This window comes from Eubalaena glacialis, chromosome 8 (assembly GCF_028564815.1).
Source record: "Eubalaena glacialis isolate mEubGla1 chromosome 8, mEubGla1.1.hap2.+ XY, whole genome shotgun sequence".
NCBI classification, from domain to species: Eukaryota; Metazoa; Chordata; class Mammalia; order Artiodactyla; family Balaenidae; genus Eubalaena; species Eubalaena glacialis.
In genome coordinates, this window is record NC_083723.1 from 102,436,752 (window position 1) to 102,508,840 (window position 72,089).

Sequence of the window (72,089 nt, forward strand, 5' to 3'; positions counted from 1 at the left end):
TGGCACTTAGTAAATGTCCACCGCATATGCTGAATGAATAAACAAATAAACCAGTACTCTTTTTTAATTTCAAAAATATGCTTATTTTAGAAATCTTCAGAAAATATAAAGAAGAAAATAAGAACATAAATTCCTGATAATGACTTAAGAGATAATTATCATAGACATGTTAGTATATGTTAAGATACAAACAAGTAAATGTATGACAGTTGGGGTCATCTAACTGCACTCCCTGTTTAGTTCTCCTCTTTTTCTTACTTTTTTCTCTCTTCTCTTTCTCAGAAACAAAATATAAATTTCCCTCATAAATTCCTATATGACAGTTTAGTGATAATTTTAATTTCTTGGGAAACACCACACCATAGCTTATTAATGTATTTATTTGCCCAAAAATAGTGCTCTCCCAAACAGGAATTTTGGCACTCATGTTTTTCTGCTCTTCTAAAATGTGGAACAGAGCACAGTGACGGGATAGTGCTGGGACACAACCACATTTTCCTTTGTGGTGGGTCAGAGAAGACCTTCAGGAGGATTTGACTTCTCAGCTGAGACCTGAAATGTGTCCAGATCAGCCACACTAAGTTTATAAGGTTGGACACCTGGAGGGTGGGAGAGACAGAGAATCCCAAACAGAGAGAACGACTATATGTGTAAAGGCCCTGAGATGAGAGAACCTTGAACCTGAGGAGAAATAAAAGTTATTCCATGTTACTACTAGTGCATAATGTGTCAGGGACTTTTGATGCTGGGGAAGTAGGCAGAAGCCAGAAAAGGAGGGCTCCATGGTAAGCAGTGTATCATAAGGGCAAGAAGTCTTTTGAGTGCTTTCAGCACTCAGAAATATCATGGTGAGTTTTTCCAAAGATCATGCAGACTGCTCATGATGAAATATGGAAAGAGAAAAACTTTTGCCACTTCTGTGCCTATGCAAATATATAATGAGTGTTTTTTCATATCTAGAGAGAGAAGACAAGAAAGCTTATGCAACATGTGTTCTGGACTTACTTCAACCACGCACGCATCAAGCAGCGGACAAAAGGAAATAAAGGTAAGGTGTCCTTGGTGGCTGCTAACTGGGAGACTCTTACTCTCTGTGTCAGAGTCGTCTTTACTCGTTATTATGCCATTACCAAGTTAGAGGGGAAGGGCCACCATGACTTGGCTGGCATGATAGCTATCATAAGGGGATCATAAAATACTGTCTTTCCTCATGTATAGCAGTGCCATCTGCAGGTTCCTTCTCTAGATCAGGGGTCCCCAACCCCTGAGTCCCAGACCGTTAGCAGTCCGCGGCCTGTTAGGAGCCAGGCCGCAGAGCAGGAGGTGAGCGGTGGGCGAGCGAGTGAGTGAAGCTTCATCTGCCGCTCCCTGTCGCTCCCCTTTGCTCGCATTACCACCTGCACCATCTCCCCCCTCGCCCGCCCTGGCTGTAGAAAAACTGTCTTCCATGAAACCGGTCCCTGGTGCCAAAAAGGTTGGGGACCGCTGCTCTAGATGATCTTTACGTGGTCAGGAAGCTCCAGCAGGATCTCTATATGCAACTCCACCCTGCTTTGCTCCAGAGATATAAAGATACATGCTTTCTCCTGGTGACTGTCCCACATGCTGACTGGAGAGAGTCTTGTACTTAAGGCCAATTCCAGATTGGCCGGCCTCCCCCTCCATCTGCTTCTCTCAACCCTGTAACTTTCAGAATTTCCTTGATACCTCTGGCATGTGGATGGCGCCCTTCTCTCCTTTTGGTAACTTATTTATATCTCCCTCCACCCTATTTTCACAAATATTTTAGTTTTTTCAAAGATGATATGGGTAGAAACAAGGTTTTAAAAGGGATAGGGTAGGCAAATTACTGTGAGTAGGCAACTCAGCATCATGTCTTAGAAATATAATCGTTTTTCACAGTATAGAGAGAGATGGTCTATTATTTGGGGGATATTTCTAGCCTTTTGTAATTCACCAATATTTATTGAGCTCCTAATATATATATATTTAATGGGGATCAAAGATAAAAAAGTCCTTCCCCAGGACAAATAAAAAAGCCAGTCCCCTTAGTCTTCTAAGGGTGCTTCTTCCCTCACAGCTACTCAAAGACTTCACTCTTTTCCCTATTCCTTTTCTTGTATTAGTTTTCTATTGCTGCTGTAACAAATTACTAAGAACTTAGCGACTTAAAACAACATAAATTTATTATCTTATAGTCCTGGAGGTCAGACATATGCAATGGGTCTTATGGGCTAGAATCAAAGTGTCGTCAGCAGAGCTGCATTCCTTCCTGAGACTCTAGGGGAGAATCCATTCCCTGCCCTTTCTAGCTTCTGGGGGCTGCACATATTTCTAGGCTGTGGTAGCATCACTCTTACCTCTGCCTCAATATTCACGTCTCCTTCTATGACTCTGACTCTTCTGTCTCCCTCTTATGAGGACTCTTGTGATTACACTGAGCTCACCTGGAAAATCCAGGGCAATCTCCCCATCTCAAAACCCTTAAACTTAATCACATATGCAGAGTCCCTTGTAACATGGTAAGTGACATATTCACAAGTTCTGGAGATTAGGGTAGCAGCGTCTTTGGGGACGGGACATTATTCTGCTTACCATACTCCTGCATCATGAATTTAGATCATTTTTACTTTCTTTATTTCTTCTAATTTACCTTTATGCTTTCATTTTCTCATCTGTAAAAAGTAAAAAAAGTCGTACATACCACCTAGAGTTGTTGGGAGGAGTATGCATAGAAGAATCTGGCATACATCACACACTTCCGAAGCTCTTATTGCTTGGGGAATAATATAATTTTACGACCACCTTCATGAGGTTAAAAATGCCATCATCCACTCATACTGATGGTAGGTGGTAGGACTTATGGGGCGATATATGATAATTTAATATGATATAATACTTTAGTAATTGATTCTAGGAACATATATGCTTACATTTTGAACAGTTTAATCTTTGAATTACCCTTCAAGAATCATCAATATTTTAGCAACTCTAGCAGAAAATTATGAACAGATCATTTGCAACTTTGGCCTTCCTTCCCATCTGTGACAGGGTAAAACATCTGCATTTTCAGTTTTCTTTCTGCCTTGTATGTTCAGGAAAATTATGATTGTTTTCCACTGAGATTTTCCACCCCAGCTACATCTAGTGAGTATCCCCTTTGTGTCAGCTGTTTCTTTAGGTTTTTGTGATATAGTTTTAAGATAATAAATAGAGCATGATAAATTTAGGACAAGTAGAGAGAAAGATACATAAATAGAGTGACACTGGGAAGGGCTTTGTCTACTCAAGAGGGACTAGGAGCAATAGTGGCTTAAAGCAAAAGAAGTAGGGCTTCAGAGTAAGTGGGGTGGGAGATTTTGAGGAAACCACTTGTAATTCAAGGGTAGGATACCGATGATGACAGAAATGAAAATGTTTTAAAGATTTTCAGCACAATGAAAATATGTTTCTTACCCTTTGACATTATTTGAGAGATTCTAGTAAACAGTGATTTATTTTCATTACTTTCGGTTGTTAGATTATATTTTTTTCAAACCAACTCCATGCCTTGACTCGTCATGCAGAGTTTAGTTTTTGTTTAAATTATACATCTTCCAGTGGATATGTTACATTCTCTTCAAATTTCTTAAAGCCTGCATGTCAGTCATACTCATAAAACCACTTGCATCCATCTGCCTTCTCCTCCAGCAATCTTTATCACTCCCTATCTCTTTCCTCTCACAGGAGGAACTGACCCTTCTTTAGTTCAAGTTCACCTTTTCTACCTGTTCTAAGAATATTGTTCTTAGGTACAATTTACAAACATGTCCTCAAAACACACTCTCACATACACTTTACCAATGCTGCATTGCAGGTGCTCTCATTTTCTCCCTTCTACAAACAAACTTCATTAAAGAGTCTACAGAAATTGCTAGTTCTTTCATGTCCAATTTGCTGCTAAACTCACTTTGATCTGATTCTTTATTTTAATGAGATAGAAAATAGACTTGTAATTATCAAGTCCGGTGACTGCCTTCTACTTAATTTGGCTGCTCTATAGCATAATAATGTTGATCATACTTTTTTCCACTATAATATTCTTCACTATTATATGTTATTTCTATTTCCCCCCTTCAGCTCACTAATTATTCTCTTTCTGGATTTCCTCCAGCTCTGTCCCTAACCGTTGGCAAATTCCATGGTTCCACCTTTGACCTTTAACCCATTAGACATAATTTTATTTGTGATATTATCCACTACTATAGATTTTATTAACACCAATTTAAAAGACCAATTAAATTAATCTCTAAAGCCTCCTGTGTTTACTATTTCCTTAAATGGAACCAATGAAGTTATTATTAATGGAAGTATCCATACTTGAAAACTCAAATATCCTTGATATGCCTTCCTTCAGGCCATATCTTTTAGCTCTCAAGTCACTAATTGAGTCTTCCCCTGTTAATTATGAAATCCCTCTTCTCTTCTCCATAGCTCTGTCAGTTCAGATTTCCTTTCCCAACTCTCTCAATTATATCAAGTCACTGAACTGAGCTTTCTTGGATATCTCTTACTCTCTGACTCATCCTTTTTTGCAGACTTGGTCATGGCATTCCCTTCTTTAACACTTGTTTTAAATCTTGGAAAGAAAAGGATAATATATAAGTCCTTTACGATATGACCACAAAATCCTTTCATTCAATTACCAAGCCACATCTCATTTTAAACTATATTAGCTCATTTTTAAAATGGTATGTAGAGCTGAGAGTACCACTGTCAGAATATCAAGAAGAAACTCTCTAAAGGCACACAACAACACAGCTTCAGGCAGTGTTCCATAGCTGTAAATGCTGGATAAAAGCTCTAACGGACAGATCACTTGAGCACAGACAGTAGAAAGAGGCTAGTTGAATCTGTGGCACTCCTGAGGCATGGTCATAAACATTTGAATGTTAGTGGCTCACAGAGGGCTAACCGCTAGCAACACTATGAAAAAAAGAAATTAGTTATTTGGCAACATCATCACTTCCACTCTCACTTCTAAAACCTTCCTCTTCTTTCTCTGTTACTTCCCCTCTTCTTTTCTCTCTCCCTCAACAAATATGCATAAGATCTTTCAACCTAGGAGCTTGTGACTGGCCCAGGGACCCTTCCTATGAATGGTTCACATAGAGATTTCCTGATATTGAATTTTTGCCCAAACTAATCTACCCTACTTTCCATTCACATAGGATAAACAGAATAATTTTTTCATGGCAAAATACCCAAAAGGGGGTTCTCCTTCTTCTGTTTTTGCCTGTGGCTACATAGTATCTCTCACCTCCTGTGCGTTCCTAGAACCTTGCCACACCCATGTCAAGAAACAGAAGTTAATTCCCGTCCTAATTCTGAGCAGACTTTGTGAATTACGTGTGTCCAGGAGAGCGTGGCCAAAAGTGTGCTATGTTAATTTAAAGGCTGGCCTTAAAAGGGTGCAGCATCCATCTTACTACCTGAGGCATTCACCTTTGGAGCCCTAAGCTTTGATGTGAGCAATCTAGCTGCCTAGGCTGCCATGCTTTGAGGAAGCCAAAAGTAGTCTATGTAGACTAACCATGTAGAGAAACCACAGAAAGAGGCCCTGAGATTATATGGAGAGAGAGAGCTTTCAGTGAATTTAGTCATTTGCTATTCCAGTTCCAACCCCTGTCTGACTACAGTCACATGATATATTCTGAGGCAAAAGTGTTCAACTGAAGCCAAATTCCTGACCTAGAGTAACTGTAGGAGGTAAAAAAAAAAAAAAAGTTTTTTTTTTTTCAAAACCGTGACCCCCCAACTTGGAGAGGGTAGTGAAAACTTTTTTTTTTTTAATTAATTTATTATTTATTTTTTGGCTGTGTTGGGTCTTCGTTTCCGTGCGAGGGCTCTCTCCAGCTGCGGCGAGCGGGGGCCACTCTTCATCGCGGTGCGCAGGCCTCTCACCATCGCGGCCTCTCTTGTTGCGGGGCACAGGCTCCAGACGCGCAGGCTCAGCAGTTGTGGCTCACGGGCCCAGCCGCTCCGCGGCACGCGGGATCCTCCGAGGCCAGGGCTCGAACCCGCGTCCCCCGCACCGGCAGGCAGACTCTCAGCCACTGCGCCACCGGGGAAGCCGCAAAATTTGTTTTTTTAAATACATAAATTTGGTATGATTTATTATGTTTCAGTACTAACAGGCACAGATTTTGTTCAGGCCTCTGCTCTACCACTGTATATTCAGAGTAAATCCTGTTTTGTCTAAATTAATTGAAGTTTTCTCATTCTCTGACTTGGTTTAAGAATAAGCATGGTTTAGGGGTGACTTGGGTATGGCCAGTAAGATATGGGGCAATTACTGAAAGGAATCACACGTATAACAAAAGTACATTTTCTTCCATCAGATATCTTCTCTAGAAATGGTGTTAATCGATAACAAGCACACTAAGGGTGACAGAATGAAAAGAGAGAAGGGACCTGGGTCCTTGACGCTGTTGATCAACTGAATTAGCCAAACCTGGAAATGCCATACTCGATATCTCTTGTATATGAGGGAATATATTCTGGTTTAGTTAAGAAATTCGACTTAAGTTTTCTGTTATTTGCTGCTTAAATCATCATAACCCTTTTAATACCTCGATATAAATACATGTAATAGTCAAGGATTGTCACTGTAGCCCTTGCATTATGGTTTAAGAATAAGGATACTTAGAATAAGCAAGATAAGAAGTGAGAAGTTGGAAAAATAATCTAAAATCAGGGCAGAGAATTGGTTATAAAAATTTACCAGGCTGCAAACATATAGTAGGCTAGTACCAGGCTATCTGAAGGGAGGCAGTCTTTTTAAATTAGGTAAACCATGAGGAATCGTTCAAGTGACTAGTCCCCAGAGCCGTGGCCTTTCAGGGCGTCTGGATTAGTAGGGAGACTGAATAAAATATAAATCACACAGAAAGGTAGCATTCTCATTCTTATGGAGTAACTTAAAACAGAGGAAGAGTGATGGAGTTGAAGTGAGTGAACTGGAGAAAATTAACTCAAGACATTCACTTGATGGTGGGCTTGATTCATACTGAGAACTCAAAAGAGAAATAAGATAGCTTACAAGTACTGACTGCATGAGCAGACAGTAATAAATAATCTTAAATTAGTGCTTATTTTGTATTAGGCATTATTCTAAGCACTTTATGTTTACCAGATTATTTAACTCTCATCAAAACTGTATGTTAATTCCTTCCCAATTATCAGATAGGGAAACAGACACAAAGAGGCTGAATAGCTTGCTCATGGTTTTACAGCTAGTAAATGCAACCTGAAGTTTGAACCCCATGCATTCCAACCCCAGACCTTACATTTTAACCTCTGAGCTATATTTTGAGGATGATTTACATGTTTAAGTTTGCAAAAATTTGTTGGCTCAGGAGCTGGGAAGATATTAACCTTTCAGGTGGTGAATAGCATTGATCAAACTATGAGGAGATAAAGAAGTGATGACATCCCAGGGGAATTTTCAAATTTCCCTGGGATTTCAAATATAAAGCCATTTCAAATATAAATACTTTATCAAAAGGAATGAGTATGTTGTAACTGATAGCCTGCTCTAAATAAACCTAGCTTTGGCTAGTCTCAACCAAAATACTTCCAGGTACAGTTAGTGTGAAGTTTTAAGCTACTCTCACACAAATATATAATATTGTCTACAGCAGCATCATCAAATACCTCAGTGTGTGTAGAAGGAATTAAAAATTATGATGATTCATGTAAATAAATTGCTTGACTTTAGAAACTGTTGCTGGGAAGAAGATTCTTAAGAAGTTGCATCTGTTGAAAGAAAGAACAGAGAATGAGCACTGACAAAAAAGAGATATATATGGGTGAGAAGTATTAGAAGCCATAAAGATACTTGTGAGAAAGGGAATCAAGTAGCAGCAAAAGCCAATAAAAAATAACCTTGGCAACAGAAAGTTTAAACATTTGGAGCTAAGAAGAAAGAGACAAAAGTTATAGTAACTGAAAAAAGTTAATTTCCTCACATCGGAGGAGAGTATTTTTCACTCTTGCACTCACTCACAGACATGCTCAGAAAAGGACATCTATTCAATGATTTCAACAAAAGACAACCAAATCTTATATCAAGGCTAAAGGCTAAAAAATGCAAAATTAAATTCTGAGTCATCTATCTTGGAAAAATTGTTCTGAAATCAAAATTGTTCTTCCTTTTGAATCTTAAAAAAAAAAGAACTTTAGAGTTAGAACTTTACCTTTAATTGCATAGTGTCATTTTACATTCAGAATTATGTAATCTGAGTAATCTTATTCAATTTTATGGACCGCCAATTGTATTATAAGATGTTTGCTCTTAAATAGCCTCAGGCCTTGGCATAAGCCAGGATTCTCTTTGGTTTGGACAGCACACCATCCCATTGGGCATTCCTCTGGAATCCGACTATCATTGCGAGGAAATGTCCTCATTTTTATGGCCGGAGAGAATCAGATTGGGAAATTTCTGCCAGGAAAATGCATTGCAGCATCCAAACATATGAGTAAAGAGGGACTGTTTTAAGAACTTCATGGGTTTTTGGTCTATGTTTGGGTGCTCAGAATCATTTAGCAAAGGCAAGGAAAGTCTTAAGTGATGGTAGAAGTAGGCCACCTAGTCTAATTTTGGGTAGGAGTTGAATACATGCCCTTAGATCTTGAAGAATACTTATCAATAAAGATTATGAAATCATTTGGTTATCATTACAGCAGTTTGTCAAATAACATACCAGGAGCTAAGAAAGAATAAAATCACTTTCAGAATATTAGACTATTTTCCAGGATGCTAACTGAGTGAAGCTTCTATTTGACATCAAATTAAGAGCCATAAGAAGCAGTGCTTAAGTTCAACCTTCTCTCTCTAGGCATGAATCATAAGGGATGTACCCAGTTACTGAACTATTTATTGTCACCTGTGAATTCTGTTTAAGATTAAAAGGAAGGGATGGAGGGAGGAGGATCCATCACTACAACTAGAAGAAGTGAAAGAACATGTACCAAGCTGCAGACAACAATTAGTTTGCCATATCATAGAGTGCAAATAAGATTATGTTTAACTTGTAAGAAACTACACAACTGTCTTTCAAAGTGACTGTATCATTATCGATTCCTATCATTGTTGGGTGAGCATTCTTGCTGCTCCACATTCTTACCAGTATTTGGTTTTATGAGTGTTTTGGATTTTAGTGTACAGTAGCATCTCATTGTTTTAATTTGCAATTCCTTAATGACATATGATATTGAGCATATTTTAATATGCTTATTTGCCATCTGTATATCTTCTTTGTTGAGCTATCTATACAGATCTTTTGTCCATTTTTAAACTGGGTTGTTTATTTTCTTAGTGTTGAGTATTAGAAGTTCTCTGTATATTTTGGATACAAGTCCGTTATCAGATGTATGTTTTGAAACTGTCTTTCCCAGTCTGTGGCTTGTTTTTTCATCCTTTTTATAGCATCTTTTGTGGAGCAGAAGTTTTAAATTTTAGTAAAGTCCTACTTGTCAATTTTTTTCTTCTGTAGATAATGATTTTGGTGTTAGTTCTTACCTTTTTGTTAATAATTCAAAATTAAAAATATTAATAATAACTAAATTATTAATTTCCTACTATGAACAAGGCACTTATATAACCAGGCTTTCCAGTGATCAACCTCCCTTGTTTACACAGACATATTTCATCAATGAAAGGATTGAGACATTGATCAGTGGATTTTGTCGATGGATATTTTAATAAATGAATAGTTCCATTTCTGAAATAATCATTGATCTCCTTAAAATATTATAGAACAAATTTTCTAAGAATTTCTTTTCATTAAAAAAAGGGCATTTCCTGTTTCAGCTTCAACATGAAAAGAGCTTAGATGTTATTACTCCTGTCCTTACAATAAGAAAAAGCTTGACAAACTGAAAACCAATAACTTTTCTGGGTCCCATCAGAGAATTGAGGTTTCAGAGCAAACCACCATCCCCAAATCTGAAGAGACAGGTCTTTATAGAAAGTCATAGTTGAGACCTGCATATCTGGAGCAGAAGCTGTTGAAGCCATAAAATGTTCCCATAATCTTATACAACATGTCTGGCTTTCAGCAAAATGTTACAAGGCAAGCCAAGAAAATAGGTAAAACCAACAAAAGCAAAAGCTGGTTCTTTGAACAGATAAATACCATTAATAAACCTGTAACTAGACTAACCAAAAGAAAAAAGAGAGAAGATATACAAACTGCCAATATCAGGAATGAAAGAGGGGCCATCACTACTGATCCCACAGACACTAAAAGGATAATAAAGGAATAGTACCAACAATTTTATATCCACAAATCTGATAGTTTAGTGAAGGAACTTATTTTTTAAAAGAAAATCTAACAAAACTGACACTAGGAGAGATAGATAACCTAAATAGCTCTATTACTATTAAAAGAAATTGGATCAATAATTAATAACCTTCCAAAAAAGAATGTACCAGGCCCAGATAGTTTCATTGTTGAATAGTAGATTTAAGGAAAAAATAATACCACATTTTCATAATCTCTTCCAGGAAATTATAGCAGAGGAAGCAGTTCCTAACATATTCAATAAGACCACCATTGCCCTCATACCCAAACCAGATAAAGACATTACAAGAAAGAAAAACTACTGAGCAATATCTCTCATGAACACAGACTCAGAAATCCTTAACAAAAGTTAGCAAATTAATTTCCATAACGTATTAAAATAATTATACCAGATATTCAAGGCTGTTTCAACATTTAAAGATGTTGTAATCCATCACGTTAACAGGCTAAAGAAGAAAGATTACATGATCATATCATTCATGCAGAAAAAGCTTTTAACATCCAACATGTATTCATGATAAAAAATACCAGAAAACTAGGAATAGAGGGGAAAGTCCTCAAGATGATAACAAATATATACAAAATACCTACAACTGACATCATGCTTAACTGTGAAAAAATGAACACTTTTTCCCTAAGACCCAGAAAAAGACAAGGGTATCCTCTCACACCACTCCTATCCAACATTATCCTGAATGTTCTAATTAGTGCAATAAGAAAAGATATAAATGGCATCATAGGAATTGGAAAAGGAGAAATAATATCTTCAATTTGCAGATAACATAGTTAGCTATGTATAACATTGCAAAGAATTGACAAAAAATCCTTGGACTAATAAATGACTACATCAAGGTTGCAGGATGCTAGGTTAACATTCAAAAGTCAATTGCTTTCCTATATACTAGCAATGAACAATAGGAATTTGAAGATAAGAAAAAGGCATTTATAATAGTATAAAAAGGGAAATAAGATATAAATATAAGAAAATATGGGCAGTATCTATATGGGAAAAGCTAAAAAAAATTCTGATGAAAGAAATCATAGAAGATCTAGATAAGTGGAGAGAGAGTCTGTATTCATGAATTAGAAGACTCAATATTGTTAAGATGTCAGTTCTTCCCAACTTGCTCTATAGATTCAATGCAGTCTCAATCAAAATACTAGGAAGCTATTTATCAGATATCAACAAATGGATTCTAATGTTTATATGGAAAGGCAGTAGACCTAGAACAGTCAACAAAATACTGAAGAAGAAGAAAGTTAGAGGTCTCACAATACTCAATTTCAAGACAATATAAAACAGCATAGTTTTTGATAAAAGATTAAACACATAGATCAATGGAACAGAATTGAGTCCAGAAATACACCTGTAGTCAACTGATCTTTGACAAAGGAGCAAAGGTAATTCAATAGAGAAAATTTGTATCTTCAACAAATGGTGCTGGACCAATTGAGAATCCATATGCAAAAAGTGAACCTAGACAAAGAACTTACCTATTTTACAAAAATTATCTCAAAATGGATCATCAACCTAAATGTAAAATGCAAAACTATATAACTTCCAGAAGAAAATATAGGGTAATGTTTAGGTCACCTTGGGTTCAGTGATGAGTTCTTAGAATACCAAAATCATGATCTATGAATGAAAGAATATTATAAGTTGAACTTTATTAAAATTAAAAACTTCTGCTCTGAAAATGACAATGTTAAGAGGTTGAAAAGATAAATGACAAATGGGAGAAAATATTTATAAAACATATCTGATAAAAGATTTGAATGCAAAATATGCAAAGAACTCTTAAAATTCAACAATAAGAAAACAAACAACCCAATATGAGAAAATGCACAAAAAGAGACAGCTTACTGAAGAAAATATACAGATAGCAAATAGGCATAAGAATGATGCTCAGCATCACATGTCACTGGGGAATTGCAAATTTAAAAATACGAGACACTACTATACACCTATTAGAATAGCTAAAATTAAAAAAAAAATAAAGGATATACTAATTGCTGGTGAGGATATAAAACAATATGAACTCTTATCTATCAATGCTGAAAATAAAAACAGTACAACCATTTGGAAGACAGTTTGAGAGTTTGTTACAAAGCTGAACACAGACTTACAATACAACACAGCAGTCATACTCCTAGTATTGGAATGGATTCTCATATTAATATTAATTCCATCTCATTTAAAAAGTAGACATTTTATCACCAGCTTTTGTATAAGCAAGGGAGATTCTGGTCTTGGCAATAGCCTCAAGTCTGATTTTAACTTTGCCCAAATGATGGTGATGTTCACCCTTCTCAGCAAATGAAATTTTCATCTGTTTTTAAAGCAATCTACAGAATATTTATCTCTCAGCTTGCTTCATAAAAAAGACCTCCCGTGAGACAGTATGAATTATTTTCACACTACCAGAGTGAGATTTAATGACATTTTTAATAAATAATAATATCCTGTTTACACATAATAAAGTATTACCATTTACAGAGTTTCTAGTTTAGATTTACAAAAATGTACTAAATTAGCCATGAGAATCATGATTTATAATTGTTCTATTACTATTTCTGAATCTATTTATGGTAGGAAAGGTTAGTGACTGCTGCTGGCATGGTGGTAGCAGAAAGCTAATGATTCTCTTGTCTTTTAAGAGAGTTAGACTCGGTTCATGTGCAAAAAAAAAATACCTCAAGGCTGTGCTTTAAATGCTTAGCTCATTTATCTCTCATCAGTTAGGTAAATGAGATGCAGAAGTGGTTTCTAGTTTCTAAATAACTTTTTATGCACTGCTGAAAGCCTTAAAGGGTCCTAAAATGCTTTCTCTTGTTAATGAAATTTCACTCATATAATCTGTTCTGTAGTCTAGAAGACTCCTTTTTAAAGCCTCCAGGCAGTATGCCAATGTTTATAAGCTCCTTTTTACTATATATTTACTTGTTTATATGGGGATAGTTACGTAAAATGTTAACATTAGGGATAGATAAGTGAAGGGTTTACTGAAACTCTGTACTATCTTTGCAACTCTTAAATGAATCTGAAATTATTTATAAACAAAATGTTTTTTTAAAAATGTTACACACTAAAATACTCTCCTTTTACTCCAAAAAGATTACAATGTATATTTCTTTAGTATAAATTTTGAAATGTGTAGTCAAAAAGAAATTGCAAATGAAAAAGGAGAAGTAACAACTGACACTGCAGAAATACAAAGGATCATGAGAGATTACTATAAGCAACTATATGCCAATAAAATGGACAACCTGGAAGAAATGGACAAATTCTTAGAAAAGCACAACCTTCTGAGACTGAACCAGGAAGAAATAGAAAATATAAACGGACAAATCACAAGCACTGAAATTGAAACTGTGATTAAAAATCTTCCAACAAACAAAAACCCAGGACCAGATGGCTTCACAGGTGAATTCTATCAAACATTTAGAGAAGAGCTGACACCTATCCTTCTCAAACTCTTCCAAAATACAGCAGAGGGAGGAAAACTCCCAAACTCATTCTACGAGGCCACCATCACCCTGATACCAAAACCAGACAAGGATGTCACAAAGAAAGAAAACTACAGGCCAATATCACTGATGAACATAGATGCAAAAATCCTCAACAAAATACTAGCAAACAGAATCCAACAGCACATTGAAAGGATCATACACATTGATCAAGTGAGGTTTATCCCAGGAATGCAAGGATTCTTCAATATATGCAAATCAATCAATGTGATACACCATATTAACAAAATGAAGGATAAAAACCATGTGATAATCTCAGTAGATGCAGAAAAAGCTTTTGACAAAATTCAACACCCATTTATGATAAAAACTCTCCAGAAAGCAGGCACAGAGGGAACCTACCTCAACATAATAAAGGCCATATATGACAAACCCACAGCCAACATCATTCTCAATGGTGAAAAACTGAAACCATTTTCTCTAAGATCAGGAACAAGACAAGAAGCCCACTCTCAGCACTATTATTCAACATAGTTTTGGAAGTTTTAGCCACAGCAATCAGAGAAGAAAAAGAAATAAAAGGAATCCAAATTGGAAAAGAAGAAGTAAAGCTGTCACTGTTTGCAGATGACATGTTACTATACATAGAGAATCCTAAAGATGCCACCAGAAAACTACTAGAGCTAAACAATGAATTTGGTAAAGTTGCAGGATACAAAATTAATGCACAGATATCTCTTGCATTCCTATACACTAATGACGAAAAATCTGAAAGAGAAATTAAGGAAACACTCCCATTTACCATTGCAACAAAAAGAATAAAACACCTAGGAATAAACCTACCTAAGGAGACAAAAGACCTGAAAACTATAAAACACTAATGAAAGAAATTAAAGATGGTACAAACAGATGGAGAGATATACCACGTTCTTGGATGGGAAGAATCAACATTGTGAAAGTGACTATACTACCCAAAGCAATCTACAGATTCAGTGCAATCACTATCAAACCACCAATGGCATTTTTCACAGAACTAGAACAAAAAATTTCATCATTTGTATGGAAACACAAAAGCCCCAAATAGCCAAAGCAATCTTGAGAAAGAAAAACAGAGCTGGAGGAATCAGGCTCCTGGACTTCAGACTATACTACAAAGCTACAGTAATCAAGACAATATGGTACTGGCACAAAAACAGAAATATAGATCGATGGAACAGGATAGAAAGCCCAGAGATAAACTCACGCACATGTCGTCACCTTATCTTTGATAAAGGGGGCAAGAGTATACAATGGACAAAGACTGCCTCTTCAATAAGTGGTGCTGGGAAAACTGGACAGCTACATATAAAAGAATGAAATTAGAACACTCCCTAACACCATACACAAAAATAAACTCAAAATGGATTAAAGACCTAAGTGTAAGGCCAGACACTGTCAAACTCTTAGAGGAAAACATAGGCAGAACACTCTATGACATAAATCACAGTAAGAACCTTTTGACCCACCTCCTAGAGAAATGGAAATAAAAGCAAAAATAAACAAATGGGACCTAATGAAACTTAAAAGCTTTTGCACAGCAAAGGAAACCATAAACAAGACGAAAAGACAACTCTCAGAATGGGAGAAAATATTTGCAAATTAAGCAACTGACAAAGGATTAATCTCCAAAATATACAAGCAGCTCATGCAGCTCAGTATCAAAAAAGCAAACAACCCAGTCCAAAAATGGCCAGAAGACCTAAATAGACATTTCTCTAAAGGAGATATACAGATTGCCACAAACACATGAAAAGATGCTCAACATCACTAATCATTAGAGAAATGCAAATCAAAACTACAATGAGGTATCACCTCACACCAGTCAGAATGGCCATCATCAAAAAATCTACAAACAGTAATGCTGGAGAGGGTGTGGAGAAAAGGGAACAATCTTGCACTGTTGGTGGGAATGTAAATTGATACAGCCACTATGGAGAACAGTATGGAGGTTCCTTAAAAAACTAAAAATAGAACTACCATATGACCCAGCAATCCCACTACTGGGCACATACCCTGAGAAAACCAGAATTCAAAAAGAGTCATCTACCACAATGTTCATTGCAGCACTGTTTACAATAGCCAGGACATGGAAGCAACCTAAGTGTCCATCGATGGGTGAATGGATAAAGAAGATGTGGCACATATACACAATGGAATATTACTCAGCCATAAAAAGAAACGAAATTGAGTTCTTTGTAGTTAGGTGGATGGACCTAGAGTCTGTCATACAGAGTGAAGTAAGTCAGAAAGAGAAAAACAAATACCGTATGCTAACACATATATATGGAATCTAAAAAAAAAAATATGGTTCTGATGAACCTAGGGGCAGGGCAGCAATAAAGACACAGATGTAGAGAATGTACTTGAGGACACAGGGAGGGGGAAGGGTAAGCTGGGATGAAGAGAGACAGTAACATTGACATATATACACTACCAAATGTAAAATAGATAGCTAGTGGGAAGCAGCTGCATAGCACAGGGTGATCAGGTCCGTGCTTTGCGACCACCTAGAGGGGTGGGATAAGGAGGGTGGGAGGGAGACTCAAGAGGGAGGAGATATGGTGATATACGTATGCATATAGCTGATTCACGTTGTTATACAACAGAAACTAACACAGCATTGTAAAGCAATTATACTCCAATAAAGATGTTAAAGGAAAAAAGAAAAAAAAAAAGAAATTGCCACAAAATTTAATGCCTAATAAGTAGTTACAGTCCCAAGTTCCAACTAACACTGTCTATTTTCTCACAAATCACTATCAATACCATGGTAGTTGAAGACAGAAAGTAAATGTCATCCGAAGTGAGAGAGTAGCATTGACATATATACACTACCATATGTAAAATAGGTAGCTAGTGGGAAGCAGCCGCATAGCACAGGGAGATCAGCTCGGTGCTTTGTGACCACCTAAAGGGGTGAGATAGGGAGGGTGGGAGGGAGTCGTAAGAGGGAGGGGATATGGGGATATATGTATACATATAGCTGATTCACTTTGTTATACAACAGAAACTAACACACGATTGTAAAGCAATGATACTCCAATAAAGATGTTATAAAAAAGGAAAATAAATAAAAAATAAATTTAAAAACAAGAAAATAAATGTCATTGAGTTGAAAGTCTCTATACTTTATAGTTTGTGCTGTGATCTTCATTCACCATTTTTATTGTTCTCGATACAGTGTTAATTCACAGAAAGAAAGAAATTATATTGTCTCTTATTGTTTGTCCTAAACCTTTTAGTGTTCCTTGTGCCATTGAAAAAACTCTTAGGCAGAGTAGAATTGTTTTTCTGCCCTTCACTTAGATAAGGTCTTAGGGACAAAAGAAATACTTATGATGTGGGGTTTTTAAAATTTTTGATAGAGCCAAAACTGACTATAAATGATTGAACTACACTTTCAGAAAAAATAAGGCACAGTTCCAAATTTAGGAGCCACCCCTGTAAAGAGGTGATTTATATTTGGGATTACTATTGATGTTAAATATTCTATTTCTTGGAGGATATTAAGGAATATTCCAGGGCTGAACTCTTTATTTTCTCATTATAATATTTAAGTAAGAATACAATTAATTAAGTGAAAATAACATTAAGCCTTTTTTTATATGATACTTAAATATATTTGAATGGTTATGGGTCTAAGATTGTATTGGATTTTCAACCAAAAATGAATTTCAATTTGGTCTTTGTTATGGTTCCTTTGGGAATGGGCTATGATGTTGATTCAGTTAAAAAGTGAAACTTACTCATAATCCCTGGTCAACATTTCATGACCCTCCAATCTTTGAATTAATTATAAATTGCTTTATAACTATTCCTCATCTTTTCCTTTCTCTTTATCCATGATCTTCCTCTGACACAGCTATAATTTATGAGTTTTCACAAGTTTATCTCTTGACTCTCTAAAGTGGCTTGAATAAAAATTTTCTTTTCTTTCTTAGATCAACTATTGATTAATATTTTTGTCGACAGTAGGGTGTATGGATCTGTATTCATAGTACTTGAAGTAAAGAGAAACTAATAACAGACAGGCAGCTATGGGCTCTCACACCAGCAGGGACTTTCAGAAGTGACAAAACCAAATTAAAGAAGCACCTGGTAAAAATCGAGAGTTTACTTAGATATAGCTACAAAGAATTTGCAATAATGTTTAGTGAGATTGATCAGAAAGTATCAGGAGCACATATGAAACTGATTTACTGAGATTCTCTGACAAAGGTAGACTATTGTAGGACACTTGGGCTCTTATCCATGGACCATGAGAGGAGAGATAAGATTGGCTTTGAAAATAATTCAGTTAAATACTGACCCTTCTAACATACACATCAAGCCCTAATAATGGGCTTAATTCAGACTTGCTGGATGTTTGAATTTTTCAGAAGCAACAGCAGTTAAAAGAAATGAATGTAAGTAAAATCATAGGACAAACAGTATCAAAAGTGTACAAAAGTATATAGCACTCTTTGTAGTTTCCTTAGTTAAGTATTAAAGAAAAAAGTAAGAGTTATATTTCCTTAAGCATTCAGATTCTTTGAAGATATATCCTAATTAGAGAAAGAATGGTAGAACATGATAAATATAGAAGATAATTAATGTATTCATCCGAAAATATTAAGTGCTTCATCTAAAACCAATACTCATGAATTGTTAATTTAGTGAAATTTGCCATTATGTTCAGGCATATTAAGCCATATTAAGTAGTGTATCTTAAAGTTATTCACACATTCTGTTAAGCGTAAAGAGTTAAGATAAAAGAATGTTTTTTTAAATGTAGATGACAAGGTTATTAAAGTAGCACTGTTATTTTAGTTTTGGAATTCAGAATAGGAAAACACCAATATGAAATAGTAAAGTTTATTTCAGTGTTTTAAAGTCATGCAAGGTTCATTAGGTAGCTATTAAAAGGCAATTTTTTGTTCATCTTGCTTTGACCATATCACCTTAGGCCTTCCAACAGGGTTCTCCTGCCAAGAAACAAATTAAGCACTCATTAGAGGGTCACTAAGGCATCGTTACAGGAGTAATAGCTCACTATAGGTTCTTGTCATTAGTTCATTTATTACCTTCTGTCTCACAAGCTTTATAGAATCGTGGATTTTTAATAAGTGTTGTGCTCTGTGGTTATCTCAGCTTTGTTACTGCTCATGGAATTTGTTTCCTTTTTGATTTTAACAGCTTCTTTACAAAATGATAAGTTCTTTTTCCTACATGAACTCCTATAAAATGGCTAGAAAGATGCTATAAACTTGACAATTTAATGCAGAATATAAACAATTATAATATGGATTCTTTATCATTTCTATGATCCCTTGCTTACTTTCCCTTCTTTATCATTTTCTAATTTCCAGTGTTAGGTATATTATGTAGTTCAATAGTTGAACCCCAATGAAATCTTAAAATGTCATTGATAGGCCCATGCTGTAAAGTTTCTTCAGGTACTTCCAATAGTACACCAGTGTGGACACTCTCTAAAATGGAACTTTTAGAAGAGGAGATCAAGATGGCGGAGTAGGAGGACACTGAGCTCACCTCTCGCCATGAACACAACAAAGATGTATGTACATGAGGAGCAGTTCTCACTGAAAACAAACTGGAGACTGTCAGAAAGACTCTTATATAACCAAGGCTATAAAGAAAGATCCACACAGAGTTCAGTAGGAAAGAAAGAGAAGCGATTAGTTCAGGACTTGTGCCCCTAGGAGGAGACAGAAGAGGAAAGAGGGGGATTACTTTGTCTCTGAGATCCTCCCTGGAGAGTGAGTGGTTTGAACCACATGTTGGGCATCTTAGCCCTGGGGTTCAACACCGGCAAGACTAATCCCCTTAGGTGGTGTGAAAACCAGTGGGACTAACAGAAGGTCTGTAAGAAATCTAGACTTCTCTCATGAAGAGCAAGCACACACACTTGCTTACTCCTGGGACCAAGGCAGGGGAAGCAGATTGAAACTGTCTGGGCCTTGGCCAGTTTCCCACAACCACCACACCACATGCTCTGGCCCATGCTGAGCACTTGTTCCAGCCCCTCTTGCTCTGGAGCAGCTCCCCACTAGGGTGAAGGCTGCTATTGCCAAGGAGGGTGCAAGGTTAGGGGGAATGGAGCTGGCTAGGAACCTGCAATTAATCTAAATGGGGTGAAGGCAGCCATTACTGGTGCTCGAGGAGGCAGTGGATTGGGAGCTGTCTCGGGCTCCGACTGTTGACCCAGACTGCCCCAGCACATGCCCCTGCCCACATTGGTCACCTGCTCTGGTCCCTCTTCCTCAAGCACTGCTCCTCTCTGCTGGAAGGAGGGAGAACACACACTTAGTAGGAATGGAACCAGCTTGGACCTGACCCTCAGGGCTTCTGCTTTAGCACCTTTTGGACCCAACCCAGCCCATGATAGGGTGGTGGCAGGCTCTGAGCATAGGAAAAGCCCTAGCTCATACCTGGTTCTGGCTCTAGCTCCTCTATCTCCAGCTCAGCTCTTCCCCCAGCACACTGGGGGAAGATGTGACCCATGTTCAGCTCTCCCACCAAAGCTACTGGGCACATGTCGACTGCATAGGGATACTCCCAAATAAGGATACCCCTTCAGGACCAGGATAGGCAACTGTTTCACCAAATTTCATAGAGGCAGTGAAGGTTAAACAAAATGAGAAGACAGAAGAATGTTTCAAAGGAAAGAACAAGAAAAAACCCCTGAAGAAAACAACCAGTGAAACAGAGAAAAGTAATTTACCAGATAAAGAGTTCAAAGCATTAGTAATAAGAATGCTAGCTGGACTAGGAAAGAATAGATAAACACAATGAGAACTTTAAAAGGAAGTAGAAAATACAGAAAGAACCAGTCAGAGCTGAAGAATACAATAACTGAAATGAAAGTCATACTAGAAGGAATTAAAAGCAGACGAGGAGATACAGAAGAAAATATAAGTGATCTGGAAGATAGATAATGGAAATCACCCAATCAGAACATCTAAAAGGAAAACAAAGTAAAATAATGAGAATAGTTTAAGGGACCTCTGAGACAACCTCAATTTTACTAACATTCACATTATAGGAGTCCCTGAAGGAGAAGAGAGATAGAAAGGTGTCAAAAATATATTCGATGAAATTATGACTGAAATTATACCACACCTGGAGAAGGAAACACATATCCAGGTATAGGAAGCAAAGAGAATTCCAAACAAGATGGTGAGATGAACCCAAAGAGATCCACACCAAGGCATATTATAATTAAAATGGCAAAAGTTAAAAAGAATTATAAAGGCATTAAGAAAAAAAGTCATCTAAAAGGGAGCCACATTAAGCTATCAGCTGATTTTTCTTTAGCAACTTTACCACTCAGAAGGGAGTGGCATGATATATTTAAAGTGCTTAAAGGGAAAAACCTACAACCTGAGATACTCTACCCAACAAGATTATCATTCAGAATTTAAGGAGAAATAAAGTTCTTAAACAAGCAAAAACTAAAATAGTTCATAAATACTAAACCAACCCTAAAAGAAATGTTAAAGCATTTTCTCTAAATAGAAAAAGAAAAGGCTACAGCAAAGAAGTAACAACCTATAGGAAAGGAGAAATCTCCCTAATAAAGGCAAATATATAGTAAAGGTTGTAGATTAACCACGTAAATAAGCTAATACAAAGATTAAAATATAAAAATTGTAAAATTAACTATAAACTACAATAAACAGTAGAGGAATATACATGAAAATGTAAAATATGACATCAATGGACTTCCCTGGTGGCACAGTGGTTAAGAATCCGCCTGCCAATGCAGGGGACACGGGTTCGATCCCTGGCCCGGGAAGATCCCACATGCCGCGGAGCAACTAAGCCCATGTACCACAACTACTGAGCCTGAACTCTAGAGCTTGTAAGCCACAACTACTGAGCCTGCATGCCACAACTACTGAAGCCCGTGCACCTAGAGCCCGTGCTCTGCAACAAGAGAAGCCACAGCAATGAGAAGCCCCCGCACCGCAACAAATAGTAGACCCCACTTGCTGCAACTAGAGAAAGCCTGCACGCAGCAACGAAGACCCAATGCAGCCAAAAATAAATAAAATTAAAAAAAAAAAAGAAAATGTAAAATATGACATCAAAAACACAAAACATGGGGGAGGGGAGTGAAGAATGTACATCTTTTAGAATGTGTTTGAACTTAAATGACTACCAGTTTAAAACAAGTATATACAGTTATAGGTCAGTGTATATGAACCCCATGGTAACCATAAGTCAAAAACCTACAAGAAATACACAAGAACTAGAGAGAAAGGAACACAAGCATACCAGTAAAGAAAATTGTCAAAAAACAAGGGAAGAAACAAAAAGAACAGAGAAGAACTACAAATACAACTAGAAAACAATTAACTAAATGGCAATAAGTACATACCTATTGATAATCACTTTAAATGTCAATGGACTAAATGCTTCAATCAAAAGGCATAGGGTAGCTGATTGGATAAAAAAACAAGACCCATCTATTTGTTGCTTACAAGAGACTCACTTCAGAGCTAAAGACACACACAGACTGAAAGTGAGGGGATGGAAAAAGATATTTCATGCAAATGGAAATGACAAAAAAGCTGGGGTAGCTATACTCATATCAGACAGAGTAGACTTTAAAGCAAGTCTATAACAAAAGACAAGGAAGGACATTATATAATGATACAGAGATCAATACAAGAAGAGGATATAACATTTGCTAACATATGTGAACCTAAAATAGGAGGACCTAAATATATAAACAAATATCAACAATACATTAATTGTAGGGGACTTTCACACCCCACTTACATCAATAGACAGATCATCCAGTCAGAAAATCAGTAAGGAAACAGTATCTTAAATGACATTTTAGACCAGTTGTACTTAATAGATATCTACAGAACATTCCATCCAAAACAGCAGAATACACATTATTTTCACCTGCACATGGCATGTTTTCCAGGATATATCACATTCTAGGACACAAAACAAGTCTCAGCAAATTTAAGAGGATAGAAATTACATCAAGCATTTTTTTCCTGACCACAATGGTGTGAAACTAGAAATCAATTATAGGAAGAAAACTAAGAAAATAATCATGGAGACTAAACAACATGCTACTAAGAAAACCAATGGGTCAATGAAAAAATCGAAGAGAAAATCAGAAAACTTGTCTTAAGAGACAAATGAAAATAAAACACAACTTTCCAAAACCTACAGGACATAGCAAAAGCTGTTCGAAGAGTGAAGTTTAGCAATTCAGGCCTACCTCAAGAAACAAGAAAAATCTCAAATGAACAAACCTAACCTGCCAGCTAAAGAATTAGCAAAAGAAGAACAAACGAAGCCCAAAGTCATCAGAAGGAAGCCAACAATAAAGATCATAGAGAAAATAAATAAAATAGAGACCCGCCCCCCAAAAATAGAAAAGAACAATGAAACCAAGAGCAGATTTTTCGAAAGATAAACAAAATTGATAAGCCTTTAGCCAGGCTTATCAAGAAAAAGAGAGAGAGAGAACTTGAATTAAAAAATAAGAAATGAGAGAAGAGAAATTACAACTGATATCACAGAGATACAAAAAAAATCATAAGAGAGTACAGTGGTCAGTTATGTGTCAACATATTAGACAACCTAGAAGAAATGGATAAGTTTCTAGAAACATACAATCTCCCAAGACTGAATCAGGAAGAAGTAGACAGTATGAACAGACCAATCACCGGTAGTGAAATTGAATTAGTAATCTAAAAACTGCCAGCAAACAAAAGTCCAAAACCAGACAACTTTACAGGGAAATTCTACCAAACATATAAAGAAGGGCTGATACGTATCTTTCTCAAACTATTTCAAAACAATTGAAGAGGAGGGAATGCTCCCAAATTATTTCTATGAGGCCACCATTACCCTGATACCAAAACCAGACAAAACTACAAAAAAAAGAAAAGTACAGGCCAATATCTCTGATGAATATAGATACAAAAATCCTCAACAAAATATTAGCAAACTGAATTCAACAATATATTAAAAGGACCATACCCCATGACCAAGTGGGATTTATTCCACAATAATGAACAATCAGAAAGAGAAAGCAAGAAAACAATTTCATTTAAAATTGCATCAAAAAGAATAAAATACCTTGGAATAAATTTAACCCAGGAGTTGAAAGACTTATACTCTGAAAACTATAAAACATTGAGGAAGGAAATTGAAGTTGATACAAAGAAATGGAAAGATATCCTGTGTTCATGGATTGGAAGAATTAATATTGTTAAAATGTCCATACTACCCACAGCAATCTATAGATTTAATGCAATCCCTATCAAAACACCCATGACATTTTTCAAAGAATTAGAACAAATAATCCTATAATTTATATGGAACCACAGAAGACCCCGAAGAGCCAAAGCAATCTTGAGAAAAAAGAACAAAGCTGAAGGTGTCACGTTCTCTGACTTAAAACTGAACTACAAAACTGCAGTCATTAAAACAGTATGGTACTGGCACAAAAACAGACACATAGATCAGTGGAACAGAATAGAGAGCCCAGAAATAAACCCACACACTTATGTTAATTAATCTACAACAGAGGAGGCAAGAATATACAATGGGAAAAAAAACAGTCCCTTCAATAAGTGGTGCTCGGAAAATTTGACAGCTACATGTAAAAGATTGAAATTAGAACATTTTCTCACACCACATAAAAAAATAAACTCAAAAATGGATTATAGGCCTAGTGTAAGACCAGAAACCATAAAAGTTCTTGAAGAAAACCTAGGACAATATTTGACATAAATTGTAGCTTTTTTTTTTTTTTGGATCTGTCTCCTAAGGCAAAGGAAACAAAAGCAAGAACAAGCAAATAGGAACTAATTAAACTTAAAAGCTTTCAACAGCATTGGAAACCATCAACAAAACGAAAAGACAACCTACTGAATGGAGGAAAATATTTGCAAATGATATAAAGGGTTAATATCCAAAATATACAAACAGCTCATACAACTCAACATCATAAAAGCAAACAACCCAATGAAAAAATGGGTTGAAGCCCTGAATAGACATTTTTCCAAAGAAGAGGTACTGGTGGCCAATAGGCACATGAAGAGATGCTCAACATCGTTAATCATCAGAGAAATGCAAATCAAAACTATAATCAGATGTCACCTCACACCTGTCAGAATGACTACCATCAAAAAGACCACAAGGAACAAATGGTGGTGAGGATGTGGAGAAAAAGGAACCCTGGTACACTGTTGGTGGGAATGTAAATTGGTGTAGACACAATGGAAAATAGTATGGAGGAGGTTCCTCAAAAACTTAAAACTAGAACTACCATATGATCCAGCAATTCTGCTGCTGAGTATATATCCAAAGGAAATGAAAACCTAAATTGAAATGTTCATAGCAGCATTATCTACAATAGCCAATATATGGAAGCAACCTAAGTGTCCATCAACAGATGAGTGGTATACACACACACTCACACACACACACACACACACACACACACACACACAATGGAATATTACTCAGCCATAAAAAACCAGAGAAATTTTACCATTTGCAACTACATGGTTGGACCTGGAGGGTATTATGGTTAGTGAAGTAAGTCAGACAGAGAAAGACAAATACTGTTTATTATCACTTATACATGGAATCTAAAAAGTGAAACAAACTAATGAATATATCAAAACAGAAACAGACTTAGAGATATAGAGAATAAACTAGGGGTTACCAATATGGTCAGGGAAGCAGGGAGGGGCAAGGTAGAGGTAGGGGATTAAGAGCTACAAACTACTATGTATAAAATAAGCTACAAGGATTTATTGTACAGCGCAGGGAATGTTGCTAATATTTTATAACTTTAAATGAGTGTCATCTATAAAAATATTGAATCACTGTGTTATACACCTGAAACTAATATAATATTGTAAATCAGCTCTACTTCAGTAATAAAAAAATAAATAAAATGGAACTCTCCATCTCTATCCCTCAGTAGCAAAGGCCATAGGACAGTGGCTCTGAGAAGGCCTTGGGACACTACAATACTGACCCTAAAATAGAAACTACAAAATACCCATGTCCTGAATATACCTTTATGTTTCTTTTTCACTTTGCTGAAAAGGAATCTCATTGCCCTTGCTTTCACATACAAGTTGGTTATTATGCAAGTAATTTGTATATGAGTATGATCTCCTTATGAGATAGTCAAGAATCTTTTCATACAGATATAATCAAATGAGGTAAAACTATAGTTTACACTCTCATTTTCTAAGGCATTAACAATATTGTGTGATAAACAGTGTCATTCTATGTAAATACTGTGAGGCATAAAAATGATGTTTTAATGACTTCCTCTAAAATTCTTGGTAAATGGGACTAGTTATAATGTAAAAGGAATTCAAGTGTGGATAGAATAATGAATTTATCAATAACATTCTGTGTTTTTTAGTGCAAGGAAGCTCTCTGTTGCTATGCTCTATATTTCAGGACATCATACACTGGAATGCCTGCACTTATAATTTATACCTAAAGGTTCTCTTAGAAAGTCTGCTTCTCATTTTCAACTACATCACAACTTTGATTCAAATAATGTATGTAGAAGTCATAAGTGCTGTTTATCAGTTATGCCTGGCTCTCCTTCCCTGCCACCTTGCATTGGAGAATGGCCATGTGGACTGCTTTGGACAATGAAATACGAGCAGAATTGACTTGTGTCATTTCTGGACTGAAGCATTTCTGTACTGAGCCAGCATGTGATCCACTACTCTTTACTTTCTCTCTGCCATAGTGACCAGCAGTATTCCAGGAAATGGCTTCTTTGCCAACCTAGGTCCCAGAATGAGAATGACTCAGAGCACAGACTCCAGATGACCTGCAAAAGACATATAATGTGAATGAAAAATTAACCTTTATTGTGTTAAGTCATTAAGTAGTTTGAAATAGTTTGTTTTGCGTCTTAACCTAGTAACCTGACTGATATAAAAATAAATGCTGCCATGAGGGGAAAACACTTAAGTATGTAGCATTTTTTAAGGGTCTGACTGGCAGATAGCAAATAAATGATCACTGGATGTTGGAAAACATGGAATCTATCTATGTAGTCATGAAACTGTTGTATAGTTGTTGCTGAGATAACTTGGAAAGCAGGCCAACACCTAATGAACTTGCAGCCCTGTGGGAAGAGATTGGAATATACAGTGTTAGGTGCATGTGTTGGTTGCTGTTGGGTACATTTGGCAATGTATTACAAGAAAGAGATGAGATGAGAAAATAATTGACCAGTTCACAGTAGTTACGAAAGGGAACAGAGAGAGCCCACAAAACTAGGGTTTTGCAGGGTTGGAACAGGCACTTGCTTCTCAACAAGGTAAATAAAGTAAAATAAAAATAATATCTAAATATTTTTAAACAATTTGAAACAATATTGAGAATGTTATTGCAAATAAAATATTTGAAAATAATATAAAATAAAATACTGAAAAAAATTTGAGGCTATTTGAAACTCAACCTTATTGCACAGATCAAATGACGGTAGTTCTTTCTTATTTGCATTTCACTTTCCATGGTTTCAGTTACCTAAGGTAAACCTCAGTCCAAAACTATTAAATGTAAAATTCCAGAAATATAGAATTCTTAAGTTTTAAATGTCGCACCATTCTGAGTAGCTTGATGAAAGTAGCACTGTCTTGCTTCATCCTGCCTAGGATCCCCAAACGTTAACAGTGTCTGTTCCTGGACATCCAGCCATCATCATTATCGTGGCTCAATGATCCAGAATTAACAGAAGCATATGATCCTCCTTTTGACGTATGATCAGAAAGTCAGTAGCGGTCTTACTTCATCTCATCATGTAAGCATCTCTCATCATCATAAGGAGAAGGGTGAGTACAGTACAATAAGATATTTGGAGAGAGAGACCACATTCATATAAGTTTTATTACAGTATATTGTTTTAATTGTTTTTTTTTTATTATTAGTTACTGTTGTTAATCTTTTACTATGGCTAATTTATAAATTAAACTTCATCATAGGTGTGTATGTATAGAAAATATCATTGTATGTATAGGACTCAGTACTATCCGCAGTTTCAGGAATTCATGGGGGTTCTTGGAACCTTTCCCCTGGATAAAGAGGACCGCTGCGATGTTATGAACATACACAAGGGTGGCTAGCAACGGAGCCCTAGCTAGCTTCTAGTGGACATGAAGTATAAACAATGGGCAGGAAATAAGTCTTGTGGTTTAATTTTTTTTTTTTTTTTGTAACTGAACCATAACTTAGCCTATCCTAATAGAGCATCTCAGTGAAAAAAATCTCACATTATTTTTCATGTGGTAAAATAAAAATAATTGGCTTACCTTTAACAATCATCTTTAAAAGGCTCCTTTAGTGGAAGTTAACTCAAGTTGATTTGAAATCTGAAGATGAACTGAAGAAACATAGACTTTTTTATATACATAATTTACAAAATAAGTGTTGTATATGTCAAATCTCATTCAGATGCTTGTAGTTATGTTTAAATAATTTGCCTTTTTTAGATCCAGTTTTCTTACTGAGTCTGAGGCATCACTCTGTGTGGTTGATATCATTTATAGAACTTACCTAAATAAATATATTTTGGAATAAATATTGTCTACATGGAATAATTTTAGATGTATTAGTTTTATCAAAAAGTTATTTTTAATGTATTTTTTCTGTTGTAACACAAAACCTGGATTTCTGTTTTCTCAACTAAATTGATTTTTTTGAATATATACTTAGAATGCCTGATACCTCACAATTATTTACATTTCCCTGCTCCTCTGATCCTAATGATAGCTGGAGAGAAATCACCAGTTTATTATTATCTCAACAATTTCGTCTTTGTTAAAGACACTAATTGCCTACTACGATTCAACTTGTACTTTAAAAATAGGTGAATCAACTGCCTATTTCCCCTTATCCCCAACCCCTGGCAATCACCAGCCTACTCTCTGCCTCTGTGTGTTTGACCATTTTAGATACCTCATGTAAATGGAATCATGCAGTATGTGGGGAGTTGCTAATCAACGAATATAACATTTCAATTATGCGAGACGATTAAGGTCTCTAGAGAGCATTGTGCCTATAGTTAACAATGCTGTATTGTACACTTGAAAATTTTAGAAGGGTAGATTTCATGTTAAATATTCTTACTACAGTAAAAAATGTGATTAAAATGTTTAATTTTTTATTTTTAGAGCTAATATACTTTTTGAGATTAATCTTAGTAATAATATTTTGAGAAAAATCTTAGGTTTAAGTAGAGGTGACAAGATTTATCATAGGAATTTTCCTTATTCTGCATTTTCTGAAATATATTCTCAAATATGAGGCACGTAATTTAATATATTTAACGTCAATCGCTATTGTTAAGAGTATTATAACATTTTATTATGAACTACTTTATTTCTAGCGTTTCTGACTGTAAAATAGCTATTAATTTGTAAGATTCTGTGATCTGTCCTGATAGATTTTAATGCTATGTGTAAGAAATTAATACTTCAGTCATTGTTTGAAGTACATAATACTGTGTTTTGAAAACTTTCTCAAGAATAATAATAATTAAACAAATTAACAAATAATATATATTTAATATAAGGAACACATGCACCAAGTTCTTCTTATGTGGAAATAATAAAGAAGAATAAAAATCTGAGTTGTTACAAAGTCTGAATTTTAGAATTAAAAAGTTAATTTATTTAATTAAATCTATAACTCCTTCCAGTTGGACCAAATCAATATTGACAGATTGGAAACTAACTTATAATGCAGGTGGAAGGATGTAAGAAGAGTGATTAGGACTTTAAATGATTGAATGTGAATGGATCCTTCAGATGTGCTTAAAAACAATTTGTTTTCCTAAACCCATTGAAGTCTTTTTTCTAAAGTTATTCTTTATTTGATTCCAATCATATAGTGATGATTTTAAAATGAGTACATTGTTACCAGAGAATTGAATCCAAAAAACCTGCCATCTTTTAGTATATTTTATTTTTTTAATAAAAATTGTATATATTTAAGGTATACAACATGATGATTTGATATACATATATATAGTGAAATGATTACTACAGCCAAGCTAATTAACATATTATCTCTTCATGTAGTTACCGTTTTTTGGTGTGTGATGAGAGCACCTGAAATTTACAAATTCAGGTAAATTTAAGCAAATTTCCAGTATTCAATACATTATTATTAACTTTAGTCATCATGCTATACATTAAATCTCTTCATCTTATATAACTGCAACTTTGTACTCTTTAACCAACATCGCCCCTGGTAACCACAATTCTACTCTCTGCTTTTACATATTTCAGCAATCCAACTTCTGTGTATATACCTAAAGAAAATGAAATCAGTACCACAAAGAGATATTTGCATTCCCATATTCATTGCAGCATTACTCATGATGAACAACCTGAGTGTCCCTCAATGAATGGACAAAGACATTTTGACACACACACACAGAGGAATATTATTCAGCCTTAAAAAAAGGGAGATCCTCCCATATGCAACAACATGGATGAACCTGGAGGGCATTATGCTAAGTGAAATAAGCCAGACACAAAGAAAAAAAAAACCCGCATGATCTCATTTATATGTGGAATCTAATTCCATTGAATTAACATCATTTTTTCATAGAGGAAATTTAAGCTACAACACCTGAATTACTAAATATTTAAAATCAGCATTGCCTGAATGATTGTTTTCATTGGAAGTAATGCAATCAGAGAAAGTAATCAATAACCAGTATCTCAGGAGATTGTAAAATTGCGGGTTTTTACAGTGACGATTAAATTGTTATCTAACCATAAAGCTTAAATGGAAAATTTTGCTTTGATGTCATTCATGGTGATTAACATACAAAACATAAAGATCTCTTTGTATAATTGATTATAAGAATGTTGAGATTGACATTTTTTCATGCAACCTGGTATATTCAAGTATGAAAGATCTGAACATTTAAAAAAAATTAACCAACATGTTAATTTATGTGCTCAAACTCTCACTTGGCATTATTAGTTCAAACATATTTTTTATGAAGGAGAGTATAACTTCTGCAATGGAAGATTCAGTATTTGCAATTTTGATTATTCTGTAAGAACTTAAAAGTTCCATTTATGTTAGTAGAGTATGATTTTGATGAGGTGATGAGGTGAGAATTTAAATAATTCACAGTGTTTTTTTTCTCTCATTTAGTCAGAGAGTGAGCTTATGTGAATGCCCTATAAACTCATCTCAGTGCACTTTTCTTGTCCTCTACTTGTCCTTACATAAGCAGTGACTATTAAAATGATAGGAGTCACAGAGGTAGAAAACAAATTTATGGTTACCAGGGGGAAACGGGCGGGTGGATAAATTGGGAGATTGAGATTGACATATACACACTACTACGTGTAAAATAGATAACTAATAAGGACTTACTGTATAGCACAGGGAACTCTACTCAATACTCTGTAATGACCTATAATGGGAAAAGAATCTAAAAAAGAGTGGATATATGTATATGTATATGTATAACTGACTCACTTTGCTGTACACCCAAAACTAACACAACTTTGTAAATCAACTATACTCCAATAAAAATTTTAAAAAAAGAAAATGATAGGAACTTTAAAGACTTCAGAAGTTTCTTGGTTAATGTTTCCAGAGAAATAACAAAATTACATATATTGTATTTAAATAACAGGATTTATTTTAATAGTTTTATAAATGACCTTGAATAATGACATTGTATAAATGATTATACAATGACCCTTGTATAATCATTCAGGATCTGAATGAGGCACTTAATTTTTCAAAAAATGTTTGCTGCAGTTTGTGAGGAAAATTATAAATTACATATAAAACTGAAGCTATTTAATCTTTCTGTATGTCAACTTCCATATAGGAAATTGATGTAAAGCTGTCTTTTTCCCATTTTGGTCATAGATTGGTATGAAAGGATCCAACTCTTAGAAACATCAGGTCATAAAAATTGTTCTTACCTTGCATGTGAGTTATGTTCAGAAAGTTCTGTATAAGATATTTATTGAGAATTCCAGTTGTGTGTTCCCAGAGAAAGAGGAGTATTTATGGTAGCTGGTGAGCAAAGGTCTCGGAACAGCTAACTAAAAGTTTTCCCTCAGACCATTAGTATTCACAGAGTTATTAATAGGTATTCCAAAGAAAAGTAGAATTTCAGGAGTAAATATATTGATTAATGTTGGAGTTGAATGAATTAAACAAGTTTTCTTACTGTAGGATTCTTCAGTGCCTTTAATGTTAATGTGCATTAATATGCATTGTAAGATACAACATATCATGTTTCTGAAATGTATTTTGCCATGAAACCTCTAATGCTTTTGAAAAGCTCACAGGACATTTAATTTTCTCTAAGGTAACAAATAGTGCTTATTAGGTCAACACTATTTGGACTACTTCATATGCATTAACTTTTTTAAAGTTATGTGTGGAATCTGAAAAAAAAGTGGAATTTGCTTTCTACTTCCAAATATGGATGTCTTTTTTAACATACAAACAATATTTTAAATAGATTGTCACTCAATGGACATGTCTTATATTTATCCTGTGGTTTTTTGAGCCTCCTGGCATGTAACCACATCCCTTTGCAAAGTCCAGTTTGCAAAGTGCACAAAATGTTGTCTCATTTGGTCTTTACTGAAACTTTCTAAAGCATAAAGCTGAGGCCCAGAAAGATTCACAACCTGCAGGATTGGAAGCCTGTAAAGGGAAGAGCTGAGATTTGAATTCGGGATCTGGTGGATAGTGATAATAGATGCATCCAATATCTGTGGAATGGTATATTATACTATTCCTTTGGAAGTCGTCTGCTGCTTTCAAGTCTTCCATATTTTTAATTTTTTTGTCTTCTATATTTTTCAAATCTTCTATAATTTCTGCTTTCAAGTCTTCCATATTTTTAATTTTTTTGTCTTCTATATTTTTCAAATCTTCTATATTTTCTGCTTTCAAATCTTTCATATTTTCCATTTTCCTTTCTCCTTTGCTCTCTAACTTGTTTAACCTTTATTCTCACTCTAAGAGTTGTCTTCCTTCCTCTTTTTCTCCATGACTCCTTATCATCCTAGACTTTCTACAGGAAATGAATATTAAAACATTTGATCCATTCTCTAGTCACCAATAAACACTACTTATTGATCATTTTTTTCTCTCTCTCTTAATGGGTTTTGTGTTAAAAGCTACAAAGAAAAAGATAAAATTTAAAAGTCTCCTTCCTTTGGTTCTAGTATAGTTATCTCTTGGAATTAAATAAAAAATGATGAAAAAATTGATTAAAAAGCAGAGAATTTTTTGAGTATGTAAATGTATGATATGAAATTTTAAAAATCTATTTTTCAGAGAATATCCTAGACTGTACATACTAGTCATTTTATCAAAGTTGCTATGTAGCATCCAAAATTAGTGTGTTGGAGCTTGCAGTGGAGAAAGTAGGAATTAACCTACTCTGCTCTTGTATCCCAGGACACCTTCCTCCAGACATACAGTACAGCATGGATGCAGTGAAAGAGTAAAGGTAGTCAAGCAAGGGGTTGAATGGGATGGGTGCCATAGTTGAGAGGCTGGGGAGTTGGGAGGAGTAGAAGAGCCCAGCCTACAACAGTGGTGAGGGCATCCTGGTGATGGAGAAGGGGGCAAGGATAGAAGTAAGGAACATCGTATGATGTGCTTTGAAAGATAAAAATAATATTTATAGAAAGCATATGAGAAGTTATTTTCTGTAATTATCTGTAGAGAGATTATTTTCTGTGATTATCTGTAAAGATATTAAAAATAGAAGTGAAAAATATGGTATTTAGAATTGGTCATACCTGAATTCAAGTCCCACATCTGCCACTTACCAATGATATGACTTGAACAAAACTTTTTAACTCATATAAACCTCAGTTTACTCACCTGGAAAATGGGGGTGTGTGAGATAAACTCTTATAGGTTTTAATTTGTCAGTTAAATGTTCTTCTTTTAAAGTGCTTGGCACTAAAAGTTCTCAATAAATGCTAGCTAAAATTATTGGTATCAGGGAGGCTGTACATGTAAATCTGGGACTCCTTGAATATGTGCTTTAAATTTTTCAGACCCATTTGCAGTTGTAAAATCAGCTCTTTCCTTCTGGCGGAAATGCTTAGTTTATCAATTAACTTTATAATAATTTCCCCTCCTGCTGTAAAAGTGCAGCTTTAGTAAATAATGACCCGAGAACAATGCCAGGAAAGGTACTAAATTTTCCAAATGGATTTCTTTGATTCAGTCAGTAACTATTAAGTAGAATATGTAAATAAATTCTAAAACTCCAATTTCTTTTTTTAAATTAATTTTTATTGGAGTATAGTTGATTTACAGTGTCGTGTTAGTTTCGGGTGTTCAACAGAGTCAGTTATACATATACATATATCCACTCTTTTATAGATTCTTTTCCCATATAGGTCATTACAGAGTATTGAGTAGAGTTCCCTGTACTATACAGTAGGTCCTTATTAGTTATCTATTTTATACACAGTAGTGTGTATATGTCAATCCCATTCTCACAATTTACCCCCCCCTTCCCCCTTGGTAACCATAAGTTTGTTTTCTATATCTGCGAGTTTTGTTTTGTAAATAATTTCATTTGTACCATTTTTTAGATTCCACATATAAGTGATATTCTGTTTTGTAAATAATTTCTGTTTTGTAAATAATTTCATTTGTACCATTTTTTAGATTCCACATGTAAGTGATATCATATAATTGTCTTTCTCTGTCTGACTTCACTCAGTATGACAGTCTCTAAGTCCATCCATGTCACTGCAAATGGCATTATTTTGTTCTTTTTTTTTTAATGAAATTGGATACTATACTATTTTAAGTTTGTATTTTTTAGAAACAGTTGTTCCCAAACACTGATCAATTTGACTGCTTTCATCAAAACCAAATAGGTGAATTCAGGCATAAACCTATGTGATTAAAAAAAAAAATGCAATATAAGATTTTTTTTTTGGTCAAAAAGATATTGTGGCCCAATGTAAAATAACTAAATGATGTGTTATCTTGTAACCATTAGTAAATTGTTGATCTAACATTGATATGCCAATAATGTGCTATTCTTCTACCTTTGTTAGCTTTTATCACAAATAACATTTAGAAGGAGATAATAGGAATCCAGTTAGAATTGTTAAACAAAGTTAATATTTTTAGAGTATCTACTGTGTTTCTGGCAATGTATTAGTTTCTTTATATGTGTAATGCATTGAGTATATGATATTATTCGTATTATTTTATTCAGATGGCAAGAATAGATTTGGAAAGCTAGTTAACACACTCAGAGTCAGATAGCTGTAAGTATGGCAAGTCATGGAGCTAGAATTTCAACCCAGTCTGTCTTATTCCAAAATCTATTTTTCTAACTGCTATACCTTGCTGCCTTTTTTATCATTGTTCAAAACTAAGCTTTCTTGCACATTGAAATTTTCAGTTTGCTGTGTTATGAATACCTCACAATCCAATTCCTGCCACAAAATGTCAATATAAAAATCAGATGATCGGCTGATAATAGTAATAGTAGCTAACATTTACTGAGTAATTAAGAGTCTCTATTATGTGTTTCAATATGCAGTCTTTAATATTTATAACTACCACTTGAAGAAGTAGTAATTGCTCTTACCCCCATTCTACAGATGAAGAAACTTAGCCTAAAGGAGGCAAATATGTTGTATATAACTAACAACTAGTAGAGTTGTGATTCAAATCCAGGTATGTCTGATTCTGAAGCTCTTTACCACTTTACTGTTTTGCCCTTTGGTATCATGAAGCTGTATATTATTTAGTAATTCTTATGATGAGAAAAACATATCCCAAGAACTGAGAGAGACATTTCCAGACCTGAAATTATCTAAATACCCTGACAGGTAATTGCTGGTAAACCAAAATTCCTCAAACCAAGATTTTATGGGCTTCATATTTATGCTCAACTCAAGATTCAGGTTAAGGTGACTTGAAAGTTTAAGATGCCCTGGGGTAGGTGGCGTGGCCCAATGATTTGGAGTTTTACTCATCTTTAAATGTATGGGTAAAAATTACATACAGCTATGTATCTCCTTACTCTTCAAGATAACTGAGCTATGATATTTAGCTGAACAGCTGTGTCCTTCTTTGCTTTCCTGCCTTCAGATAAGCTGCTTTTTATAACCCAGAATGTTCCTTGTCTTCTTCACTCACAAACCTTTTAATATAGTACTTGAAAGAGTCTGGCCCTAGTGGCTCTCTCTGAGAGTCAGCTTAGGGTAGTGGTTAAGAAAGGGAACCTGGAGCCAGACTGCCTGGGCTCAGATCACCTTCTAGGTATGACTTTATTTAACTTTTCAACCTTTTTGTTCTTCAGTTTCCTCATGTGCGAAATTGGGATAATAATAATAATAAATTTCACAGAGGGTTGTTATAAGAATTAATTGAGTAATTTTTGAAAATATGTAGATTGATGTCTGGAATAAAGTAAGAGCTGCATAAGTACTTACTAAATAAATTTTTAAAAAATAAGACTTTCACTGATAACCCTGATCAGTGTGCTCTCTTTATCCCCTATTTCCTGATGCACTAGATTCAACTCCTAGGGCACTTACCACATTGCCTTTTCTAATAATTACTTATTTGTATACCTTTTTACTTATACTAGATTTTAAGCTTCTCGCGAAGAGACAACTTCTTCCATTGCTTCAGGTTATTGTTCAATATCTGATATGATCATTTGGTCCCTTCTCTGTATGTGGCAGGTGAAACAATGTTCTTACAAAGTTGTCCATGTTCTAATCCCAGAACCTGTGAATATGTTACCTTACCTAGCAAAGGGACTCTGCAGATGTAATTATATTAAGGATTTTAAGGTGGAGAGATTATTCTGGCTTTTTCAGGTGGGTCCATTGTAATCACAAGTGTCCTTTGAAAAAGGAGATAATGGAAGCAGAGGTCCTAGTGGTGCCATTGCTGGAGGGCAGGCTGTGAGCCAAGAGATGTGGACAGCTCTCTTGGTAAAGGAAAGGAATGGATTCTCCCTTAGCTCCTCCAAAAGAGCTGACACATTGCTTTCAAGACCTCTGGCCTCCAGAATTATAGGTCAAATTACGTTATTTTTAGTTTGTGTTATTTTAAACCACTAAGTTTGTGGGTGCAGCAGCCATAGGAGACTAATCAAATCTACTTCCCGGAATGAAAAATAATGAAAAAAAAAGATAAAAATAAAGGAAAGAATAAAAGAATGAAGGAACAAAGGATGCTTTACTACAAATTACACCTTTGTGGTTTTTATGAGTAAGAACCAATAACTGAATAGACAGAATTAATCATCACAAATTATAGTGGGCAGAAAATAAAACATCCATTGTTGGGAACAAAATTTAAAACAAGTACATTAGTTTTAAATGTACTTGGAAGTTGGTCAGAGTTTTTATGAAAGTTCCTTTATCACGAGCAAGGCATTGTAAGAAAAAAAAACCTAAATCAATACTGTAATTCAATTTAAAAAGGCAAGGATCACAACCAAGTACAGAGTTTCTTTTTATAAACCCAATCTTAGAAATGGTGAGTAAAAATTTTAAAACTTATTCTCTCCTAAGCTACAATATGTAGTTCTTTCCACCATGTTTCCCTTCCCTCACTCTTCCATTTCCACTCCCTGATTCTGCTTCCAACCAGAGGCAGTTGCATGGAGGGTAGTCATGAGGGGAGAGTAAACAGAAGGGCAATGGCAGAGATGATACTGTCAATCTCGTTTTAATAAAGAGTCTACAGAAATGCTGAACAGAAGCTTTAATAGCATTTCTGGCAATAACCACCCGTTCCCCATGTATTTTGAATCAGATTTAATTTGAATTAAATAGAAATAAAAACTCTTTACCATTGCACCCTAATGACTAATTTTCTCTCAAGCTGTTACTTACAGACACAGTATGCTGCACCTTGGAAAGAACATTCTTATCCTTTTCTAATTGAGTCTCAAGGCTAATGTCTTTATTTAAAAAACTCACTTATTTTTGAAGGCTGAACTTTAATACTGTGAATTAATATGACATATAAGCCCTTCTGGATTTTCCACAAGAAGAGAAATTCCTAATTTAGATGTCTTCCTTTAGTTACAATAATTCTAGCCAGTCCAATGATACCAGCCAGTTTGTCCTTTTGAGGGCTGTAATACTCCTGTCAGCAGCTCCGTTGGAGCATTTAACTCACCAGATATCTGTAACCCTGATTGCCAGAGCCAAAAATGTCTCCAGTATGACTTCAAGTAGTTCAACTCTCTGGTGCCAGATGGTATGCAAATAGAACCCTTCTCACAGATACAGATGTCACCATGCACAGAGCTTGTCCGAGTATCTATATCTACTCCTGCTGGTAATATAATTTGGTAGAAAAACTCTTTGGCCCACCTGCCTATGATCTGTAGACTATAGACTCATTCCCAGATGACAGCTTTAATGTGTACTTTTCTATTAATCAAAATGAAAAAGAACCAAAATTCAAAATTAGGGATGAACATATATTTTTGAAGCTGGATCAAAGGAGAGACTTGGTAAAAAAATTAGAAAGATTACTAAAAAGAAATATCACTGAATGAGAGATCTAATTTGCCATCTCCTGCTTCCCTCATTGTAAATGCTGCCAAGGAGAATACCAAACTGTTTACAACTAATGGAGTAAGGGAACTTGTTTGCATCCATGCATCAGTTCCTTGATATCTAAAGGAAGGCAGTAATGAATAGAAGGAATATCAGTGTTAAGAAAAGTATCTGAATTAGGTAAGAGTCAGTTTTCAGAATGAATAACTGAATCCAAACCCTATATCCAGAGTTTTCCATTGTTAATATCTGAGCAGTTTTTAAGGACTTTTCTTTGGTTCCAATTCTACCCCTCGGGGTGGTAGAGTAGGATTATTTTTCTATTTTTATGCAGTTTTAGATCATCCCACAACCTAACTTATTCACTTGATCATATATTCAAAGATTTGAAGAAAATTTTAGCCTATGACACTTCGGAAGATAAATTTGCTTTAAAATAAAATTATTTATAATTTTACAGCCCAATAAAAAATTTAAAATTGTGATTTAAAAGTGTCCATACCACTATCCTTTTTATTAGAAAAACATATAAAATCTGAAAGTATTTTATATACTCAAGTATAATCTTAGGAGTGAAATGTAAGGCTATGGAGAAGCAGGATATATATTTTCTATGTTTTTTTTCATTGCTGTAGTTGTGCTGGACTTCAGTCTTTAGCATGGACAAATAAAATGATATAGTTTTTTGCTTTTGCCATGTTATACAATTTGTCAGGTTTAACCAAATATTGTCAGGTAATTTAACCAGATTATTGGTATACCAACAAAATATTTTTAGAAATCAGCCTAGAGAAAACCCGAAACTATACCCTAGAGCTAAGCCAATTGGTTGGTTTGTAGACCTCTTTGTAGAATTGGTGTATTTGTTTCAATTTGAATTTGCGGTAGAGATTTAATGTCTAGGAAATAATGAAAAACTATTTTTGCATGTAAACTCTAAATGTGGTGCTATTCTTATAAAGAAAATGTCTAAGAAGAATGAGCTCAATATATTTAAAAATTTTATAAGCAAACCCACTGTTCTTTAAGAGTTTAAAATACTGCATCAGGGACTTCCCTGGTGGTCCAGTGGTTAAGACTTTGCCTTACAATGCAGGGGGTGCGAGTTTGATTCCTGGTCAGGGAACTAAGATCCCACATGCCTCATGGCCAAAAAAACCAAAACATAAAACAGAAGTAATATTGTTAACAATTCCAATAATGACTTTAAAAATGGCCCACATTAAAAAAAAAATCTTTAGAATACTGCATCAGTGACACAAATGAGCTACTAAATAAAGTGCAATTTTTTAACAACAAACCCGATTTAATAAAATAAGTCTCAATTAAGCAGGAGGTTAAAGGTTAAAATATTTAACTAAGGTGATTCTACTGATGGATGAGGTAGACAAACTGGGATTTAAGACTAGTTTCATCAGACTCATGGCAAATTATTTGATCTCATAGTAAGGCTGTGGGAACTCTTACAGCCTTAATTTACTTACCTGCAAATTGTAGCTACCAGGAGGAATTGATAGATACCAGTATAGTGTTTGCTTCATGGTAAGTACTCAGTGATTTTTAGGTATGATGATGATGATGCTTAGTATCAATATTATAATATCTAATAACACTACACCTATAGCAGATTCTTTTGTCCATTTAACTTTAATAGACTACTCTTTCCATTTTGAAATGTTATCTTTTTAATGGTCTTATAAAATCTTCACTGATTTTTTTATTCAACTTGTTGTAACCTTTTTTTTTTTTTTTTTGCTTTTTCTGCCTATTTGCCACACGTTTTTCATGACGTGTGGACTCCCTATGATACTAGATGAATATCCAATTACTACCTTTTTCATTAGGCCTTAGGCAACTCTGGCTGCAAATACTTATAAATTTATGTTACAATTTCACTTTCTACATCTCCTTACTTTTATTTTTCACTTCGGTGCCCTATATTTCAGTACAGTATAGTCTTAATGTGCGGTCTCTTTATTGTTCCTTGGTGAAAACTGAATTTTATTAAGCCCAGGCTCTAATTCTCATCAAGTTATCCTATAACTATGAGTTATATGCATGAGTTTATGGATATAAAAGAGAAAGTTCATTCTGATCTAAAGCATACAAATTGATCTTATTATCAACAATTACATAATAGAGACTTATTATTCTTCAATTTGCCTAGTGTCTTGCACAGGGCCATCATCAGTATAAACCAAGTTCAAGGCATAATGCTTGAGTTCAAGAAGTTGGAATAACTAGTTCAATTCTTTCACCCCACTATTCCCTATCAGATTTACAGTGTTACTTATTTTAAAACACTACTGACATCACCATCAACAAAAATACTAGAATTTATTTTTGTAAAAAAATGTGAGAAAACAATTTAAAAAACAAAAACAGAATTTAATTTAAAAATTTAGTCAATATCATGTGTTTATTACATTCAGAGGGCTGATCCCCTATAAAGTTGCCATAAGTCTCTTTGGTCCTCTGATTTTAAGGCAGTGATTTGTAGTAAATATTAGTGTGTATAGGAGTCCCAGCCCCCTTCTCCCACCCATCCTCTGCCATCTCAAGAAAGGTGATACTGTCATGTTCTGTTAGAAAACTGAGAAGAAGGTCTCTGTTGTTTTTGCACCATTAATTTATAATAATATGGAAGAGTATCTTTATTTCTCTAATCTGTGTACCTCTCCACCTTCTGTGTAAGTGCTATTGTATTAAAAATTGAGCCATATGGAGGAGGCTGTAGTAAATCAGTAGAGGTAATGTTTTCTGTGCCTCTTAAAATCATGTAATTATGATTCAAATCCTTCACAGCTCATGTATAGTAAAGATAGGCTCTGCACATCTATATTGGCATTTAAACAAATAAAAGTTTATGACTCTGCAGGTTGGAAAGAAATTTCAACCAGTTAATGTAGACCTTGGGGGAAAAATCCATTTTAAACACAATTATTGCTGGAAAACAGGATTTACACTTAAACCATTTTTTCTATTGCCTTAAGATAGTATGCAAAACATTTGAAAGGAGTGATGCTTTTAGTTTGACTATTTCATTATTATTATTGTTCTTAGTTTGCGGGACAGCACTAAAGATAAGGGGCCTTTGTAAAGTACAGTAAAAGTCGAGTCCTTCACTACATGTCATTTTTATTTTAGCATCTTGTTCTATATTTCCTCTCAGGGAGACAAGGATACTACATAAACAAAATTTATCAAAATCCTAAGATTGTGTGCTTATTGGAGGAAAGGAATGGCAGTGATGGTAAAAGATGAAGGGGAAAACATAAGCAAATAAATTCAAATAAGAGTAAAATTTTATAATGAAGATGGCATATCCTAAACTAAGGAATAAAATTTATTTAACTTCATGCTCCTGAAATTTAAATGAATAAGTTATATATATATATACGTGTATATATATATATATATATATATATGTATATATGTGTGTGTATATATATATATTTATATATATATATATATATATATATATATATATACACACACACACACACACACACATATATACATATGACATATATACCAGTATATAAGGGTCAAACCACCTTCACCATTGTGGGCAACCTCAAACATCATCACATAGGCATCTGATATACGATGCCTATATCCCCCAAAACAGATTAGGGATACGTGCATGCCATCAAATTGAAATGTAGGCATTTTTGCTTACTCAATGTGTTTATCTCATCGGTAGTTTACATAATTTTTCTAAAATGCTATTCAATTTAAAATGGGGTTTCAACTGCCAAAACCTGTCAATAAGATATTTTAAACATTTGATGATATTCATAATATTTGGTTTCAAAAATTAAAAACAAAACACCTATTTTGGTGATTTAACAGAGATTCATAAGTTAGTGTGTCTACTTTTACCTATTAATGTTGTTATATTTCCAGTGAAAAATTGATGTTTGAAATTTCAAGGTTGATGTCTTCAGGAATAGGTTATCCCTCAAACAATGAACATGATTTTTGAGAATGACCAAAGTAAAAGAAAAATGCCATAAATCCAGGAGTGTGTTCACAAAGGGAAGAAGTGCCTTCTCTATCTCTGAGTACTGGGCATTCACAGCAAGCCGTGCACTGCAGGAGACTTCTGTTTGTTTGTTTTAAAATTTTACAGAAACTTTGGGAGGCTGGAAAGGTGGAGACAGGGAAGGTATATCTGCTTTGACGCTATATACTATATAATTCTATATACTTTGAGCCTGGAGTATATAGAATTTGGTTTTACCTTTTCTGTGGTTACAGTGATGTTTTTCCTAAAGATAATTGTTTCCTCTCAGGGAGGGGCTTATGCCTACACTTAGAATGAATTAATGTGAGAATGCTTTCAGCAGCCATCACCTTGGAGAGCTTCAAAGAATGAAGGTCAGGTCTGAAATCAGCTGTCTGGTAGAAGTTAGAAAAGGAAATATGTAACTTTCCCTGAGAATTTCCAGAAACGCTTGGATAGGACAACCTGCTTTCAAAAGAAAGAAAGGGAAATCCCACTGCAGCCGTTGCCATGACCACGATGCTGAAAGGAAAGAAGCGGAATCAGCAGGAGCAGCCACGGCCACTGCAGCCGCCAACTCCAGAGGGGAGGAGACCCCAGACAGGATGGGGGGGCTCACTGCTCTTCCCAGAAGCCCTCTAGGACCAAGGGGACCCATGATTGCACCAGTGGGGAGTCTCCCCTTTCCTCCTTAGGGTAGAGGCCCAATTCAAGGAGGCTTAGGTCCCTGGTCTGGCCCATATGGTCATGGTTGGTGGGGGAGTCAGTGCTGAACCTCCTTTTCCTGGACCAGGCCAAGGGGGTCCCTCCAGGGGAGGCCTTCACAAAGAACAGAGAAACCCTTGAACACTCAAAACTGGCCCCTTAATAAGAATGCCTGCCGGCTGAAGGATGGACCCCAGGTTATGGAAGACAGATCCCACCACCCTCTCTGCCAACACTGCCAAAAAGGGCCATTGTTGATATGAAGACCTCTGTGCCTTCTGCCACCCAGGCATCAGTGGACCTCTGTGAGACTGTGCCTTCCCACCCAGCCTGGAAGGGGCCGTCTATGGCCAACAGCCATTTATTTCCCTGTGCCTTGTGATGGCTACTGTGTGGCTATTCCACCCCCACCTCAGTCACTGACACCCACCCCCAGAGTTGTGTTTCATCACCGGTGCACTTTCTTCTGATCTAGCCTCCAGAGCCTTGCCTTCAGGACCCCGTCTTTGCTCCCTTCCTGGATCTTCTTCTCTCTCACCAGAGTCCTGGATCTTCCTGGATCTTCTTCTCTCTCATCGGAGTCACTTCCTGAAAGGCCACTCTCCCTGCTCTTGGATTCCGTAGTTTCTGCCTCAGTAGCACGGTCCCCATTGCTGTGGTCTGTGATCGCTGTGTTTTGTGAGACTCTGCATCCCCTCATAGCTTTTCTCAGCATCCTTGGCATTTTGTGACTTCACAACACTAGAGTAAGTTTTTCTGTCAAAAGGAGTGAGGCTCTTGGTGCCTTCTAGATTTTCCCCACCTCCCGACGTGGGAGAATTGTGAAACTTTCCACAAGACTCCTTCCCTGGTCCTCCTCATCCTTCTCCTGGAGTCAGTTATTCTGGGTAGGACACAGCCCCTGAGATGTTTTATAAAGCCTCTGAGGGGTCTTCTGTAGTTCCCTTCCAGTCCATTTTAGTTAGACTATGTCATTGTGAGGCCATCAGCCCTTTTGTTTGAATTTTGTGACTCTCCACCTGGCCTGCCTTTGGTGGAACCTGGATAGTACTGTCGCCCTCTTCCCACTCTCTGCCTCTGCATCCCTGGCGTTGGTTGTTTTCTGTGAAAACACCAGTGAACAGGTCCAGTTTTTTTTAAAAATATGGAACGCTTCACGAATTTGCGTGTCATCCTTGCACAGGGGCCATGCTAATCTTCTCTGTATCGTTCCAATTTTAGTATATGTGCTGCCGAAGCAAGCACCAGGTCCAGTTTTGAACTGACCCTGAGGAAATAGGTCAGGAGCTGTGTGGGGAAGAGGGAGGGAAGAGAACCACTGGAGAACTAAGAATAATTTTTTTTTCATTTTAACATTTTTTATATTGGTAGTAAATGCAGTGGAAACAAAAAGAAAGAAAGAAAGAAAGGAGAAGAGGAAGGTAAGACAGGAGGAAGAAAGAAACGAGAGAGAAAAAAGACAAAAGATAACCCCAAACTGTACTTCCTGTGGTAAGGTATAACCAGGAAGCTTTATTTTAAACCCTGAAGAATTGTGGCACAGTTAAAACTGCAGGAACATCTAAAGCTGAATCATATAGCAACTGACTCTGCATTTGAGGGAACCTAGGTATCTAAAGGCCAAAATGTATATTCCAGGTTTCTATTTAATTGGACAAAATATATTTGAAATTTTTAACAAGCAATAATAATTACCCTTCTGCACATCTACCACATGCTTGACATGACTTTAAATGTTTACAGCTTTTATGTATGAGGTTGGAATTGTTATTACCACCATTTTTACAAAAAGGAGACTCAACAGTGAAATTAAATAACTTCTCAAAGTTCTCACTGACAGGAATTTTTGAGGATTGTTAGAAATTGCTTCAAATTGAGTTGTCTAACTCTAGACCTTGTGCTCTTTATTGCTATGATATTATTCTGGAATTATGTCCCTTTTAACTTCACAGACCTACTTTGTCAGCTTCTACTGGGAAATCTCATTATAGGAGGTGCACACACATGTGGAAACTCTATATCTCTACTCCTCAGTGACCTGACAACTCTGAATTTGGTAAAATTCAAGTGTAATTACTTGTGGCTTTTTATCTCCAAGTGATACTTCTTCCAAAAGCTGATGTGTTGAAAACAACATTACAGACCAAAGTTCTCCAAATATACTGGAATATAATGTCATGGAAATCATTATAGCAGTATAGCATTTATCCCTCTTTAAATTATTATAGCATTTAAGTTTGACTATTATCTATTTGTTTTTAATAGAGTATCCTGAAGAGTATATATTCAAAAAATAATAATTGCTGAATGACTGGATTTGGAAATTTTTCACCCGTGAAAGCTGAATTCTAGCTTCAGACACAGCTTTAGCTACCCTTAAAATAGACTAATGATTTGCAAACGTTAGAGAATATTTTCAGAATGATTTTTTTCATTCTGAATTTTGTCTCTAACAGTGGAGACAAGGTATATATTATGGAAGAGCTGGTAGTAACCCTAAGGGTCATCAGAAGAGACTAGATTTGTATCTACAAAATGTACATGTTTCTCCAGACATAGGATTAAAGTCCCTTCAGTCTGATTTGGGTCTCCTCTTTCTTTTCAGTACATTAATTTCTTTCCTCTGAGACCACATGACTCCTTATAGTCAAAATTCCAGGTTTATTTGCTTTCTGTTTATTTATCTTCTTTGAGGGAAATAGAAAGAAGATGAACAATCAGTTTATACATATTTGAGTAAACTGAATTTCACTCTTTGAAATTTTGTTGTGCAACTAGGAACAAAGGGTTATATTTGTTATAATGGTGATGAGGAAAAAAAAATTGATGAGCTGATAATTTAGAAATATTAAACAACATTGCTTTATAAAATAATCTCATTTACCTAAAAGTTAATGGAGAGGCTGCAGAAAAGATAATGGTGACTTAGGAGAACCCAGCTTCCCTGTTCCACTACAAAGATCAGTGATTGGATAGCTGGCCACAAATAAAAAACAGCTCTGGGAGACCACTAGAGTCCACTTAGGAAGTTTTAGCAGCACAGTGGAAAAAACTGAAATAATCACACAGAGGAGAAGGAAGACAACTTCATTTTGCTTGCATCACCCTATCCCCAAGCCTGCACTCTTCAGTGCCAAGGAGTTTACCAGGTACGAAGAGTTTCTCTCACCAAGAAAGGAAGGGCAGAGTGAGCAACCACCTTTTCCAGCCTCTTGGGGGCACTGCATGAAGATCTCGCTTAGGTTTCATCCCACCCAGTCTGGCAAAGCTGAGATGTATAGAGCTGGCTAGGAGCAAGTAAGAAAAACACAGCTTAGCAGACATGCAGCAGGAGTGATTGTTCATAGAGACCTGGATTAAAGCCTTAAACATAAGACCTGAACCTGTAAAACTCCTAGGACGAAACATAGGGAAAAATCTTCTGGACATTGATCTTTGTAGTGATTTCCTGGATTTGAAAAGTACAAGCAACAAAATAAAAAATAAACAAGTGAGACTACACCAAACTAAAAACACAGCAAAAGAAACAATCAGCAAAAAGTAAAGGCAACCTATGGAATGGGAGAAGATATTTGCAAATCATATGTCTGATAAAGGGTCAATATCCAAAATATATGAAGAACTCATATAACTCAATAGCAGAAAAAAAAAAAAAAAGCCTGATAAAAAACAAGCAGGCAACTCAGAAGACATTTTTCCAAAGGAGACACACACAAATGGCCAACAGGTACATGATAAAAGCCTCTACATCACCAATCATCAGGAAAATGCAAACCAAAACCACAATTAAATATCATCTCACACCTGTTAGCATGGCTATTATCAAAAAGACAAAAAATAGCAGGTATTGTTGAAGGTGTGGAGAAAAGGGAACTCTTGAGCACTCTTGGTGAGAATGTAAATTGGTATAGCTGCTGTGGAAAACAGTGTGGAGGTTCCTCAAAAAATTAAAAATAGAACTACCGTATGATCCAGCACTCCCACTTCTGGGTATATATCCAAAAGAAATGAAAACAAGATTTTGAAGAGATATCTGTGCCCCCATGTCCATTAGAGTATTATTCAACCTATTCAAAAACCTAAATGTCCATCAACACATTTCACATATATATGAAAAACAGAATATTATTCAGTGAGAAGTCCTGCCTTTTGCGACAACTCTGATGAGCCTTGAGGGCATTATACTAAATGAGATAAGTCAGACAGATAAAGACATATACCTTAAGATGTTACTTATATATGAAATCTAACGGAGAGTAGAAAAGTGGTTACCAGGACCTAGGAGGTGGTGGAAATGGGGAGATATTAGTCAAAGGATACAAACTTTCAGTTATAAAATTAACAAATTCTGGGGTTCTAATGTACAGCATGATTATAGCTAATAATACTGTATTATATACTTGAAACTTGCTAAGGGAGTAGATCTTAATAGTTCTCACCACAAAAAAGAAATGGTAATTATGTGAGGGGCTGGAGGGCTTACAAGTTAATGTTATGGTGGTAATCCTTTTGCAATATATAAACGTATCAAATCAATACACTGTACACCTTGAACTTTTACAATGTTATATGTCAATTATATCTCAATAAATCTGGGAAAATAGAAATCAATAAACAAAGGAAGGAAGAAAGGAAGGAAGGCAGCAGGCAGGCTTTAGGGAGTATTTTGGAATCATTAATCAATTCCTTATGCCATCACGTTGTTTTCTTGGAAATATAAGAATGACTAAGCAATATATTGACTTTTTGTAGGTATAAGTAAAAATACAACATTACCTTGTTACTTTATTGTGAGGTCTAGTTTATTATTAGAAACATAAATAACTACAATTCACAATGGAACCTGCACTTAAACATGAAACAGGCTCTCACATGATACTGTTAGTTGATTATGAACTGGTCAGCTACCTTGAAGTATGAGAGGTCTCAGTTGGAACATATTCCAGGTTTTTGTCACAGTGTGTTAATCCAGATATTTCAGTGATGTAAGTAGTTTCATTGAAACCTCATCAAGATGACTGCTAAAAATCTTATATTTGCTCTTTATACTAAAATTCAACTCTAGAGAAAATTACAGTATTCCCCTGCTCTACTTATAAGCAGTAAGACTTAGAAACTAACTTGAGTCAATATCATCCAATATAGGATTACAATTTAAGGTAGTATTTTAAGAGAGTGTCATATCTCAGTTTTTGAGGAAGAAGTCCCATGTGGAAATACTTACAGAGAAATATGTGAGAGCTGTTTTTAGTCTGGAATGGAAGGGTTCAGTGTCAGTCACCTCTACCTTCGATGTACCACTGCCAAAGCTGGGAACTAGTTTTCCTAGAATGTATGGTGTTAGGTTAGGGTTTGTTGATGAGAAGAGATTAGTTGAAACTTAGAAGCCGTTACTCTTGGGAGCCAAGACATCACAGCTAAGGCGCCCTCCAACAAACTCCCTCTTTGTGATAGCGGCAAACAAATGTAGCACCTTCTTCGCCACCTGCATAAGCTCTGCAGTTCTCTACCTGCTCTAGTTTGAAGTCATTAGTAACAATTTCTCTAATTCTTTGACTACAGTCCTCCAGACTTTCTGTCCAACATGTACTTCTACATTTGTTTGAGCTCACATTCCTTTTTTTTTTTTTTTTTCTGGTGTCCTGCATTTTATTAGCTGTGTGATTTTCAGCAGACTCTTAACTGCTCTGGTTCTAGTTCCTCACCTATAATACAGCATGCCTGTCAAAAATTAAAGTTTCAACGAAAATATATCTATTGTGCATTGTAAACTATAAGTCATTTTACAAGCATAACCAATTATTATCACATCAAATCCAAATCTCTCTACCATTTTTCAAAGCCCTCTAAAACTTGACCTCATGCTCTTCATCCAGCATTATTTTTTAAAATTATTATTTTTTTTAACATCCTTATTGGAGTATAATTGCTTTACAATGTTGTGTTAGTTTCTGCTGTATAACAAAGTGAATCAGCTATACGTATACATATATCCCCATATCCCCTCCCTCTTGCGTCTCCCTCCCACCCTACCTATCCCACCCATTTAGGTGGTCATACAGCGCCGAGCTGATCTCCCTGTGTGATGCAGCTGCTTCCCACTATTAAGCTCACATTCCTTCATTAAACTCTTCCCTGAAGAACTGTAGTGTCTCTATCTCCTTGAGTACACCAAGATTAATAACATTTTTGGCACCAGAAGTACTTCACTGGGGACAGACTTAAGGATGGGAATCCGACATTCATTCTCTGATCTAACTAGATTTAAAGGTATTGATGATCTCATTGCCAGTGGTAATTAGGACACATTGAAGGGCAATATTTAAAAATATACATTTGACATACCATAAGGTCTTTGAGTTCCAGGGTTTAAGGATGTAGGAATGCTGGAGTGGAATTTTTCTATGTGAACTGTTTTCTCACCCCTAACTAGGTCACCTGTGAGGATCCAGTGAACAATCCCTTCAGCACAGCTTTGAGGGATATATTATGAGTATATATCTTTTCCTTAGAGCTGCCGTAACAAATTACCACAAACATGGTGGCTTAAAACAACAAAAGTTTATTCTTTCACAGTTTTGGAGGCTAAAAACCTAAAATTAATCTGTCAGCAGGGCCCTGCTCTCTCTGAAGTCTCTAGGAAAGAATCCTTCCTCGCTTCTAGTTTCTGATGGTTACTGTCAGTTCTTGGCATTCATGGTTTCTTTGGCAGCTGAACTTCAATCTCTGTCTCTGTCTTCACATTGACTTCTTCCCTGTTTCCTCTGTGTCTCTGTATTTCTAAATCTCACTCTCTTTATTAAAGACTATCAGTCATTAGATTCAGGGCTCACTCTAATCCAGTATGACTTCATCTTAACTTGACATTAACTGTGAAAGCTTTATTTCCAAATAAGTCACATTCACAGGTACCAGGGGTTAGATCTTCGACATGCTTTTGATGGACAAAAGTCCACCCATACAGTGAAGGAAGCAACAGTATTTTTGAAAGTTATGGGAGGGGCTAGAGGCTGTTCTCTGCAAGCAAAGAATGACAGTGGAGGGTGGTGCTATTAAAATGGGGTTGCTGAGTTTAATGAGGTGGTAGAATCCTATAGTGGCAGGACCAAGTGGTGGAACTTAATCACCAAACCTGGGTATGGTTAGCGTAATACGCAGCAGGACCAGAATTGTAAATACTAAGAATGGTTTGGCCCTCAGAGATCTTCGGCAGTCTTTGCCAGTATATCATGATATCCTCAGGATTGAAATAGATGGCTAGCTGTCTTAATGTTTACCAGATTTATATAAACAACAAGGTTTCACATTATTCATGGCCCCTCACACAGCTCCCAGATTTGAGCTAGTTCACAGGCCCAAAATTCCTTAAAAGAAGGAAAGTCTAGGTGTTTATGAAGGATTTTCTTACACTGGCAACAGTTGATTCTGCCATTGCCTTTCTAACTCTCCATAAATGAACTATGGTCACTTTTTTTTGGTGACTGTATATTGGAGAAAAAAATGATACTCAGCATTGAGTGGATTATTGGGTAATAGCTCTGAGCTAATGCTAATTCTTGGGATACAACATCAAACAGTACAATACAAAACGACACAACACAACACAACACAGCACAATTCTACACCACACCGCTGGCCACCATCTGAATCTGAATCAGCCAGTTCTATACTGGCAATCTGACTCTCAAAAAACAAAACCAAACCAAAAAAGGCGCTGATTTATAGTGCTTTGCACCAGAGTACAAAACAAGAAAAGCTGAGATGGTCCCATGGTCAGTTTTGGCTCCTCATACCAATGAATCATTATGCGAATAGCAGGACTACTGCATTGACTGTAGAATTTGATCCTGCTTATTAAGGGTTATTGACTTTATTTGTAAATTAAGTATAGCTTAAAAGGTGGTTATGGAAACCAAGTTAACAAAGGAGCAAACTATGCTGGATAGCCTGGTGACAATTTTTCACCACCACTGCCAAATCTGGGAAACATACATTCCAAAATCCCCTTCTCTGTATGGTTCTAGATTTGACTTTGTCAGTGAAAGGAAATTCTGTGAGAATTGGAGATGGAAGTGAAATAGAAGCTGTTTTTCTCAGAAGGATATGATGACCATAAACAGCAGTTCTGTAGACCTTCCATGAGCAATCAACTTGCAGTTGTGGTGGACACACATGCAATTTGCAGACGTCCCTCACTAGCTCTCACTAGTTTCGATGAAGCAAAGTGGTGGCATCTCAGGCTGCTCCATATGAGTCTTTGCTTCTACAGTCATTACAGTGTATTCTTCAGCTACAGCCTTACAGAAATTCATACTAACTCTTTCATATTTGTGTAACACACCCATGATTATGCTAATACTTGTAGTGGTTTTATGTTCCTCAACAAAAACAAATTGATAAAGGCTTTGAACTCTGAACTTTGAGGAGTTAAAATCAAAATAGTAGTTTTTTGGAAGAAGTTGAATGAGTCATCAGAGCAGACTTAAATAAAAAATAAGCAAGCAAATAATGACTAATGTAGTGGATTGAATAGTGTGCCCAAAAATCACATTCACCCAGAACCTCAGAATGTGAACTTATTTGGAAATAGAGTCCTTGCAGACGTTAATAGTTAAGGATCTCAAGATGAATTCATCCTGGATCTGTGGTGAGTCCCCAGTCTAATGACTGGTGTCCTTGTAAGAAGAAGAGGAGGGGATACAGAGACTCACAGAGAAGATGAAGATGATTGGAGTGATGCAGCTACAAACCCAGGAGTACTAAGGACTGCTGGGAGCCAAAAGAAGATAAGGAGAAGCAAGGAAGGATTCTTCCCTAGGGCCTTCAAAGGGAACTGGGCTCTGCTGATACCTTGATTTCAGGCTTCCAGCATCTAGAATTGTGAGAGAATAAATTACGGTTGTTTTAGCTAATTTTTGGTAATTTGTTACAGCAGTCCTAGGAAATTAGTACGACTAATTGTTGAGAGTTGAGAGTGTTGAGAGTTTAGCTAAGCTAATACTCCATGGTATTGTTGCTTTGGCATGCATTTTGTTTGGTCACATGACCTGCAGGGACCTTAAACTGACACTAGCCCCCTCATGCAAGCTCATGCCCTAGATAGCAGCTGCAGAGTCACAAGCAAATGTAAGTTCCTGACGTAACTTCCCCAACAGCCCTTGTGATCCACAGTCTCCCCTGCCTCCCAGCACCTGGATGCCTTATGCTTTCCTTAGATAAGACCCCCATGGGGTTGCTAAAACCCTGCTCTTTTGATTTGAATTGACCAAGCTGTCCCTACCTTTGAACCCCAAAGCATTCTACTCACACACCCTAACAAAAGCATGTGCCCCACCCAGTTCCTGTCTATCTCTCTGTCTGCACTCTGCCTTGACCTCCTCTTGTGGCCCTTTGAGGCATGCTGTATATTTCCTCCAGGACCTATGAGTAATAAACTTACCTATTTCAATTTTTTTTTTTTTTTTTGTGGTCTGTTGTTGAACCACAACTCACCGTCCAGCACCCTGTGCTCCACTTAACAAACGTTCATTTAACAAGGTCCTGACAGCTTGTTAGGAAGGTTTTCATACCAGTATTTTCCTCTTCCTTTTCCTCTTGCATCCTGCAGCATAGAGAATGTGATAAATATTTGGTGGCTTGAATCCTAGAATTTTTATATTGTGAAAATAATTTGCTACATTCTATACAATCAAAATTTATCATATCTTCAGTATGTATTATACAAAGGATTTTGAAAAAGAAAAAAATTTCATATTTCATTGCACCAATATATAATATACCATGGACCAAAGAATATCGACTAAAACAGGCACTGGCAAAGTATAAACTGGGGGTCAAATTCAGTCACATGCCTATTTTTTGTAGGTAAAGTTTGTTGGAACACAGTCATACCTGTTCTTTTATATTGTCTGTGGCTGCTTTCACATTATAATGACAAAGCTGAATAGCTGCAACAGAGACTGTATGGCCCACAAATCTGAAATCATTTATTCTCTGTCTCTTTATAGAAAAAAATGTTCAACCCCTGCATTAAGATACAATTGGATATAATAAAACATCTCATTATACATGGCCTGCATATACAATAACATACGTGCTAGTGTTGCACCATTATTAAAATCAAAACATGTCTCTATCGTGGTTTTCTTTTTTTCATTTTCAAGAGATTGCAAATTTGCCTTTGGAATTGATTTGTCATTGTCCCACAATCTTCATCTAATTACTGTGGTTCAGATAGTAGTTGTAGATAAATGTTTGTTGAATACTTATTGAGTTCATTCATTTAATCAGAAATTTGTCAGCTGTAATATATGGTTGAAATGTTAGTATTAATTATATACTGACATGTTAAGTATAGGTTTGCAATTTTACCATTAACACCAGCATAAGCATATTAATTGCAAAGATTCTTGATGAATCTGTTGACAGAAATGTGAGGATAGATACTGTAAGTCAAGATGAGTCTTGTTGATGCCAGGAAAGGTGAAATCAAAGGCACTAGCTTACTTATGAACAGGGATTTGAGGCTGAGAACTATGGGAAAAGTGGGAGAAAGCACATCTCTGGACACCTGGGATATTTTTTTGAAAGAGAAATAAAAGAAGCTATCACATAGAGCAAGATATCCAAGGGACAAAACTGAGAGGAATTGGGGTGAAATACTACAAATGAGAAAAGTTTTCAATAGAAAAACAGATGAAATGAAATTAAAAGCTCTAGTTAGAGAGGAAAATAGAGACAAGCATGGGTTGACTCTGATTGTGCCATATTTCTAGTCTAGAACAAACAGGCTGAACTTAGAATGCTTTTCTTCCTTTGTTTTTTATTTGTTTTTAAATACAAATGTATTGATTCTAAATCTTTGGAAGTGGGATTTGGGATTTGTAATTTAAGAGACAACAGTAACTTTCATAATCTTGCGGGTTTGAGAATCACTAACTCAGGTAGGAAAGAGTTAATATTCTATCACAAATATTTGGGATTTGGTACCAAGCCACTCTTGTGCTGAGTCTGACATTCTCATGGCGAGTCCAATTCTGACAACTCTTCTTCTCTCATATTTTCCTTGGTTTGAATTCCTGTCTTAGTAATCCATTTAATGCTTAGTCCACATGTGGATCTTTGCTTTGCTTTTGTCTTTTGTTTTTTCTCCTCATAAACTTTCCCATTTCTAGATACCAATATGGTAGCATGGCCACTGCTGGCTGCAGATAAACTTCTCTGATAGGGTCTGCTGGCATGTGTTTCTGGGTAACTTCTGTCCATGGGTTTCCCCGTTTTCAAACTACTCCTTTTTGCTAATTATTCTTGTTTGCCATGCCCTTTAGGTTGTGTTTCCTACAAATGGCTCATTCTCCCCAAAATATCCACAAATAAGTCTGGGTCCCTTGCAAACTAAATTTATAGGATCTCCCATGACAACTACCAAATCCATCCGTTTCTCCCCTTTTTCTAAAGCATTGATCCGAAATTTGTTAGTGTTCTATGTGGAATTATAATTAATTTCAATTGAAAAAATATTGATTATGCAAATACCACTAATTAATGTAGCTCTAAGTGTGTCACATATTTTGATAGAAGCATAAACAAAGTCATGAAAGAGCAATTATTTTTACCTGACAATGGAAAGTGACATTTGACCTGGTTCTTTGGGGATATCAACAATAACAATAACAAAAGTTTCAGGAAGGAGCTTTCAAATCAGGTGGTAGAAAGACCAATATGAAGTTAATATAAAAGTCACAAAAGTCAATGGCATGTTTATGAACAAGTCGACAAGTAAGATGTAACGGTAGAGATGAAAGAGGAAAAAGTAGGTTGGAAGCCAGAAAATAAATTTAAAAGTGCTTAAAGCACTGTAGACAGCCAGCAACATATTTTGTTTTGGGAAATGGCATCATCATGTTCTTATTTTAGAAGATGACTAGAAAACAAAAGATAGTTTTTAGTATTATTGTACTCAGCTCTCTCCCTCATCTTGGCTTATTCCATTTTTGTTTTCTATGTATTCATGCCTTCCCCTTCACTTAACAGTTAATGGCCTGAATTCACTTACTGATCTCACACTGGTATTCCAAAATTTTCTAATTGATTTCTGGATTTTGCATTAGGCTCAGAAATAAGAGTTTTGAGAGCTATGTATCCGAAATTTCATATTGTAATTATTCTGGTGTATGTTCTTCATCAGTCTATTGATTGTTCTGTAGCTGGTTCTTTTCTAATCATTACAATCTTGATTTGAGATAATTCAGTCAGGGCAGTTACTTGCTCAAGAGGAATCTTGGAAGGGGACAACAGAGTAGAGCATATGCGGGGAATTTGGCTGTGTTCTCTAATTTGTTCGCGTGCAACTTACTACATTCTTACCTAACCTCAAGAGGTGTATTTCCCTTCACTTTTAGAGTAAACAGGATGTCACCATGACTCATATTCTTGTCACTTGTGTCACAAACTTCCGACCCAGAATTATCTTTTTCAGTTGATTCTGACCCATGGCAGGCCCTCCACTTCTCCCCTTTTCATCTAGATCTGCTTCCAGGGCCAGTCAGCAGCGTAAGTATGAATAGTATAGGGGAGTTTCCCACTTTCCCATGACCTGCCCAAGCCTTGTCATTTCATCAGCTCAAGCATCATTAGGCTTTTTTAGACCTTGTCACATAATCCTAGAAAAATCTGAAAATTGCTAAGGATCTTGGAGAAGAATGTATTAAAATATGGCGGTGTTCTCCAATTTGATTCAGATTTCATTGTTTTTGTCAAATGCTCTATTTATGGTCTGTGGATGTGGCCATTTGAAAATTTTGATCAGATTGTTTCCCTTTTGTTGCATTTTTTGGAGTTCTGATTATAGGTCTCAGAAAGAGGAAGAGTAAAAATGCTCGTTCCATAATCTTTTCGTGGAACTCTAAGCTAGGTTTATCATCACTCATTTTTATGTTATTCTCCATATATTAGAATGCATATTGTAATACTCAAATATTTAAGAATTCTTAGCATTATTAAATTCTCTCTATATATATGTAGAAGAGATCAAACATCTGATTTATCTTTATATTCAAAGTATTCAAACCAATTCAAATTAAAAATCTGCACTGGGGAACACTCCTATGCGGCTGTACTATATTTTCCAGTATATGCAAAGCAATTATTTTTATGAGAAAAGTCAATTATGCTGTAAAATATGTCTCTGTCAAACTTTCTTTTAACCAAACCAACTGTGCTAAAAGTACACAAAGTATTCTTGGGGGTAATATATATTATATAGTATAATTTTTAGAACATGAATTCTAGAATATACAATATGATGTAAAATTTGAAAAAAAAAAGTGCAGTTATATACTCTATGAGAGTTATTGTATTAAAGAAAGGGATTTTAAAAATCTGATTCTGGTCCTGGAGATTCCAAAAACTGACTGTTAGGAGAAATCTATTTAACACTCTCAAATTTTCATCTCATGTTCTGTAAAGAACATAGACAAGATGTCTGAAAGCTTTACTATCTAGAGACTTTCTGAACGTAGGACAATTCTTTTCCTTACATTTTGTTTTTTGAATGTGTCCATAATTGTTCAACTTTATTATGTTACAATTCAAGTATTGAAGAACATATATTGAGAAAAAATTCATTAAAAAAATAACATAACTGAGCATTACACCTATAACACTGTCCAAAGTGAACATCAAGTTTTATACTATTGGTAATTTGATTGAAATTCAAATAAAATCGTCTATGTTTTTCTCCAAAAACTGTTAGATGTTAATTTCCTGTTTTCAAGCTAATATTTCTGGAGAAGCTATATTTCCCTCTGTCTCTGTCTCTGTCTCTCTCCCACATACACACCTACCTCTACATACATGAGTTGACACATACATTACAGAAAATGGAAAGTGCCTATAATCTAATCACCCCACGCAAATATTGTTATGTTAAAATGTATTTCCATCTAGTCCTAACTTTCTGTGTTTGCTTACTATCTATTATATTGGGATCCTATTTTATGTAAAGTTATATCGATTATTTTTTTGTATAAAATGATGTCATGGACATTTTCCCATGTCATTTTAAGATTCTTCCAAAAAAGCAAATAGTTTGATTTCCTGGAAAGCGTTCTAACTTTTAGTTGACTTTGGCTTAATTTTTTTAAGCTTAGCTTTGTCAGTTTGAATAAGGCAACTGATGCAGCTATTTATATTTTTATATGCAATAGTAGTTCTTGTACATAATTCTAATAGGAGGTATAAATTAAATTTAAAAATATCTATGGTCATATAATAATATTACCTCCATAATAATACCATTGCCAGTCACTCATAAAATATGTACATGAAGGAAAGATAGTAGAAAAAAATGTTCAACCCCTGCATTAAGATACAATTGGGTATAATAAAACATCTCATTATACATGGTCTGCATATACAATAACATACATGCTAGTGTTTCACCACTATTAAAATCAAAAACTAGATGTTTTTCATCCAATTTTGATTAAAATTGGAGTTGATACCTGAGGCCACAAAGGTCAAGCTAATATTTGGTGATAAAACTTGAATGATAATATTTAAGAAGCTGTTCACACAAGTCCTTTTGATCATGCAAAGCAATGGATTTATCCATTACTTTCATTTACAAAGAAAGATAATAGCAAATATTTACATGGAAGTTACCATGAAAATTAGGTGAAATCTGTACTTATTCTGTATCTTGCTTCTTAAAAATATTTTTTCTAAAAAGAGGGAGAGATCTTTTCCATAATATTCACAAATTTGAGTAGTACCAAGGACAATAAACTTGTAATCTTTAGATTTTGCATGTTTGCTTTAGGAAAGAACAACTTTTAGAATTATGGAATATTGTTCATTCAAAATGATAAGCTTTGGCATACGAGGTTGATTTTCTCACCACTCCAGTGATAAGTAACCTGCTGATTCTGACCTCATTCATCCAGTTTTGATTAACTCAACTATTCTAAAGGATGTATTAGGGTCCTCCAGAGAAACAGAACTAATAGGCAATAGATAGATAGATAGATAGATAGATAGATAGATAGATAGATAGATAGATAGATAGATAGATACGGAAAGAGATTTATTATGAAAGATTGGCTCATGTGATGATGGTGGCTGAGGAGTCTGCCAGTGTCCGAGAGCAGGAGAAGATGGATATCCAGGTCAAGTAGAAAGTAAATTCACTCTTCCTCCACCTTTTTGTTAACATTTGGGCCCACTGTGGATTGGATGATGTCCACTGGCATTGGTGAGGATGCTCTTTTCACTAAGTTTACCAATTCAAATGCTAATCTCTTGCAGAAACACCCTCACAGACACACCTAGAAATAATGTTTACCAGCTATCTAGGCATCCCTTAGCCCAATCAAGTTGACACATAAAATTAACCATCACATAATGACTATTAGTGTTTTATAACGTGCTTTATTTTCCAAGTAAAAAAAATGTGGCTAACAAATTCCACTTTAAAACACAGTAGTGAAGAGTGATTTTCCATGATATTATACAGTTTGTATAATAGTGTATTCTCATTGTGCACCTGAAACATACTGGGTTTTTAGCAAATATATTCTGAATGAATGTACAAATTACTGTATGGATGTAATAAAAATAAAGGGCTAGTGAAAAGGACCATTATTTTTTGGACAAGTTAGAATAGATTTAAACTGCTAGCAATGATTTAATTTTTATTTAGGATTTATAATTCATATTTATATACTGCAGTGATTTTTGGAAACAAAATATTAACCCATCAATGGAGGTTGAAACTATGTTTAGTCTTTCCATAATCTTTTTTATTTTTATTTATTTTTAAACATCATTATTGTAGTATAACTGCTTTAGGATGATGGGTTAGTTTTTGCTTTATAACAAAGTGAATCAGTTATACATATACATATATCCCCTTATCTCTTCCCTCTTGTGTCTCCCTCCCTCCCACCCTCCCTATCCCACCACTCTAGGTGGTAACAAAGCACAGAGCTGATCTCCCTGTGCTATGTGGCTGCTTCCCAGTAACTATCTATTTTACATTTGGTAGTGTATATATGTCCATGCCACTCTCTCACTTTGTTCCATCTTACCCTTCCCCCTCCCCGTATCCTCAAGTCCATTCTCTAGTAGATCTGCGTCTTTATTCCGGTCTTGCCCCAAGGTTCTTCAAGACCATTTTTTTGTTTGTTTTTTAGATTCCATATATATGTGTTAGCATACGGTATTTGTTTTTCTCTTTCTGACTTACTTCACTCTGTATGACAGACTCTAGGTCCATCCACCTCACTACAAATAACTCAATTTCGTTTCTTTTATGGCTGAGTAATATTCCATTGTATATATATACCACTTCTTCTTTATCCATTCATCTGTTGATGGACACTTAGGTTGCTTCCATGTCCTAGCTATTGTAAATAGAGCTGCAATGAACATTGTGGTACATGACTCTTTTTGAATTATGGTTTTCTCACGGTATATGCCCAGTGGTGGGATTGCTGGGCCGTATGGTAGTTCTATTTTTAGTTTTTTAAGGAACCTCCATACTGTTCTCCATAGTGGCTGTATCAATTTACATTCCCACCAACAGTGCAAGAGGGTTCCCTTTTCTCCACACCCTCTCCAGCATTTATTGTTTGTAGATTTTTTGATGATGGCCGTTCTGACCGGTGTGAGATGATATCTCATTGTAGTTTTGATTTGCACTTCTCTAATGATTAATGATGTTGAGCATTGTTTCATGTGTTTGTTGGCAATCTGTATATCTTCTTTGGAGAAATGTCTATTTAGGTCTTCTGCCCATTTTTGGATTGGGTTGTTTGTTTTTTTGATATTGAGCTGCATGAGCTTCTTGTAAATTTTGGAGATTAATCCTTTGTCAGTTGCCTCATTTGCAAATATTGTCTCCCATTCTGAGGGTTGTCTTTTCATCTTGTTTATGGTTTCCTTTGCTGTGCAAAAGCTTTTCAGTTTCATTAGGTCCCATTTGTTTTTTTGTTTGTTTGTTTTTATTTCCATTTCTCTAGGAGATGGGTCAAAAAGGATCTTGCTGTGATTTATGTCATACAGTGTTCTGCCTATGTTTTCCTCTAAGAGTTTGATAGTGTCTGGCCTTACATTTAGGTCTTTAATCCATTTTGAGTTTATTTTTGTGTATGGTGTTAGGGAGTGTTCTAATTTCATTCTTTTACATGTAGCTGTCCAGTTTTCCCAGCACCACTTATTGAAGAGGCTGTCTTCTCTCCATTGTATATTCTTGCCTCCTTTATCAAAGATAAGGTGACCGTATGTGCGTGGGTTTATCTCTGTGCTTTCTATCGTGTTCCATTGATCTATAGTTCTGTTTTTGTGCCAGTACCATACTGTCTTGATTACTGTAGCTTTGTACTATAGTCGGAGGTCAGGGAGCCTGATTCCTCCAGCTCCATTTTTCTTTCCCAAGATTGCTTTGGCTATTCAGGGTCTTTTGTGTTTCCATACAAATTGTGAAATTTTTTGTTCTAGTTCTGTGAAAAATGCCATTGGTAGTTTGATAGGGATTGCATTGAATCTGTAGATTGCCTTGGGTAGTATAGTCATTTTCACAATATTGATTCTTCTAATCCAAGAACATGGTATACTCTCCATCTGTTTATGTCATCTTTGATTTCCTTCATCAGTGTTTTATAGTTTTCTGGGTACAGGTCTTTTGTCTCCTTAGGTAGGTTTATTCCTAGGTATTTCATTCTTTTTGTTGCAATGGTAAATGGGATTGTTTTCTTTAATTTCTCTTTCTAATTTTTCGTTGTTAGTGTATAGGAATGCCAGAGATTTCTGTGGATTAATACCGTATCCTGCAACCTTACCAAATTCATTGATTAGTTCTAGTAGTTTTCTGGTGGCATCTTTAGGATTTTCTATGTATAGTATCATGTCATCTGCAAACAGTCACAGTTTTACTTTTTCTTTTCCAATTTGTTTCCTTTTATTTCTTTTTCTTCTCTGATTGCCATGGCTAGGACTTCCAAAACTATGTTGGATAAGAGTGGCGGAGTGGACATCCTTGTCTTGTTCCTGATCTTAGTGGAAATGGTTTCAGTTTTTCACCATTGAGGATGATGTTGGCTGTGGGTTTGTCATATATGGCCTTTATTATGTTGAGGTAAGTTCCCTCTCTGCCTACTTTCTGGAGGGTTTTTATCATAAATCGGTGTTGAATTTTGTCAAAAGCTTTCTCTGCATCTATTGAGATGATCATATGGTTTTTCTCCTTCAGTTTGTTAATATGGTGTATCACATTGATTGATTTGCATATATTGAAGCATGCTTGCATTCCTGGGATAAACCCCACTTGATCATGGTGTATGATCCTTTAAATGTGCTGTTGGATTCTGTTTGCTAGTATTTTGTAGAGGATTTTTGCATCTATGTTCATCAGTGATATTGGCCTGTAGTTTTCTTTCTTTCTGACATCTTTGTCTGGTTTTGGTATCAGGGTGATGGTGGCCTCATAGAATGAGTTTGGGAGTGTTCCTCCCTCTGGTATATTTTGGAAGATTTTGAGAAGGATAGGTGTTAACTCTTCTCTAAATGTTTGATAGAATTCGCCTGTGAAGCCATCTGGTCCTGGGCTTTTGTTTGTTGGAAGATTTTTAATCACAGTTTCAATTTCAGTGCTTGTGATTGGTCTGTTCATATTTTCTGTTTCTTCCTGGTTCAGTCTCAGAAGGTTGTGCGTTTCTAAGAATTTGTGCATTTCTTCCAGGTTGTCCATTTTATTGGCATATAGTTGCTGGTAGTAATCTCTCATGATACTTTGTATTTCTGCAGTGTCCGTTGTTACTTCTCCTTTTTCATTTCTAATTCTATTGATTTGAGTCTTCTCCCTTTTCTTCTTGAGAAGTCTGGCTAATGGTTTATCAATTTTGTTTATCTTCTCAAAGAACCAGCTTTTAGTTTTATTGATCTTTGCTATCATTTCCTTCTTTTCTTTTTCATTTATTTCTGATCTGATCTTTATGATTTCTCTCCTTCTGCTAACTTTGGGGTTGTTTTGTTCTTCTTTCTCTAATTGCTTTAGGTGTAAGGTTAGGTTGTTTATTTGAGATGTTTCTGGTTTCTTGCTATAGATGTTTCTTGTTTCTGGCTTGTATTGCTATAAACCTCCCTCTTAGAACTGCTTTTGCTGCATCCCATAGGTTTTTGGTCATCGTGTTTTCATTGTCATTTGTTTCTAGGTATTTTTTGATTTCCCCTTTGATTTCTTTAGTGATCTCTTGGTTATTAAGTAGTGTATTGGTTAACCTCCACGTGTTTGTATTTTTTACAGATTTTTTCCTGTAATTGATATCTAGTCTCACAGCATTGTGGTCGGAAAAGATACTTGATGCAATTTCAATTTTCTTAAATTTACCAAGACTTGATTTGTGACCCAAGATATGATCTATCCTGGAGAATGTTCCATGAGCACTTGAGAAGAATGTGTATTCTGTTGTTTTTGGATGGAATGTCCTATAAATATCAATTAAGTCCATCTTGTTTAATGTATCATTTAAAGCTTGTGTTTCCTTATTTATTTTCATTTTGGATGATCTGTCCATTGGTGAAAGTAGGGTGTTCAACTCCCCTACTATGATTGTGTTACTGTCGATTTCCCCTTTTATGGCTGTTAGTATTTGCCTTATGTATTGAGGTGCTCCTGTGTTGGGTGCATAAATATTTACAATTGTTACATCTTCTTCTTGGATTGATCCCTTGATCATTATGTAATGTCCTTCTTTGTCTCTTGTAATAGTCTTTGTTTTAAAGTCTGTTTTGTCTGATATGAGAATTGCTACTCCAGCTTTCTTTTGATTTCCATTTGCATGGAATATCTCTTTCCATCCCCTCACTTTCAGTCTGTATGTGTCCCTAGGTCTGAAGTGGGTCTCTTGTAGACAGCATATATACGGGTCTTGTTTTTGTATCCATTCAGCCAGTCTGTGTCTTTTGGCTGGAGCATTTAATCCATTTACATTTAAGGTAATTATCGATATGTATGTTCCTATTACCATTTTCTTACTTGTTTTGGATTTGTTATTGTAGGTCTTTTCCTTCTCTTGTGTTTCCTGCCTAGAGAAGTTCCTTTAGCATTTGTTGTAAAGCTGGTTTGGTGGTGCTGAATTCCCTTAGCTTTTGCTTGTCTATAAAGGTTTTAATTTCTTCATCAAATCTGAATGAAATCCTTGCTGGGTAGAGTAATCTTGGTTGTAGTTTTTTCCCTTCTTCACTTTAAATATGTCCTGCCACTCCCTTCTGGCTTGCAGAGTTTCTGCTGAAAGATCAGCTGTTAACCTTATGGGGATTCCCTTGTATGTTATGTGTTGTTTTTCCCTTGCTGCTTTTAATAATTTTTCTTTGTGTTTAATTTTTGATAGTTTGATTAATATGTGTGTTGGCATGTTTCTCCTTGGATTCATCCTGTATGGGACTCTTTGTGCTTCCTGGACTTGATTAACTATTTCCTTTCCCATATTAGGGAAGTTTTCAACTATAATCTCTTCAGATAGTTTATCAGTCCCTTTCTTTTTCTCTTCTTCTTCTGGGACCCCTATAATTTGAATGTTGGTGCATTTAATGTTGTCCCAGAGGTCTCTGAGACTGTCCTCAGTTCTTTTCATTCTTTTTTCTTTATTCTGCTCTGTAGTAGTTATTTCCACCATTTTATCTTCCAGGTCACTTATCCGTTCTTCTGCCTCAGTTATTCTGCTATTGATCCCTTCTAGAGAATTTTTAATTTCATTTATTGTGTTGTTCATCACTGTTTGTTTGCTCTTTAGTTCTTCTAGGTCCTTGCTAAACGTTTCTTGTATTTTCTCCATTCTATTTCCAAGATTTTGGATCATCTTTACTATTATTATTCTGAATTATTTTTCAGGTAGACTGCCTATTTCCTCTTCATTTGTTAGGTCTGGTGGGTTTTTACCTTGCTCCTTCATCTGCTGTGTGTTTCTCTGTCTTCTCATTTTGCTTAACTTACTGTGTTTGGGGTTTCCTTTTCGCAGGCTGCCGGTTCGTCGTTCCCGTTGTTTTTGGTGTCTGCCCGCAGTGGTTAAGGTTGGTTCAGTGGGTTCTGTAGGCTTCCTGGTGGAGGGGACTAGTGCCTGTGTTCTGGTCGATGAGGCTGGATCTTGTGTTTCTCGTGGGCACGTCCACGTCTGGTGGTGTGTTTCGGGGTGTCTGTGACCTTATTATGATTTTAGGCAGCCTCTCTGCTAATGGGTGGGGTTGTGTTCCTGTCTTGCTAGTTGTTTGGCATAGGGTGTCCAGCACTGTAGCTTGCTGGTCGTTGAGTGGAGCTGGGTCTTGGCGTTGAGATGGAGATCTCTGGGATATTTTCGCTGTTTGATATTACGTGGAGCTGTGAGGTCTCTGGTGGACCAATGTCCTGAACTTGGCTCTCCCACCTCAGAGGCACAGCCCTGATGCCTGGGTGGAGCACCAAGAGCCTGTCATCCACACGGCTCAGAATAAAAGGGAGAAAAAAAGAAAGAATGAAAAAGATAAAATAAAATAAAATGAAATAAAATAAAATAAAGTTGTTAGAATAAAAAATAATTATGAAAAAAATTTAAAAAGTAATAAAAAAGAAAGATAGAAGAGAGCAAGCAAACCAAAAAACAAATCCAACAATGATAACAAGCGCTAAAACTTATACCCGAGAAAAAGAAGATAAAAAAAACCGGACAGACAGAACCCTAGGACAAATGGTAAAAGCAAAGCTATACAGACAAAATCACACACAGAAGCATACACATACACACTCACAAAAAGAGAAAAAGGGAAATATATATATATATCGTTGCTCCCAAAGTCCACCGCCTCAATTTGGGATGATTCGTTGTCTATTCAGGTATTCCACAGATGCAGGGCACATCAAGTTGATTGTGGAGATTTACTCCGCTGCTCCTGAGGCTGCCTGGAGAAATTTCCCTTTCTTTTCTTTGTTCGCACAGCTCCCGGGGTTCAACTTTGGATTTGGCCCCACCTCTGCGTGTAGGTCGCCTGAGCGCGTCTGTTCTTCTCTCACACAGGACGGGGTTAAAGGAGCAGCTGATTCAGGGGCTCTGGCTCACTCAGGCCGGGGGGAGGGAGGGGTATGGAGGCGGGGCGAGCCTGCGGCGGCAGAGGCCGGCGTGACGTTGCACCAGCCTGAGGCGCGCCGTGCGTTCTCCCGGGTAAGTTGTCCCCGGATCACGGGAGCCTGGCAGTGGCGGGCTGCACAGGCTCCCGGGAGGGGCGGTGTGGATATTGACCTGTGCTCGCACACAGGCTTCTTGGCGGCGGCAGCAGCGGCCTTAGCGTCTCATGCCCGTCTTTGGGGTCCGCGCTGATAGCCGCGGCTCGCGCCGACTCTGGAGGTCCTTTAAGCGCCGCTCTTAATCCCCTCTCCTCGCGCACCAGGAAACAAAGAGGCAAGAAAAAGTCTCTTGCCTCTTCAGCAGCTCCAGACCTTTTCCCGGACTCCCTCCCGGCTAGCCGTGGCGCACTAGCCCCCTTCAGGCTGTGTTCATGCAGCCACCCCCAGTCCTCTCCCTGGGATCCGACCTCCGAAGCCAGAGCCTCAGCTCCCAGCCCCCGCCCGCCCCGGCGGCTGAGCAGACAAGCCTCTCGGGCTGGTGAGTGCTGGTCGGCACCGCTCCTCTGTGCGGGAATCTCTCCGCTCTGCCCTCCGCACCCCTGTGGCTGCGCTCTCCTCCGTGGCTCCGAAGCTTCCCCCATCCGCCACCCGCAGTCTCCGCCCGCGAAGTGGCTTCCTAGTGTGTGGAAACCTTTCCTCCTTCACGGCTCCCTCCCAGAGGTGCAGGTCCCGTCCCTATTCTTTTGTCTCTGTTTTTTCTTTTTTCTTTTGTCTTACCCAGGTACGTGGGGAGTTTCTTACCTTTTGGGAGGTCTGAGGTCTTCTGCCAGCGTCCAGTAGGTGTTCTGTAGGACTTGGTCCACATGTAGATGTATTTCTGATGTATTTGTGGGGAGGAAGTTGATCTCCGCGTCTTCCTCTTCCACCATCTTGAAGCTCCTTCTCAGTCTTTCCATAATCTAAAAGAAGCTGTTAAAATATAGAATATGAAGGGTGACAAGTTCTTCTGCTTTTGAAGCCTCATTCTCTCTCTATGATGAGCATTAATCCAGTCTCAGACTATGCAGCTACTGAATGTAGTAGATGGGTGAGAGAAAAATTAGTCCTAGATAAAAAAGGGCATTCCTCAGAATATTCAGCCAGGATTCATTCTGACTGCACATGGCAGAAATCCAACTGGAACACATTTACTCAGAGAGTGGAATTTATCGGTTATCTACTCAGACTTTAGGTATCACAAAGCATTAGCTATTCTCAGAAATGACTGAGAACAGGGATTTGAAAGACATCAGGTGTTGCTCATTCTCTGCATCTTCACCTTAGTATTTTCTCTCATCATTCAGGCTTTTTACAGCTGACTAGCTAATTCACCATGGCAGTGCCAGCTCTCGAGCTAGTGTATTTCCGTTGTGCTATGCAAGGCACGTTACATGTCATACTTCAGTCGTCAGGTTAAAAAGTCGTAGAGGAATAAATTAATTAGTCTTATTTTGCTCAAGTGTCCAAAAATAGAGTTCTTGGGTACAATGATTAGGTAATTCCCTCTACAACAGTGTGGTTGGGTTCAGGGGAGGGACAGTCCCCCCACATAAGGTGCCATGGTATTCCTGGGATGTTCAGTAATTTAGAAAATTCATCAGTCTGAGACTGTTAGCTAGAAACTGGTTATCATTTAATAGGAAAAAACTAATCTACTAGATTATACAATTGCTAGTAACATGAAGAGGTCAAAAAATGAAAATGGTTTCTCTGTGTGTGTGTCTGTGTGTGTGTTTGTGAAAGAGAGAGAGATTTCATGTCTCACTGGTGCTGAAAAGAATGATTTTTGTTTCTTCTCGTTTGTTCGTTTTTAGAAAATGAAATCCAGTAGCTAATAGTTTAGACGTCCATATAAGATAGGTGTTAGAGGTCTCTTGTGATAAAAGAATATTTATATAACAATGAAATGATGAAGATATAAATGATAGGAACGTCAGTCAAGACTAAGAGAAGATTTCCTAAGTCAAATCCTTGATATGGTATGACTCTGAAAGTGTTTTCTCTCTTTTTACTCTTTTTTTCATTTCCTGACCTTTTCTGTGACTTCCCTAAACTGACTAAATCTGTCAAGGACATTGTATTAGAATAGGCAGCCCTCATCCTAACTACCAGATGAGCAATTGTATGAGTGAGCCTGGGCGAGATCATCCGAACCCAGCAAGATTAATAGAAACACCCAGACCACCTGTATACTCATGAGAACTAAAAAGAAGTTGTTCAAGACACTGAATTTGGAAGTGTTTATTTGAGAATCCTGAAATATTCCAAGTCCTTTTCCAGAAGCATGGAACTGGTTGTGCTAGCAGGGTAGCCACAGAGATGAAGCGCTAAGCATGCTTGAGCCCATGAAAAATTGTATAATTTTCCTCAGGGGACCCAGCACGTGCTTGTGCTGACTTGGAAGCCCCAGAGAGGGCTCTCTGGGCTGCCAGAGCCACCACAAGAGCCCAGAACCGCTCTTGCTTTCCAGGAAGCAGTGGAGAGTTACCCCTGTCTTGAGTGATTTCAGGATTTTCTACCTTACTTCAGAAGCCCAGAATCAACATCGCTGAAAATTGAGGCTCAGTGATGATGCCAGTTACCTGGCCAAGCTTCTAGTAAAATTATAAGTCCCTTCCAGGGCCCAAACAACTCTTGTGCTGGGCTGGAAGACCCAGAGAGTGCCTCTTGCACCACCAGAACTACTAAAAACTTTCTAAGTCTACTTGGGGGCCCAGGAACCATTTTTGCCTTCCTAGAAAAGTTGGAGAAAGTATTACCCCCTGCCTGAGTGTCCTTAGAATTTTCAACCTCACCTCAGAGCCTGGAGCCGTTGCCAAAAATTGAGGTACAACGAGGGTGTCCTCAGCCTGGCTGAGCTAATGGAACTTTTCTAAATTCCTTTCTTGTCCCAGGAAAAGTTTGTGCTGTACTGGAAGGCATAGAAATCTTACCTTACCTTTATTTTTGAAAGCTATTCACTGATTATTAAATTCTAAGTTAACAGTTTTTTTTCTTTTTTTTTTTCCCCCTTCAACATTTAAAGATGATGCTATATCTATGGCTCACAAAATATCTCAGGAAAAGTCTGTTGTCATTCTCATATCTGTTCCTGTGTACATGGTGTGTCTTCTTTTCTCTGGCACCTTTTAAGACTTTCTCATCACTGGTTTTTAGCAATTTGTTATGTTCTGCTTTGCTCTGATCTCTTTATGTTTATGTGGCTTAAGTTTCATTGAGATTCTTGAATCTGAAATCTTCTATATATGAGTTCATAGTTTTTATCAAATTTGGAAATTTTTTGGATATATTACTTCAAATTTTTTTCTACTGTCCTCTTTCAAGAAGTCCAACTACACATATGTTAGCTTAGATTAATATACTGTTTTCTTTATCTTTTAAAAAATTATGCTTCAGTTTGGAAACTTTTATTTCTTTATAATCGATCCCTTGTTCTACACTCTCTATTGTGTTGTTTATCCCACCCACTGTAGTTGCCATTTCAAATATTGTAATTTTCATCTCTGATTGGGGCTTTTTAGTACTTTCTATTTCCATCCATATCATATTTATGTTTTTATGTATATTCTTGAGTATCATGTATATCATATTCACAATAGATTTTTAAAGGCTTTTGTCTACTAAGTTCATCATCTGTATTACTTCTGAGTCTATTTCTATTTACTAATTTTTCTCTGGTAATGAACCATATTTTCCTGTTACTTTGCACCCCTGATCATTTTTGATTGGATGCTGTACATTATAAATTTTACTTTGTTGGATTTTGTTGTATTTCTTAAAGAGTGTTGGTCTTTGTTCTGGCACGTAGTTAAAGTATTGAGATGGTTTGGATCCAGTGAAAACTTGTTTTTAAGCTTTGTTAGTTCTGTCCAGTAGCCTTTAGTTTAGAGCTAATTAGGTATCACTCCTAAGAAAATTTGTTTCTGAATATTCTATCCAATGTCCCATGATTTATGAGGTCTCTCTACTCTGGCTGGTGAAAAGCAAACTATTCATAAGTATTCTGCAAAAATTCTTTGGTCTTTCCAGTGGTACTTTTTGGAGCCTTATGGAGTTTCACTTCAAGTTTGTTGAGATCAGCATTTAGACAAACATTTAAGGGTAACCTCTTTGCAGAGTTCCAGAGCTCTATCTCTCTCAGTGCAACTCTCTTTTCTCTGGTATTCTGCCCCATGGGTCTATTCAGATCTCCTTTCTCATATTCCAGCCTCTGTCTACTTAGCTTGTTGACTACTGGACTTTATTTGGATTTCTGTCCCTAAGAAGTGCCCTGGAAATGGCATTAGGTAGTACACTGGAGCAATTGTGGGTTCATCTCATTGTCAAGGCGCTTGCACTGACTTTTGTCCAAGACTAAATGTAGTTGTTTCAGATATTTGTCCATTTTTCTAAGCGTCTATGATGGGAGGGTAATTCCTATAGCAATTAATTCTTCATGGAAAGTTTTTTTTTAATTGGTGGCTGAGTATACTTATGTCTTCCATATTTTAAAACATATTCTAATATATATGGAATCTAAAAAAAAAGTGGTTATGAAGAACCTAGGGGCAGGACAGGAATAAAGACGCAGATGTAGAGAATGGACTTGAGGACACGGGGAGGGGGAAGGGTAAGCTGGGACGAAGTGAGAGAGTGGCATGGACTAATATACACTACCAAATGTAAAATAGATAGGTAGTGGGAAGCAGCCGCATAGCACAGGGAGATCAGCTTGGTGCTTTGTGACCACCTAGAGGGGTGGGACGGGGAGGGTGGGAGGGAGACGCAAGAGGGAGGAGATATGGGGATATAAGTATATGTATACCTGATTCACTTTGTTCTAAAGCAGAAACTAATGTACCATTGTAAAGCAATTATACTCCAATAAAGATGTTTAAAAATAAAAATAATAATTGAATTTTTAAAGTTTTCTCATACTATACTATTATAGTTGCTGTGGGTGATTTAATATTTATAAGTTGAGATTCTTGCTTTCCAGGAGGATTCGAAGGATAAATATATTAAAGACTCAGTGAAGGGATGACTTTGCTGGCGACTGATTGTATAAATAGAAATCAGAAAGAACTTCAAATATTTGAGTCTGTTTAAATTGAAGAAATCTTTCCAAGGTATGTTGTGATTTCTTACTACTTTTTCAGTGAACTAGCATTTTTTAAGTTAAAAAAGTAAGACATTAATTTTGATAGTTGATAATATTGAAGATTGACTCTAGCAAAAAAAAAAAAACAACTCCCTTTTTTTGAATATTTAAGGAAAAATCCAAGAAAATCCAAGAGAATCTTCAGATAAATTCTTATACTAATAAGACAGTTAATCAATAGGACTAATAGGACAGTTTGTTGATGTAAGATTTTTGTTCTGCAGGTATAAAGTTACAGTTATAAAAGATGCATAAGTTCTAGAAATCTGCTGTACAACATCCTGCCTATAATTAACAATACAGCATTGTGCACTTAAAAATTTGTTAAAAGAGTAGATCTTATGTGTCTTACCACAGAACAAAACAAAACAAAAACAAAACCAATAAAACAAGCAGAAAACCCCAAAGGTTTTTCATATGGATGGATAGGTTTATTACCTCAATTATGATAATGGTATCATGGCTGTCTGTGTATATTCAAATTCATCAGATTGTAAACATTAAATATGTGAAGTTTTTTCTATATCAATTATAGCTCAACAAAGCTGAAAAAACCACCTGTACACATTGTTCATAGCAGCTTTAATTGTAATAGCCCAAATTTGGGAACAGCCCAGATGTCCTTCATTCAACAAGTTAATGGTTAAGTAAACTGTAGTATGTCCCTACAATGGATTATTGATCAGCTAAAAAATAAAATAAAATTTAAAAAGAACAAACTACTGATACATGTAACAACTTGGATGGATCTCAGGGCATTATGGTGAGTGAGAAAAAAAAATAATCTCAAAAAGTTACATAATGTATATTTCAATTTCTGCATCATTCTTGAAAAGTTAAAGAAATGGAGAACAGATCAGTGGTTAGGGAAGGAGGGAGGTGTGACTTTAAAATGGTATCTCCAGGGGGTTCCTTTGTGGTGACATAACAGTTCTATATCTTGATTAAGATGGTGGTTTATATGAATCTAAACATGATAAAAAATACCTAAAGCTATACACAAAGACATACCAAAAAGAGAATTTGTGCAGAAACTGGTGACATTTGAATAAAGTCTTTAGGGTAATTAATTGTATTTCATCAATGTCAATTTCCTGGCTTTGATCATGTATGTACTATAGTAATATAAGATGTTACCATTGAGGGACACTAAGTGATGGGTACATGGGACCTTTCTGCACTATTTTTACAAGTTCTGGAGCCTATAATTATTTCAGGATAAAAGTTTTAAAGCACAATTAATTGTATAATTTTGAATACTAGAAAAACCAGAAAATGTAATTTAAAAAAAAAATGGTTACCATAGCAATAAAGCATACATATTACCCTAATAATAACTATAAAAATATACTGAAGGGAAAATAAATCTGTAAGACACTTAAGAGAGAAAATCTTAAACCTTTTTTAAAAAATTTATTTATTTTTGGCTGTGTTGGGTCTTCATTGCTGCGTGTGGGCTTCCTCTAGTTGTGGCAAGTGGTGGCTATGCTTCGTTGCGGTGCGCAGGCTTCTCATTGCGGTGGCTTCTCTTGTTGCGGAGCACAGGCTCTAGGTGCGCGGGCTTCAGTAGTTGTGGCGCGCAGGCTCAGTAGTTGTGGCTCGTGGGCTCTAGAGCACAGGCTTAGTAGTTGTGGCTCACGGGCTTAATTGC

At 36.2% G+C, this 72,089-nt stretch overlaps 1 non-coding gene and 1 pseudogene across 1 annotated transcript; one reads left to right on the forward strand and one right to left on the reverse strand.

Moving 5' to 3' along the window:
- Nucleotides 1-42,980: 42,980 nt before the first annotated feature.
- On the forward strand, nt 42,981-43,475 carry LOC133096638 (proline-rich protein 3-like; annotated as a pseudogene).
- Nucleotides 43,476-44,304: 829 nt separating this feature from the next.
- On the reverse strand, nt 44,305-44,411 carry LOC133097090 (U6 spliceosomal RNA). The gene has a single exon (XR_009701963.1). It is a non-coding gene; the product is annotated as a U6 spliceosomal RNA (small nuclear RNA).
- Between the last annotated feature and the right edge of the window lie 27,678 nt (nt 44,412-72,089).